This window comes from Podarcis vaucheri, assembly GCF_965113315.1.
Source record: "Podarcis vaucheri genome assembly, chromosome: 8".
Lineage (NCBI taxonomy): Eukaryota > Metazoa > Chordata > Lepidosauria > Squamata > Lacertidae > Podarcis > Podarcis vaucheri.
In genome coordinates, this window is record NC_138766.1 from 71,445,894 (window position 1) to 71,517,982 (window position 72,089).

The following is a 72,089-nucleotide window of genomic DNA, read 5'->3' on the forward strand; positions in this document are numbered from 1 at the left end:
TGACTCAGTGGCTCCCAGACAAGGAAGGGCACTGATTCTCGGAGCCTCCGAACTGTTCTGCCGAGTCATTCCATGACACATTCTCCTCGGTTTGGTGTCTGGGCTTTAGGTGTCAGAGCAAAACACCAAAACGCACGTTATCTGCAATCCTCCCAACACATGGACTTATAACCAGTGGCTGCTACACTTCACCCTCCTTTTGTCGCTAGGGTTTTTTTTGTCTTTGTGGGTAATGTCAAAGAGAGAAATGAGTGTTGCTGCTCCTTGGATAGAGCAGGGAGCTTAGGGAATGCAGACCCTCCAATTGTCCCTGTTTTCCAGCGACAGTCCCAGATTTACAGATGCCATCCCAGTTTCTGATTTGATGCCAGAATATCCTGCTTTCCCTCAGGACATCCCAATTTTCATTGGAGAAATGTTGGAGGGTATAGTAGAATGTGCCTACTTTACTCAGGAGGTATGGAGCTAGGTGACCCCCGAACCAAGTAACTATACTGTACAACCTTTAGAAGGCAGCCCTGTATAGGGAAGGGTTTTTTTTTTAATGTGTAATGTTTTGTTATATATGTTGGAAGCTGCCCAGAGTGTCTGGGGCAACCCAGTCAGGTGGGCAGCATATAAATAATAAAATTATTATTATTATGGAACAGGATGCCCTTATTTTCACTGGAGAAATGTTGATGTGCATAATTTTGCAGTGGGTGCAGGGAACGAGAGACAATGTTCCCTGGGGAAAGTAGAGGGCTTGTGTGTAATTTTGTCCCACATTTTAGTTGGGGAGAGAGAGCAGCAGAAGTCAGAGGGCTGCAGCTGGCACTACCTATAAATACATGCTTGTATATTTGGTAAGAGGGGCTGGTTGTTTCCGCTGTATCTGGGCCTGCTAGTTGTTATTATGGTCCCCATGTGGTAGCTGTTTCAGTTTACAGTGATGCTTAAGAAGGGCATCGGCTTTCATTGTTATCTGTCCTGCTGCTCTAACATGTGGGATTCTTTGTTGCTGAATTGTATTTTTTTGCATTTGATCTTTTTGCTGGTGATATTTTTAGGATGAAGTCAACCGCTTGGAGATTTTCTATGAAATGTAGATGCACACACAGACACTCTAAACTAAACTACCTACCTAACTAACTAACTAACTAACTAAATATCGTGCCACTCTGTGCTGCACAGTTCATGTCATGAGTACCTCCAAGGTGGCATAACAAAAGGGCATCCCTTTGGCAATTTTCGCACCCCATCCCTTCTGCCATCTTAGTTTCAAGGGTGTGGATATATCTCATCACCCCACCCTGCAGCAATAACTTCCTCCACCAAATAACAGCAGGACTTTTATTTTCATTTTCTTGTATTGGTGGGTGCCTCGAGACGGGCGTTTGTTTCCTGTGGGTGCCTTCTGTCACACGTCATTGCCACAATAATAGTGCATTGATGGTGAGTTTATACTGGACCGTCCATGCATCCTTGTGCTTTCTTAGTTGCTCTGTGATGTAACCCCAATGTTTTCTGCATTGTTGCCACCTGGAGGGGCACTCTTGCACTACAGCGCATCAAAATTAGCGCTTAAAGGTTTTTTTTAAAACCGTTTATAAATGCATATAAACACAGAAATAAATGTGGGGATGTCTCGGTGAGACGAGGGGCATTCTGGCAGCTGTGGAAGTGTGTGGCAGTGGGCTGGAGCATGGCAAGGGAGCAGGAGAAGACAAAGCCACACCTGGTTTTAACTCACAGCGAAAAACACCACCACCAACAACTAAACAAGCAGATTCAGGAGAGAGGTTGTAGCTTCAGCTCTTTGCTCGCTGTGCTGCTTTTAGATTTACAGACGGCATCCCCCCATGTCTGATGCAATAGACTCTATTCCACCCTCTCAGCATTCTGCCACCTCCGTCAGTTTTATATTTAGATCCTTTATCAGTCACACCCAAAAGCATTCCTCCTCCCAAAGGAACTCCTGTTTTGCGACTTCTTCACGGTGTGGCAGCCTGACGCATTTGCGCAGCAGAAACCCGGGGTCAACATTATATTCACCTTTCCCCCTGCTATGGTTCTTTCTCCTCCTTCCTCTTTGATGACGTGCAGAGCTGGAGATGAAGGCAGGAAAGAATCAGAGCCCTCTGTGGAATCTGCTGCCCATAGCAGCTGCTTCACATTCCGTTTCCGCAGTGTAGGAAGCGGCCTCATTCCACGGAGGTGAGGGCTACTGATGGCGACTAGACATCATGGCTATGCCCCGCCTCCGCAGTTGGAGGCAAGCAATGCTTCTAAATACCAGGAGAGGAAGATGCTCCTGAGCTCAAATCCAGCTCCCATCAGCCCTAGCCAGCATGACCAACAATCTGGGATGATGGGAGTTGGAGTCTGTTATGTACTGAAGTTCTCACCCTGGGCCAGCAGGGGGATACTGTAGATAGTTTTCACTCAGGTCCACATATGCAAATAAGGGATTGAAAGTGACGTTCAGTGATTGGATAGTTACAGAAAATGGTTACTGGTGCGTTCTAGTGGAGCTCTATATAAGCAGACTGGCTGAACCCTTCAGTTCAGTTCTGGCCTGTGAATAAACAAGAGCTGTTTGAAGGATCGCTGTGTCGTCTGATATGTTCACCCACAACCTAACAGAGTCCCACAATATCTGGAGGGCCAACCCAGTGCCAACAAATTCATGCAGGAGTAGGAGTCATTTTGCACATACAGTGGTACTTCGGGTTACAGATGCTTCAGGTTACAGACACTTCAGGTTACAGACTCCGCTAACCCAGAAATAGTACCTCGGGTTAAGAACTTTGCTTCAGGATGAGAACAGGATGAGTGGTGCCTCAGGTTAAGAACAGTTTCAGTTTAAGAACGGACCTCCAGAACGAATTAAGTTCTTAACCCAAGGTACCACTGTATTGGAATAACAAACAAGATTTAATTAGAGGAAACCCATTTCCTTTATGGCAGTATAAAGCACAATATAATACAGCAGAAGCAAGTTCCATTGAGTCCACCGGAGCTTACTCCCAAGTAAAATGGTTATAGGATTGCAACCTTAAACTGGTTTCCCAAACTTAACTTGCCTCAGTTGCTGAAATGTTTTAAAGATTTGCACGTCTAAGTTTTGTTCTGCATTGTATAAGGAAGAGTATGTTTTTAAAAAAGACTCATGTGTGGTATGTTTTCATTCTTATGTGAGGCAACCTTAATGTTTCATCCCCACCCCCAATGCCTTTAATCTAATTGCATAAATTATGGATATAGAATAATAAAAATAAAGCTTGAGTGGTGGTAGAAGGAAGGAAACATTTCCGTGTGAGCATCCAGGAAACACCTGGTAAGAAAAAGCATGATGGGCTGGATACTGTAGACTTCTGGTGTGGTCTGGCAAGGCTCTTTTTATGTTGCAAATACTAGTTAGATAGCTTTATGAGATCCAGTGGGGTTATAGTGGATACAGTGTTAGATTAAGATCAGGATTCAAATCTGTGGCCTGTAGTTGTTATGTAAATTTGCACATGTGCCATTTTAAAAAATAAATCTCTCTCTCTTTCTTTTTTTGCACAATTTTGTTTCTTCCAGTCACAAGACCCAGGCAAAAAGCTGCAAAAGAAGATTCCACCTAAACATTAGGAAGAACTTCCTGACAGTAAGAGCTGTTCGACAGTGGAATTTGCTGCCAAGGAGTGTGGTGGAGTCTCCTTCTTTGGAGGTCTTTAAGCAGAGGCTTGACAACCATATGTCAGGAGTGCTCTGATGGTGTTTCCTGCTTGGCAGGGGGTTGGACTCGATGGCCCTTGTGGTCTCTTCCAACTCTATGATTCTATGATTCTATGAAATGTTACCAACATTCCTTCTCCTTGCTCTGGAAAGCCTGCCCAGTTTCCTCCATTACTATGTTGGCCCTTGGAGAATACCCTCGTGCACTTTCAGGACTTATGCTCACAGCCCGGAGGACTAGAAGCTTATTTGTTTAAAGAAAGAAAGAAAGAAAACACAGATGAATTTGGGGCTGCAGCCTGTACACACTTATCTGCAAGTACATCCCACTGAACTAAAGTATACTTGTGGTAGTGTCAGGCTTTGGGGGATCAGATCCCTCCCACGGTGGCAGCCAAGAAGCAGGGAAACGATAAAACTTCTTACCAATCAATTTATTCAATAATTCACAGAGAGCAACGAAGGAATGCAGTCTTCCCTAAATAATGGCATTGCTCCATTACGTTACCCCTGCTTCAGCTAATCTGAGCTTTCTGCCTCTGAGCGCTCTGTTCTACTATCCTCAATGCACGCCTGGTCCTGAGAGGGGGTGGTCAGGAATGCTTTCCAAGGACACTGAGTCTGTCAGCTGCCTGTCCCCTGTGCTTCTTCCTGCTGTTCCTCTTCCAATATTTCCCAGCCTTCTGCAGCCTCTGAACTATGCCCTTCTGCAAACCACTGTTCTAAATCTATACCGTCCTCCTGTTCTTGGGAAGGTTCAGAAGAAGGGTCCCCACCATTTCTCCTCAGTCCAGCCCCTGACAGCCAGGGTCCTAGTTGTGTGCTTCTCCATAGGCATCTGGTCAGCTACTGTGAGAACAGCAGGCTCTTCTTATGTTCTTATGTATAGAACTGCACTATAAGAATATTAGGAGATTTTTCATGGAACTTTGAAGTGTCAGGCATAGCCCTAATGGCTTTAGCCCAAACGTAGCAGAGTTTTCCTGCACAGCGAAGAAGCTAGTTGAGGTGGAAATGACTAGTCAGCTAGACTCAGAATAACTATTTACAGGATTTATTAAAAGGGGAAAAAACCAGCAAAGTTTCTGCATACAAAACAAAGCAAATAAATCCTTTCTTTCTCTCTCTCTCTTAACCATACACAGCACTCCTACTCCTTCAACACACCTAACCCCAAACTGTGCTAGCATTCCTAGATAACAGAGTTGAGTGCTGGTTGTTAACCAATCAGTGTAAATAGTTTCTAGGTCAAGCAGACCTTGGCTTTCTGCCAAGAGTAAATTGACACTGCCTTGAGTTAATTGTGTGAAGCCAGAATCTGTAAGTTTTCATGAGAATCAATTAACAGAAACTGAACAATTTTTGCACCTGGTACCAAACTCCATTCTTGCTCTATACGGTTGAAGGTCTGCCAGCAACCTATGGCCCACCTCCCAGCTTTCTGGTTAAGAATCTGATCTTGGACCAAACTCTTTTAAAAAAACCTCTCCAGGCCTAAGATTAAATCCCTAAATCCACTTTAGGCTTTAGAGATTAAAAAGTAGTTTTGGATTCAGGGAGGCTGAGTGCATTCAGCAACCAATGGTTTTACGGGGGTCTCCCAGTGCTCAGTCTCTCTGGAATTTGGGCTCCTTTGATTTCAGTGCCATGAAGTGGGTTTTCATGAGGCTAACACTCTGCATGCCACTCTGACTGCCTTAATCTAATTGCTTCGGCAGGTCCGGTAATCTGGAAGGTGGCTGGCTGAGTGGGTGCTGCACCCATCTTTCCTTCTGTTCTTCTTCACCCTAAATGACACCTAAACCGTGCAAGCTCAAGCAAGCAAGGGAACTCGCGCAGGGGTTTATGAGTCAAAGCCTGACTTCCTGCAGAAGTGCTCCTCAATAGCTTCAAAGGAAAAGGCTTTCCTCTGGAATACCTGCCCGCAGCTTTTACTGGTGATCCAGCTAATGGCGGGTGTGCCACTGGCAATTCACAGAGGTGCTAATGTGCCTCAACACGCCTCTGCAATAGACACTTCATGGCTCTGCAATTTTTGCTTCAGTGCCTCTTGCTTACAACCCACCCCATTCCAATAAAAAATAGCAGCCTCAACTTTATATGGTTAGAACAGGGTGGTCTAACATGTAACCCTTTGGAAGGTAGCGTGAGGGCTTTGGGGAGGGTGTCAAATTTTGGCTTCACTCACCACCCTCACCCCAGTGTGACAAGGCAGTGTGCGGCCCACAGATTCCATGTCAAAGTACTCTTGCGGCCCACTTGGTATATGAAAGGTGTTATGTATTCAGTGGTCTGTGTTTGCCTAAGCTTGAGTCTGGGCTAAGGATTCTGAGCCCCTGTGTTCGATACATGACATCCAATCACAGAACATTTCAGGATTTGGGCCTCTGCCATTGGCCCTTAAACTCTGAGTCATAATTTGCAGCTTGGAAGTTTAGACAGCCAATCATGTTGGGAGTGGCCCAGGCCTTCAGAAATGTAAGCAATTGCTTTGTGCCTGTTGTCCAGTTCTGTTAGTTCAATAAAGGTTCTTGCTGTTATCACTGCGTCTTGCTTCAAAAAGTTTGACCGCCCTGTGTGAAATATATTCAGAGTCAAGAGTGGATTTCATGCTCTGCGGTTAGACGAAAGACCAGAAGGCCATCAAGCTGAACCTGCCCGCCCCAAGAGAAGACCTTCACTTCCTCTGTCTTCCTCTGGTCTTCAGTATGCCCATCTGAAATCCTGGAGAGCTGCCACCAGTCAGCAAACACAGTAGACTAGATTGCTGAGCACTAGCTGCCAGTTAGCTATCAGTCTACATTCAAGGTGCTGGTCTTGGTCTGTAAAGCCTTCTACAGCTTGGGGGTCTGTATACCTGAAAGCTTGCCTCACTCCTTATAGACCCAGTCAGCCACTCTGCTCTGCAGGGGAGGTTCTCCAGCAGATGCCATCTCATCAGGAGGTCTGTTCCGCACAATGAAGGAATCAGGCCTCTAGTGTTGCATACCCATCGCCTGTCCCAGAAAAAAAAGAACATCCTTTTTTTTTTTTTTGCAAGAAGACGGAGGCCAAAATGGCTGTTGCGATTTCGGGCTGCAGTCTCACCCCCCCAAAAAAAATTACCTTTTCGGAGCATTGATCTTGTGCAGCACCTCAAAACATGCATTTTTTTGCCCAAAAAAGTTAGGGGTGGCAGCGTGATCTTGTGTGGGTCATGTGAGTTACACATGCATACCCTCCAACATTCCTCTGATGAAAATAGGGACGTCCCATTCCATAATAATAATTTTACTATTTAAACCCTACACGTCTTACTGGGTTGCCCCAGCCATTCTGGACAGTTTCCAACATATAAAAAAAACATAATAAAACATTAAACACTAAAAAAAAATCTTTCCTATACACAGGATTGCCTTCAGACGGCTTGGGGATCGGATAACTCCATACCCTCCAACATTTCTCCAATGAAAATAGGGACAGTCTAAGGAAAAGTGGGACATTCCGGGATCAAATCAGAAACTGGGACGGTTTCTCTAAATCAGGGACGTCCCTGGAAAACAGGGACACTTGGAGGGTGTGGGAGTGCAGCCGTAGAAGATGGTGTCCTGGTTTGGGGCCACTTCGTATTGGAGGGCACTTGCCCTTTGAATTCTCACCCATCAGATATTAGACTCCATCTTGGTTGTCTTTTCAGCCCCTGCTGAAGACCTTTCTCTTTCAGCAAGTCTTGTAAGCTGGGCTCTTTCCCGGCCTGCATCTGTACGTATTAGATGATGATGATGATGATGATGATGATGATGATGATGATGATTTGCAATTTTTATTCCTTGTTTTTTGCTGCCCTGAGCTCCATTGGGAGGAAGGGGAGCGGAATATAATTTTTTATAAATGGACCAGTGATCTGATTCGGGATATGGCAGCTTCCTTTGGAGCAATGCCCCTTACTGAAGCAAATGAAGAGCGTGTTCAGGAACACAGCCTTAGAAGTACCTCTCTTCCCCCCTTCAAATCATACCACGCCATAATCAGAAAGCTGCTCTATTAATAGCCTTTCCAAATGATTATTGGTCTATGGTAACTTTTCACAGGCTCTCTTGCCGGTTAGTAAAAAGAACAGTCCCTGGCAACCAGAGACTGGAAGTTTGTTGCTCTTCATCTTTGCGCAGCCAAGTCAGAACCAAACTCAATGACCTTATGCCTCTTCGGAGCCGTAACAGTATGGGAAAGGTAAGCTCATTAGCACTATCAATTCAAAGATAAAATAATTCTCACAATGCAACACAACTATTTTGAGCTGTTTCTTTTGAAGCCTTAATTAAACAATCAAACAGGGCGTGTGTTCACAGGCTCGCTGTGCAACGCTGTTATGGCAACGTGTGTGTGTGTGTGTGTGTGTCATACCAGGTCCAGGAAGCCGCCAGCTGTTGCATCGCCTGGCAGCATCCTGTTGGCTGTTGTTGTTGTTTAAAAAAAGTCTCAGTGCAGGCTTATGCTGTTGCGCACCATCAATGGTGGCGAAGGGGAAGGAAACCTGCCAAGCGACTTTTGCAGCCTCATAAAAGGGTGTGGTTTAACGAAGCCTTCGCACAGGGGAAGCCAGCTGTAAGATGGAAAGTCCTGAATGAATCATTCGCTTGCACTAACTTCATTAGCTGGGGCAAGTTTCTGCAGGTGTAGCAGGGTGGACTTGCAACAATAACAATTAAAAATAATACAGGCCTTGAAGTTTTCCGAATGCTCGTTCTGTTGCAAAATCTGTCATTCATATTGTTCTGTCAAATGGCTGGGGTGGGTGGGTTAGGAACCGCCCCACTGTCTGGATCCTGTTTTCCAGCCCTGGTCTAGTACGTATGTATTATCCCCCATAGTTTTTAGTCAAAATAGATTTCACTGGTCAATTCTAGTCAATGGACTTGCTTATTCTGCTGTCGCTGGGCAATGGTTCTAGCCAACCTTATTCCTCTGGAAGTACAGAAGCTTGCTGTTGGTGTGGGAGATTCTCACAGATCAGGCCTCACCCTTGAAGAGTTTTCAGTTCAGGCAGGCCAAGAGGTCAGAACTTAGGTGCAAAATAAGAGGCGCAGAAATCACAGGTGATGAGTAAAAATTGTTTGAGAGGCACCGGGAAGGGGGAAATATATCTTAGGTGCACGGTGGTTGGATTTCTGGTGGACAACTTTTGAAAGTACCAAAGAACCTTCAGGGAAAAAGAGAGAGAGAAGTAATGAGATTTCGTGGGCAATTATTTATTAATTATACACACACACACACACACACACACACACACACACACTACCCTATACCTGGAGGTCTCAGGGCGGTTCACAGAATAAAATCAAAATACAGTGGTACCTCGGCTTAAGTATTTAATTCATTCCAGAGGTCCGTTCTTAACCTGAAACTGTTCTTAACCTGAAGCACCACTTTGGCTAATGGGGCCTCCTGCTGCCGCCGCGCTGCCAAAGCACGATTTCTGTTCTCATCCTGAAGTAAAGTTCTTAACCCGAGGTACGATTTCTGGGTAAGCGGAGTCTGTAACCTGAAGTGCATGTAACCTGAAGCGTATGTAACCTGAGGTACCACTGTATAAAACCACATAATCAAAATAAAAACAACAATTCCATATGTTCTAGATTCAGGTTGGTAGCCGTGTAGGTCTGACTCAGTCAAAATAAATAAATAAAATTTAAAAAATGTCCAGTAGCACCTTAGAGACCAACTAAGTTTGTTCTGGGTATAGCTTATCCCCAGAACAAACTTAGTTGGTCTCTAAGGTGCTACTGGACAATTTTTAAATTTTATTTATTTATTTCAATTCCATATGTGTTATCTGCTGTTTTCCATTGCAGCCTTTAAAGGCTAGGCTTGCTAATTAACCTGAACGCCCCATTCCAGCTGGGGGGATTCAGCTGGCTTGCGCTTTCACCAATCACATAATGTGTAGAAATCACAATGTGTACATTATGGGAATCAACATGACTCTGTGTTAATGTCACCTAATGAGCAATTTGTTATAGGCAGAGAAGCAGCAGCAAGCAGTACATGTTGTCAACCCCATTAAAGATGCACAAGAGCCTGGTTAGGAAAATAAGTTGCAACGCTTCTTTGGTTTAATAAAGTAGGCATATAATAGGCATAAGGTATGTTGCACATGAATTCTTGCCCTTCAAAATAGAGTGTGCTTTCTTAATAATGAGGATATTCCTTCCTTACTTTTTTCCCACTGCGTTTCCTATTTCCAACTTCAAGTTTGCCTGATTAGAGAGTTGGAGGTATCGCCGTGTCAAAACATAAACCTTTTGGTTTAACAGGCAAGTCTGGGATTTAGGTCTACCAGACAGCTCCAAGATAGTGGTGAAGTTGGAATGAACCACAGGGTAAGACACCATACTTGGTATCAACCGGTTGGGCAGGAAAGACTTCTGTCTGAAACTCTGAAGAGATGCATTTGGTCACTCTACACCAGGGTTCCCCAAACTTTGGTCTCCAGCTGTTTTTGGACTATAGTTCCTATCATCCCTGACCACTGGTCCTGCTAGCTAGGGATGACAGGAGTTGTAGTCCAAAAACAGCTGGAGACCCAAGTTTGGGAGACCCTGGTCTAGACAACAAGGTAGATGGACCAATGGCCTGAGTTGGTATAAAACAATTTCTCACGTTCCTGCTTATTCTCACAGATCAGAGCCATTCCACTAAACATCACCACAATTCAAGTCTAACACAATGGAATAAGTCCTTAAAGACCTAGATCACAGGTATGGGTTGCAGCGCATAGACGAGGTTTGGTGGATGCATAAATGAGAGCTGAAATATGATACCTTTTCCATTTGTTTTCAGATATCCCCCCTGTATTCCATTAGCACAATATTTTGCCTCCCTGAAGACTGTAATTTGAAGTTAAGGAATGAAAATAACATACCAACAGCAAGCAATTGAAAGGAACATAATACATCTGGAAGGAAATATTTTGAAAACTGCATCTCAGGATGCCACTGAGTAGCACTGAGGGTTCCAATCAGCTGTAAGCAACAGGATAGAAATAAGGATAGGTATAAGTACAGATGCTGGCAGCCAATGTTTTATTTTAGTTAGAGTAGAGGAATGAATTGTTACATGCAGCTTGAAAGAAGAGCCTTGCTGGATCTTGTTAGTTCAACATCCCTTTATTTTCAGTGGCCAGTAGCCAGACGTCTCAAGGAAGCCTGAAGGCAGGATAAGACTCTGTTCCCGAGACATGTCGCCCCAGCTTCTGAAGGTAGCATGTAGCCATCATGGTGGAGTTTGGGCCTTGGAACTGGGCTCAGGAAACCTTTGACCCAGGCTCCTGGCAGAGGTGCCAACTTGAATAAAATATTGGAGGGCGGGGGAGGTAAGCCCTGCCACTCATAATCAGTCACATTTACACCACTGAATGGCAATGCCCATCAAATATGGAGGGGCCTGGCCTCCTCAAATATTTTACTGAGAGGGCCAAAGGGATCTTGGTCCCTAGGAATTGGCTCCTATGGCTGCTGGACTTCTTCCTAAGCAAGACGACTTCTCTTTGGCACTGTTTTGAACCATTCTCCCTATCCACACTTCTGGTCGGGGCAGAACCTTGTGCCCAAACGTCAGTTCAGGACTCTTTCTGGGCAAAGAGATCAAACTGTGGTTGAACCGTACTACTTCAGACTTCAAGGGAATGGGGTGGGCGGGTTATGCACAACAACATTCATTGATCTGGAAAACCGGCATGTCAGGGAGGCCAAAAGACAACAACACTTTGCCCTAACCTTCTAAAGAGTTTTATTGCTGTTGCTTCAAGAGCTTCAGTCTGGTAATATTTCACCATGTGCTGTTTGTCTAGACCAGCTTATGGCCTGTGCTGGGCTGCAGCTAACAGGAGCTGACGTCCAAAATATCTTGAGGGCACCAAGTTGCGAAAGGTCGGTCTAGAACAGTGTTTTCCAAACTTGTGTCTCCACCTGTTTTTGGACTACAACTCCCATCATCCCTAGCTAGCAGAACCAATGGCCAGGGATGATGGGAATTGTAATCCCAAAACAGTTGGAGACCCAAGTTTGGAAGACCCTGGTCTAGGCCTAGCTTAAGCTGCATACATAAGCAAGCCCTGTGACGTTTCCTGTACCTTCTCGTCTTGTATATTTACACCCAGGTATGCCATGTGGCAGGGACGCAGGTGGCACTGTGGGTTAAACCACAGAGCCTAGGACTTGCCGATCAGAAGGTTGGCGGTTCAAATCCCCACGACGGTGTGAGCTCCTGTTGCTTGGTCCCAGCTCCTGCCAACCTAGCAGTTAAATAGGTAGATAAATAGGTACCGCTCCGGCAGGAAGGTAAACGGCGTTTCTGTGCGCTGCTCTGGTTTGCCAGAAGCGGCTTAGTCCTGCTGGCCACATGACCCGGAAGCTGTACGCCGGCTCCCTCGGCCAATAAAGAGATGAGCGCCGCAACCCCAGAGTCGGTCACGACTGGACCTAATGGTCAGGGGTCCCTTTACCTTTACCTTTTTATGCCATGTGGCAATTCATTTATTAGCAATTTGACAATAGCAGATGGCCCAGTGGGGCTGTGCCCTTCCTAACCTCCTGCTGGCCAAGTTGCTGCTGCATACAGTATGAGGCAGTGAGGTGAGGCTGGCGTGGTGCAAACATGCCAGTGGAGCCAATCCCCTTCCCTCCATGACTCAAGAGGCCGTCTGGGTGGAGCGAGGAGCCTTCTGTATTCATGGAAGCTTCCCATGCATTTGGGAATCCTGACGCTCCAGCTACTGCACAGGAACTCCCAGAAATACAGGACGCTTCTTGCTTCAGATAGTTGGCCTCTAACTCAGTCAGGACGTCTGAAGGGGGCTTAAAGGGAATTTCCACGTTCAGGGGTGCAATACCTCCTGGTTTTAGGAAAGGACTCTTGGCTTTTCAGACCTGCTAGTGAGCACTCAAAAGCATCCGGGAGGTAGTTCTGGAGGGGGCTGGTCTCTCTTTAATCACCCATCTGATGGCCGGAGCCCAAGGCTCACTTTGCCTTAGACTGCACAGCGGCAAGACTGCTGGTGAAAAGGTGGTGATGAGCAATGTGTTTATTGGGCGAGAGGCCCGAGATCTCAGAATGACTCAAAGTCAGATCTCCCATTAATGAAGGAATCTAGGGCCACCTGCTGCAATGCTGGCATAGGAAGGCAGAGCCTGAGAGGCAAAAGGATTAAGACACGGGTTTCTACCTGTCCAAGCCACACGCCCAAGCAGTCATCCTTCAGAAAACAGTAAACGACTATTACCACCCTTGACAAAGCATAGGGGAGAATTCCCATTCCCAGGCAAGTTGAAGTTTAATCCAGATTTGATATAAATCAAAGTTAAAACCAGAGTTTTGAATCCTCTGTCAACAGGTACAACTTTCATTGTCATTAAATATTCTGGAATATTTGGCACAGGAGGTTTTTTTGTTTTTGTTTTTGCATCCTTTTTATTCAACATTCAACATGATATTTAGAGCATGCAGTAAGATTTATTTTAAAACTAGAAGAAATATATATATATATTTTTTGGACAGATCATATGAATTCTTCCAAGCATGTGAGGTGTTAGCAGAACAATGGCATTAGACAGATTTATGATCCCACTTCCTGGCAAGGATAAAGTGGGAAAGTGATGTAAGAAGATGCTATTAGGAATCCGCATTGGCTCTTGAACTACGGATCGGAATGTACTTTCATGACTACAGTTTGTTTCATTAAACTTTGGTTCCCTACCTGTTCACTGCAGGGTGTTTCATTCCATCTCACTGAAAAGGGTACAGTCTGGCTGAGGCTATTCCCTTTCCTTTAATTCAAATATGTACCTCCATCGCAACCAGGATGGTTAAAGAAAAGCAATTCTAATTCCGAAATCTTAAGGTCACTTTCTGTGTTAAAAATACTTTGTATACTGATTTAGCACTTCAAGATTAACAAAAGAATCAACAGTAGGTAGGAAGGCGACCGGGAGCTTTATGGCAATAAGGAGGAAGATTTATAGCTCTACCTTGAGAGATATCGCAGAGCTGTACAAAAAGAAAAGAGAAAGGATGCAGGAACAGACAAGCAAAATGATCACAGGACTGGAGCATCTTAAGTAAGAGGAAAGGTTATATTTGGGGCTTTGTAGGCAAGGTGGGACAAGTTAGAGGGATACAGAATTATGCATGATGTGGAGAAAATAAGACTTTCCTCCTTTCATAATACCAGAATCTGGAGTCATCCCATGAAACTGTTTAGAACAGACAAAAGATAGCACTTCTTCACACAAGTGCATAAGGAAGCGATGGCATCCCCTTGCAAAAGCTTAAACACCTTGGAAAGGGGATTAGATAAATGAATGAAGGGCACGGCTGCTAGTCCTCATGATGGCTGAATAGGGTACCTCTAAGGTCAGAGGCAATGACAAACCTAGACAGCATCTTAAAAATCAGAGACATCACCTTGCCAATAAAGGTCCGTATAGTTAAAGCTATGGTTTTCCCAGTAGTGATGCATGGAAGTGAGAGCAGGACCATAAAGAAGGCTGATCGCTGAAGAATTGATGCTTTTGAATTGTGGTGCTGGAGGAGACTCTTGAGAGTCCCATGGACTGCAAGAAGATCAAACCTCTCCATTTTTAAGGAAATCAGCCCTGAGTGCTCACTGGAAGGAAAGATCGTGAAGCTGAGGCTCCAATATTTTGGCCACCTCATGAGAAGAGAAGATTCCCTGGAAAAGACCCTTATGTTGGGAAAGATGGAGGGCACAAGGAGAAGGGGAAGACAGAAGATGAGATGGTTGGACAGTGTTCTTGAAGCTACCAGCATGAGTTTGACCAAGCTGTGGGAGGCAGTGGAAGACAGGCGTGCCTGGCGTGCTCTGGTCCATGAGGTCACCAAGAGTCGTACACGACTAAACGACTAAACAACAAAAAGGTCAGAGGCACTATATGCCTCTGAATGCCAGTTTATTTGTATTTATTTCATAAAATTTACACACAGCAGCAGCAGTGGAGAACCTCCACTAGGGGTCCTAATTGGGACCGCTAGGGCTGTTTTCCCCAAGCCACCCGCACCTGACCTCATATGCCAATCTGGCATCAGGTGTGGCACAGGCAAAGATGCAGCTGCAGAGGAACAACCAGGAACCTTAAAAGACACTCTTGGTTGTTCCCTGGCAAGCGGGGCTTGCATTCAGCTCCATGGTGAGAGGACCTGATCTCTGCTGAATGCAGTGCTAGAATGATATTGGTGCTCGGTACCTGGCAACACACCTGCAGGAGAGGAAGCAGCTGACTGAATGAGGGAAGGGTCTCATGTAGCAGTGTTAACATTGCCAGACTCTACATGCATTTATATTAAACAATACAAAAGGAACTCTGGGTGAGGCATGGGGGAAATGTTTGCACCCAACAGGGGACAGTGACAGTATTATATGCTGACCCCTTCTAGAAATGACTATTTCAGGCTATCTAATGGGAAATTTCCTTACATTGTACCATTAACGTGCTCTGAAAGCAAGCAGATTAATTTTTATAACTTCAATACAGAACATTAAGAAAACAACCAAATACAATCCAATTTAGTTAGGATGCACAGAATACAGCAACACAGAAATCTTCAAACTGTAGCTATGCTTACATCAGCAAAATCTTAAGTCTTGGGTGTGCAATTATCATAATCACAAAAAACTGGTTACATATTGCAGAGTGGTCAGATGACACTTGGAACAGCAGTTCTGTTTATTCGTGGCATACATTACTGGACACACAATTCACTCCTCGAGAACAGAACACTAATCTGAGTGCTATCCCTTATTGCGCCATGATGGTCAGCTGCTTTATGAAATTACTGTGACCCCCAATTATGTTTGCCATAATTTCCTGTGTATTATGCATACATACTCCAATCATACAGTAAGTTACAAATACAAACCCTGTGAAGCAGTCTTAGAAAAACATGTTTATCGAGCTAAAGGAAGATCTTCAAGGTCAGAACCAGTCTATCTCTGAATACCACGTGCTCTTGGGCAGGGAGAGTTGCCTTCATAAGCTGTTTATGTGCTTGCTGAAGACATCATCTTTAAATATAATCCTGGACTAGATGGACTCTCAAACTGATGCTACAGGGTTTAAACCACAGTTTAAACAGTGATGGTTTTACATAGAATTCCAAGGAACCTCAAAGTCTGCCCAGTCCAGTGATTCCCACTTTCCCCTCCTGATTTTCCTGCCTGTTGTAGCAACTATAATGTGCAGTGCAATATGCTGTCTGAAAATATGCTTTTTTCCTTACTGTCTTTTATGTTTTATTTTATTTCATAGAATTCAAGTTGCATTGCAATACAAAAACAATATAAGAAATAAAAAACAGCAAAAACAGTTTTTAAAAAAATCTTTATGAATATTTAATAATGACATGCTGCAGACTATCTGAATAAAACTCATGGACCACAAGAAGTCCAGAGACCATTTGGGGAACACCTGATCCTTCCAACCACATACACTCCACTCCTATAGCAGTTCCAAGAGGTGGCATCCCCAATAAGGATGTCAACATTCTGCTCTTAGAGGCCAATCAGGTGCCTGTGGGAATCCTGCAAGCAGAATGTGAACACAAGAACCCCCTGCCCATCTTGTGGCTTCCAGCAACTGGCATTCTAGAGCATTACTCCCACCAGTAGCAGAGGTGCAGCAGAGCCATCATGGCTAGTAGCCCTTGATAATCCTCTATTAATTTATTGAATCCTCTTTTAAAGCCATCTAGGTTGGTGGCCATCACTGCTTCCTCTAGTTAAACCCAGCCTCTTCGCTTAAGGACTTGTAATGGAGGAGAGCCCACCATCTCCCAAAGCAGTCTGTTCCACCGTTTTAACCGTCTGTACCATCAGGAGGCTCTTCCTAATATTTATTGTGATAGTGTGCCTGTGCAACATACAGCCCTCAAGGCCGCCAGTCCTCATCCACTGATTTAATCCAGACTCGACTCCTCGTAATTTGAAGTCGTTGGTTCAAATTCTCCCCTCCAGAGCAACAGAAAACAATGAGCTCTATCAACTTTGCAACAGTCCTCCAAAATATATTCCAACACCTGGCAGCTTTCAGCCCTTTTGAAGAATATAGATGCTAGATTTTACCTTTGCAAATGTTATAAACTGTCGTGCATTAAGGAAATCATAACCTGGCTGATGTGCAAATCGCTACCGGAGTAACTTGAGCCACCCAATGAATGAGTGCATGAAGTCTGTATCTTCCAAGCATGCTGTGTAGTCATCCCCTGAAGATCTCTGCAGCGAGACATGCAATTTCATCCGAGTGCTGCAGCTGTACTGTTCTCCTAGCAAGGCAAAAAAGAACCTAGATAGCACGTAGCTGGAGTGAAGAAAGAACCCAGTACTTGATATGACCTATAAAGCTCAGCTGGCCTGTTAAGAGACAAAACCTGCCTGACAGTGTAATATTTGACACTATACATGTAAGTTTCACAAGGGCTCTTGCTAATGCCCAGAGTTCAAGGTTAGGCAGCATTCCAGAGACTAGGTATTCACACTCTTTCACAAGAGAATGCTGTTTCAGCAAATCTACATGCATATAGTGCTGGAAACTTTGGTATGACTATGAGCAATTTTGTATGATGCGACTGAGTGACGACAATAGCACATTTCCCCCAAGATTATGGGTTTGCCTCAAGTGCTACATGCATAGAGTGACCTTGTGCAATGGAATCTGCTCTTCTCCTCTCTACGTACCCCGCAAATCTGTACCATAGGGTCCCCAAAACTTCTAGAACAGATTTTGGGGGTGTGCAGGGGATTGTATGGCAGAGGAGAGGGAAGTTCCATAGTGCGTGCAGTAGTCTACTGCATAAGCATAATGGCAGTGCTGGATACAACCCTGTATCGTGTTTATTTCAAGTATGACTTAACCAATAGACAAACATCTGTTCATTACAGCCAAGCACTTTTGGCAATTCACCAGGACTTTTGCTGCGATGTTACTTTACCTTATCTTGGTGCTTCCAAACCCAAGTTATTCGTACTTAAGAGAGTTGAGTGAAATGCTTGCTGTCATTTCCATTCCCTGTACTAAACAAATTGCTAAAGCTGCCCAGCTAGCATCAAAGCTTTAATAAAATGACACTTGCTTTAAGTAGGCAGGAAATATCACATTTTACACTTTTGCTTTTTAAAAGATTTTAATCAGACACATTACACTGCACAATTGTGTCTTTATCCAGGATTAACAGGGTACCATCCACAAGATTTGGAAATAATATTTTTTTCCACATTTATCCCCATCTCTTTAACTCAGCACAGAGAATTCAAGGTTCCTACCACCTCAGTTTTCTCTCCCCCCACCCCGCATGTTAGCTCCCATGTGTGTTGACCTTCCAAGATTCTGTGGTGGCTTTTAACTTATTAGAAAACAAATTATCTGCTGGTAACAGCATTAGTATAGTGTACAAAATCAAGATCTAACTTGCTCAGTGCATAAACACAATGCTACTGATGACAACCATTTTTTTAAAAAAAAAATGCAAATTCTGCATATAAATGGGTCAGTTGTCCTACAGCTAGTAGGAAACTTATGCTTAATTGTTCCCAAATAATTTAGAAGAAAACCCTCTTTTATTTACTGCTCTGAGGTCTGAAATAATACATGACAAGTATCAGCTTTAGGAATGAACTTATTTAAAGGTGGTGTTTTTTTTAACCCCCCCCCCCAAAAAAAAACCAGTCTACTAAAAGTAAAAATTAGTGAACAAGTGTCTTTCAGTTTAAAAAGCACTCAGTTTCAACATTTAAGCATACCACAGCAGTTTGGAAGGCAGATTTCTTGCCTACTGGGACCTAGCTATCATATGATGAACAGGCTGTAATTATCAAGTGAGGAAACAAAACGAACCAAAAGGCTACATTCTAATGTCAGGGGTACAATGCAATGACAGCTACAAAACTGTGAAGATTCATTCCAGAATGACTATAGTAAAGGCAGATGAACTTAAATGGCATAGATCAGACGGGTTAACAAATGCACAAACTGCTATTTACCTTTCCGTATCAAATGTGCAACCTGCATGGGCATGCTTAAGTAAAGAATTAACTGTTTAAAAGATTAAATGACCCAGGCACAAAGCAAAGAGAAGTTGGTCAATATTTCCTTCCAAATATCCAATCAATGGGAAAGCAATAATGCCCATGTCAGTCATCTGCTACCAACATAAAATGGATTTGCAGTTCTTTCCAGTAAAAAGCAAGTAAGACAGAGCTCCAAAATATGGGCACTCTGCATCTGACATTAGAATCGAGTTCAAAATAAAATTTGGGTAGTCCAGACATAAACCAATGTTGCAAGATAGGAAAAAAGTAACACCTATCCTGCTTCCATTCATTGGTTCCAACTAATCAAAGCTCAGCTAGTTATTATTTCCATTTTGTTAGTTATTATCTCCATTTTGTGTGCCATCCTGTTCTTTGAAACAGATTTATTTAACATTTGCTTTCAAACAAGGAAACCGTTACAGTAGTCATTTTTTACACACTAATGTAGCCAGTGTGGCTGACTTCTCATAGGTGCATTTAAGAGTTTCCACAGTGGAACTTCACAACAGAGATAAATTATTTTAACTTGCTATAGCAAATATGATCATTCAGATCACACCAAAACAAAAGTTCAGTTCTACTATACTTCCACCAGCCTGCCACCTAGCATGAGGATTCACTGGTACTGCACTTGTCTCCAGTGCATAAATTTAAGGTAAAAGCTCATTTATATACAAGAATGAAATTTCATAAGGGTCAGTAGAGCAGGCACTCCAAACTAAACAGAGTTGAAAGAAAACACTACTTCGGTCAAAGACATTTAAGTGTTTTAGAAAATAACCAGGCTCAAAGCAAGTTGCATACCAAATGGAGAAAGATTTTTCTAGTTAATGTGGACTCAACAGTAATAAATGTTAAAGAGCAAATGACACCATTTAGTTTTTGGCTGTGGGAGAAGTCCACTTGTTAGGATTTCGTAAGGCAAATAAAATAGGTATTGAAAACAGAATTTCTACAAGTATTTTACCTGCGATATTGTAAAATCAAAGTACTATTTTATTAAATGAGTTATTTTACACAATATGAACATCAATATAATTACAACTGTAAAAAATTTAAGAATGAACCAATTTTCAGATTTCCAAGTAGGGCACAACTGTACAGTTACATAGATTCATCTTTACATGACGCCCAAGAGGAACAGCATAAAAATATGAATGTTTCTATAGCCCCTTCATTTTTGCTGATCAACAGTTTGTTAGAAAAGCAGCTGCAGGTTTGTTATGCAATGTCTGACAGTAGAAGAGTCAATAGGTTCCATGAATTCACCTGAAACACAAGAGTAATATTGTTAAATACAGTCTTACTGTCTCATCGAGTTACTAGCATCTAATGAGTCAATGTAATGTCATTTCATAATTAAATGAACTGAACCTCCCTGAACCCTTGCAGCAGATAAAGACAACAAAATTAGAAGATTACACACATTTATCTTCTCACAGACTTGTTGCCAATTTTGGCAACTCTCCAAGTTGCTATGTAATGCCCTGGCTATATCAAAATAAAGTTCTAAATATGACAAGCAACAAAACCAAAATAATCGTTTATGCTTCAAGCTAGCTCCCAATTTTCATAAAACCTATATTGTAAATGAAATCCATTTGATGCAGTTTTACTTATGATATATACTAAATTTATTTAATTCAAAACTTAAATGCTAAGCATTCACCTGTGAGCTTTTACGCCTGAACATCTGCCAGTTCTGGAGGGAGCGGAGTCTTCGGATGCTTGCTCTCAAAGTGCTGTTTGAAGGTCTTGGGATCTGGCATCTGTGTCTGATTAAGGAGAGAATGGCGCTTTATGCAAGGCAAAATCCCAAACAAATACAGCTTCTTCTCCCTGAATCCTAAAGGACTGCATTAGGGTTTTTGGCTCAAGAGCAGCCAGATTTTGGAGGGACTGTTCCTCGTTCTTTGCCACCTCCTAACTTCCCTGCTTTGTTCTACCTACTCATTCCTACTCAATTCTTATCCTTTTCACAAATTGCACATAAAATTGTGTCCCCTCCCTGCCTGCTATTTGGCTAGTATTTCATGGGTATTCCTTCCTGAAACCAGTGAATTCAGTTTTAGCTTTAGTTTTTTGCCTGTTGGGAAGTACAAAATTATTATTTATTACATTTATATGCTGCCCGTCATCTGAAGATCACAGGACAGTTTACAATAAAAAAACACAACATGCATAATATAATAATAAAAAATAATCCTCCCTCAACACATTTCAAAGGCCATAGACTGTTCAACAGCAAAGAGCCTGGTTGAAGAGAAATGTTTTCCCTTTGTGCCTAAAAATATGTAATAAATGTGCCAGGAGAGCCTCCCTGGGGAGAGCATTCTACAAATGGGGAGCCATCATTTTAAAAATAGCCGGTTGGGTATTAAAGGGAAGAGGTATCAAGAACCGACTTTTGGTGATGGGCATACGGGAGGGGGCTCACCTTTTCTAACAGCTCACCTGGGTTTTACAGTAGGTGCAGATGAGGGAGAATTCATACCACCCCTGCCAGCCGACTCCCAAATCAGCATGCAATTCCTGGTCACCAAAGGTTACTAGACTAGTGGTTAAATATAAGGCTAAACTTACAAGCAAGACACTCACCAAATGCTGGCAATGTATAGAAACATAGGCAGGTCCCTATGTAACAAGCAGTCTCCCCCCAGTATTTGACCAAAATCCCTGCTTCACCAAGTCCTGCACTGTTATTCAGTTGTGTATCCAAGCAGTACCTGTTCCATTTTTTACTCCTCGTTGCACACATCTGTCTGTCCATCCTGCCCATTTTTATCATACCCTGTTCTGCAGTATACTTTATTGCTATTGTTTATCAATTGTGTTATTATATCTGCTTTGAACTGTATGCTGCCTTGAGTCTCTTACACTGAAGGGAAGCCTGTTGTTAAACTGCCCAGAGGACACACTGTTAGTTGGGTAGCATATAAATAAATAAAAATGAGAAATCTCTTGCCCAGGAACCCACAAAGTGAGGATGTTCCCATTTCCTTCTCCTTCACCTTAACCTACTGATTTACTACACTGCATGTGCATGCTGTCACACCCTCCAACTCTTCAAAGCAAGGTGCATGCAATTCCCCAAGTGTTGCAGAAATGATAGGCACTAATGATAACATACACCTTCATATGATACATGATTTAAGTGTTTGGCATGTAACCTTTTTGGCTTGCTAGCACAGGATACCCAACAACTGAAATCAGTAGTAGGAGACTGAACTCATACAAAGAGGCACAAGTTGATATAATAGCCAGTGACAATGCAAAGGGGTGTTTTAAAACTGTATGTAGGTTCTTCTGTACTGCCTGTGGAGAAGAGAATTCTAGGGAATTAGTTGAAGGAAAAAGAGCATAGGGAATCCAGAGTCAAAGTATCAATTCCCCACCTAGAGTGCATATGTAGCACACAACACACATAGATGTTATTTGTCTCTTCCATAGCTTCATTGCATACGAGCCAAACTTGGGGCCTGGAAAGATTCCCACAATGCTTCATTTTCAAAGCCTCTTACCCTACAGACGGTGCAGGTGTATATTAGAGCAGCTTTAGCTGCAGCCTTCTGATCATGGCCTTGTTTCTTCTTTGCCCCAGCTTGCTTTTTGGCATTCTTCTGCTGTGACTGTATCTTCTGTTGTCCACGAGCCATATCTAAAAATAAGTGCAAAAGGCATTATAGCAGACTGAACCATATGAGCAATCTAAGGCATATTTGCTCAGAAATAAATGGCTTCAAGTTAAAAGAATTTGCTCACTACTGTGTTTAGGATTGCAGCCATAGAATTTAAGCACTTCTTAAGAGCCAGCCTCCATCTAGAAAAAGCACAAGCTGCTTTCAGATATGGACCAACTATCCTCCCCAAACAAATTATTTTTGTAATTACTTGCCCAGGTACTTTCCTCACAACTAGCATAGGTGCCCCATCATTTATTCCCATAAATGAGACAAGAGTGGTTCCACAGATTACAACTAAGAGAATATTTATTCTGTTACAAGGAGGAGGAATTTGGAGGAAAGAATTCAGGCTCAAACCCCTCCATTTAGTTAGAGCAATTGAAGGTGGTGCTATATTTGAGAAGAAACACATGGCTGCTACTGAAACTGGTAGTCCTGGGTCAAATTACAAAACTATCCTGTGTCCTGACATAATTACTGCTGTGCGCTTCCCAGCTCCTGACAGCCAATGATTTGGTGACAGCCCAATTACAGCCCTATACTGTTTCAAGGTACTCTTAGATTAAGTACACATTGTTCCATTCACACGGATATAAATCAGTCACAGAACACAAGGAATTCAACACCTTTATTACTCCAACTAGACTTGGGAGAACTCTAGCCTCTATGAAGTTATTTGTCAGCTATGCTAGGATAATAGTATTTCAGAACTCACTACTGTAGTTGAAAATAAAGGGACAAGAACTGACCAGCCACAAAAAGCCACATACACAAAAGGGGGGGTGCTTATTAAGAAAAATGTCTTACACCCCAGATGCTACTGGAAACAATGGGTTAAAATGGTCTGGAATGTTTACAAAAATACTCCAATTCTCGCTTCCAAATACATGTCTCTGCACCCACATTCATCTCACAAGGCAAACAGAGAAGGGAATACATTTACCAAGGACGCTTTGCTTACAAAGCAGGGAAACTTTCCTTTTTATATTTTACACCAAGAGATATTCTTGATTTGTACCCCACCCTTTCTTCAAGTACTTATAGATAGCAGGTATTATGTTATCCCTTCTTATTCATCAAACAACTCTATGGGGTAGGTTATGTTGAGCGTATCATTATGGTCCTATATTATCGAGGGAGCTTTATGATTGAGCAAGATTTACATTAATGTCTAAGTTTGCCATCAAAAGTGACCTAATAATTCTTTCCCACACTATAGCCAGTGCTCATTCCCCAGGTAACATATGAATTCAGAATAATTTCCACCCAGTTCTGGTTTACTTCTGATTGCTCCTTGTATCACTGTGCAAGTGTGTAACATGAAGCTAGAGTCTGTCACAATATGCTGTTTCAGAGCATTTACAGTATTTTGTTGCAAGAGACCAAGAAGACTGAAGAGTGACAGACAACCAGAGCCTGCCTACACTTCTCCAAGACATCTAGGTTATCCCAGTGTACTCTTGAAGGTGTATATATATATACTTGGGAGAACTCTAGCCTCTATGAAGTTATTTGTCAGCTTCCTCTCTGCCCAGAGAAGTTATTTGTCACTTCCTCTCTGCCCAGAACGTTGGAGGCTATACACCACACCCCTCAACAGTATTTATAGGAACTCAAACACCAGACTCTGCTCTGTTCCAGTAACAAGAAGCCGAAAGCACCAGCCTGAAGATGACGAGTGAGACCTCGTCGAAACGTCGCACAGACACCCCGACTCTTACACGGGAAGACACCCGAAGACACCAAAACCTGCATATATATATATATATATATATATGTATGTGCCATAGCAGCTTGATAATTTTAACTATTCCCCTGCAAGCATCATCAAGTTGTGATACTAATACAAAACAAACCCCCCAAAATGGAAAGCTGCATATAACTGCATAATTTTTAAAAGATATGCATCCTACTGAAGCTCACGTGACTGCTTAGTATACATAGCATCCAATTTTTTAAAAAAGTCAACTTCTCATATGAGTTTTAGCTGATTAGTTAATAGTTTGCAGTCAAGTACAAATAGTTCTGAAGCAAAATACACACTTTGTGATCGTATGGCACAGACATAAATGAGAGAAAATCCTCTGTGTATGTACACACACACATGAGGGATATTCTTAAGATTGTGTTTGTCATTGTACTTTTCAAAAACAGCTGTACTAAAAATGCTTTTAAAATCGGGTATCCTTTTAGTCATTGAAAATATTTTATTATTGATTAGCCACGTAAGAAATTTTCCTGTAAACCGCTTAGAGGTTTTCTTACAATCAAGTAGTATGTAATTCTGGCATTAAAAGAAGCTGGTATGGCCACTCCTAAAGAAGTCCACACTGGTCTCCATGGTTTGTGATAGTTACCAACCAGTTGTAAATGAAGATGACATGGGTAGTGGCAGAACAACAGGAGACATTCTTGGAAGAGATCAGTTATCTAGAACCACTGCAGTCTGAATTCAGGCATGGTTTTGGGACGAATTGGCCTGTTACCCTGATAATTACTTTAATTGAGAGAGACAAGGAGAGTGAGACCTTGCCTATTTTCAATCTTTCTGTAGGTTTCTGTACCACTGACCATGGCATCCTCCAGGATAGGCTATTTCTGGCTTTAGTGTGGTGGCACTTGCCCTTTGGCTTGTGCTTCCAGTAATTATCAGGCAGCTCCCTAGAGTACTGCCATTTTGGCGCCTGCTTACAGCTCACCTGTTCACTCTGGCTTCCCCCAAGTAGTGATTCAGTAAAGTTGATATATTAATTTTATTTGATTTGTGATGTTTTGTATTTGTTTTATGACTATAATTTTATTCTATGCTGTTCACAGCCATGATATTTTTCTTAAAGTCAGCGGCATAGAACCTGCATTCCTCCTGATATTGTTGCACTCCCAACAGCCCCATTCAATGCCAGTGTTCAAGGGCGATGAGAGTTGTAGTTCAACAAGATCTGGAGAGCTACAGATTCCCTATTCCTGATATAGAATTAGATATGCAATGGAATAACAGCCTATACTTTTTTGGGCTTGCTCCTAGGTTTATTATTTATTCCAAATACAGTGGTACCTCGGGATGCGAACGGGATCTGTTCTGGAGCCCCATTCGCATCCTGAACAGAACGTAAGACGCAACAGCGTGTCTGCGGGTCGCGTTTCGTTGCTTCCGTGCATGACATCATTTTGACCATCTGCGCATGCGGTGAAACCCGGAAGTAACGCACTCTGTTACTTCCGGGTCACTGCGGAGCACAACCCAAAATTACTTATCCTGAAGTGTATTTATCCCAAGGTATGACTGTCTAAACTGGCCATTATCAAAATATGTACCTCAAGATATGTACCTGTTTTGTATGCAGAAAAAATATGTACCTGTTTTGCATGCAGAAAATCCCAAACTCAACTTGTGATGTCTCCACAAACTCTGGAGAGCCGCTGCTGCCAAACAGTGCTGACAATACCAAGCTAAATGGACTGATTTTTTAGAAGGCTGCTCCGAATAAAGGGATGTTCATGTAAACAGGAAAATGGTACAATAAAGCCATTATTAACTTTTGATAACAGGAGAAGTAGCAAGTAACAATGGCCTGTTTCAAAATAACCCGAAAGCCCAGGTGAATAAGCATGTATTGAGTTACTGACAAAAACTCCACACCAGGCATGTCCAAAGTCCGTTTTGGGGGTATAATCCGGCCTGGCGGTCAACTTAACCCGGCCCCTGTGTCAGTTTATTTTTCTGGGGTAAAATCCTAAAAAAACCTCAACAGCTTCAATCCTAAAAAAAGGTAAAAAACTTTGGTTGGCCCTCACGGCCTTCACTTCATCAAATCTGGCCCTCTTTGAAAAAAGTATGAACACCACTGCTCCACACTGAAGATGGCTTGAATTCAGAACAGGACAGAACTCTCCTGCAAATTTCAGTGACTAGGTCAGCAGAAAAAGGGAGACATACTCCTTCCAAGTCTCCGAGTTCCTCAAACACAGTTTATCTTCCTGTATCATTTTCCTCAGAGCATTCCATCCACATGCGAGCAAAGTGATTCACGAGGAAAAGGCAGAGACACCTATATTCATGTGGGTCATACCTTCAACCGAAGTATTAGGCAGTGATCCTCCAAGCTGTTGTTGGACTCCAACTCCTATGAACCACCCCCAGCATGGCCAACCATCAGAGATGATAGGAGATGTCATCCAGCAATTGGAGGGCCACATGTTAGCTACCTCTGCTGTACAATGTGTGTGTTCTGACCACAGAACAGCTCTATAGAAAAGGTCACATATTCTCACACTACAGATGGGTAACTTTATTATTTATTCAATTTATATCCCTCCCTTCCTCCCAAAGCAGCCCAGTGAAACAGTGACAGGGAAGTGAGAATGACTTCATATATGCTGAACCCACATACACTGAATCCATAAAACCAGTGTGACCAGATAAAAGCTTAGTTTTACTATAATTGAACAGCAAAGTTGTCTCATTTTATTAGCATTGGGGATTATTTTTTAAGACTGCAAATATGGTTCTGAAACTTCTGCCTTGCATATTCACATATTTCCTATGTTTTAATACAGTCGTACCTCGGCTCCTGAACAATCAAAAACTGGAAGTGAGTGTTCCGGTTTCCAAACATTCTTTCAGAAGCCGAAATCATAAGCGAAGCTTTGGAGGTCAAATGTTTCGAAGTTGAACGGACTTCCGGAATGGATTCTGTTCGACTTCTGATGTACCACTGTAATGTAAATGGGTTCCTTCCCCATCTGCTATCTACATGATCAAAAGTATTTTTGGTGAGATCTCTAGATCTTCTAATTCCAAAAAACAAGAACAAACTCCTTCTGCATCAAGCCTTGTCCGCACTGTTGCTGTGGCTGGTTATTATTATTTTTAACACTGAACTGCTGCTAGTGAAGGATAGTTGTGTATGTGTGTGTATTATATTGCTACTTCACAGGGCAAACAACAAGATAAAATAGAGAGAACCATCTATACCACCTTGAGTTCCTTGAAGGATATAAATGCAATGTAATTAATAATATGAGAGAAGAACAGTTTCTATTCACTTTCTCCACACCATACGTAATTTTACTTACGGTGCATGCATAATAATAAGTTATTACCCTGGCAAGATTAATAAAGTAGGGATCAACTGGTTTGCATACTTGTTGCCGATTTCCCAAGATGGTTTCCTCCTCAAATAAAACTCATGCAACTGTTTTGTCATGCCTTGGTGGGTATACTTATGGGTATCTTGGTTGGGACAGCTGAGAATTTAAAAAGGAGGCTGGCCAGGATGTTCATTCTAAAGGCACACCCATGAGACTTCAACCATATCCAATCTGCTAAGTCCTAAAAGAATTTCACTGTCATAACAGCAGGCAGCAATTTCTCCTCTGGAACTGCACACAGCCAACATATGTTATCAGATCTTCCTTGTTTTCAACCAGATTCCGATTCCCAGAACAAAACATGTGCATCTAGTCTTGCTGTTGTAACCTTCTAACTGTATGTCAGGAATATCAGTATTAAATACCTTCTTCATCAATATTCCTATATTTGGGGTGCGGGGCATATAACATGCAGTTTTCCCAAACTCATGAGACTGCAGACTAGTTTTCACTTCTTAACTTTATCAGACAAACAAGGGTAGAAAATGAACAGGCCTTTGCAGCTGAATGTACAAAAAGGTAAAGAAACAAAAATAGAGTAATAAGATTCTGATTAAGCTGTCAAGCATATCACTTGCATAAGAACTTGTTTTCTAGAAGGAAATGTCCAAGTCGGAAAACAAGCAGTGCATGTGACCAAGTAACAAATGGTAATGAGGTTTCATATCTCAGGTCTGACACCAGCAGCTGCCTTTTACACACCTAGCACATCACAGATTAATTTACCATTCAGCTTCAATCAAACTCTTATGATATATAATTTTTAATCCTTACTGTACCGAGGAACACACACAGAGACAGCATTCCAACCTGATTTTAAGCTGTTTCAAATGTTGATGCGAACAGCAGACTCAGTCCCAACACGTGATGGCAAGGAAAGAAATGAAACAACAAAGAGTAAAGTGTGCCAAGAATGGTGTTTGGCATGAAAGCGTATGAGGCCAAGTGTGGGCAACGCAATACAAATCCTCTTGTTTTGCACAGTCAAGTGCAAGAAGAACCCTAACTGGAGGAAGGAAGAGGGAGCTCACCACCTTCATGCCTGGTTTCCCACTCTGTCCAGCTATCCTTGATACAGCTGGCTAAAAACTTATTTCCAAGAGAGATCATCATGACTTCAATGAAGACGAACATCATATCATTTACCAACTTCACCCTTTCAAGGTGAATTTGGTGCTGCCAGTAAACCTGTTACATGGATAACTAGGGGAAGCCAGGGATCATCTAAAGAGAGGAAACGCTGCAAAACTGGTCAGGGTTTTTTTTAAGGTGGAAAAGCCCATTTCAAAAACCTCACAGCACTATGTAAGAAAGTGCAACTTTCTAACAGGCAAACGCAGACAGTCAACCCCCATAGCCATTATTCTACATGATTTATATGTGTAGTGTTCCATTATGCTACTATTATTTATAAGCCGCTTTGGGATTCAATTGAACGAAAAGTGGCATAGAAATATAATAAAGCAACCCAATCCCATCATACCCAGCACCTTCCGGCGGGGGCCTAACAGTAACCCCCCCCCAAACCCTTCCCTCACCCTAAACGTGTTTGGGTTTTTTAAAGGCGGGGGAAACAAACAAACGGGAAATGCCACCACAGGGCAAAACCATAAGGAAGCCACCATGTTCCCGAATCCCCCCCCCCCCGAAAAAACTTCCCGTCCGTGAAAGAAGCGGCCATGTGTCCAGCCCCGCAAGAAACACGAGGGGCCTCTTCTACCTTTCTCGGCCCCCACCCGGGACGGGGAAACTTCCCCACGAAAGGGGGTGGGGGGGGGACGGGACTGAAAAATAAACCCCTCCGGCCGCCGCCCGGCTCGTGTGGAAGAGACTTAACCCGCCCCGAACAGGCTGCCGGCCTCTCTCCTCTCTCTCCCTCGCCCCCGAGGCCTGGCGGCGGCGCCCAAGCCCCTGCCCTCGCCCCCCGCGTTTACCCGGGCTGTGGGGGTCCCGCCTGCCAGGCGTCCGTCGACAGCTACGGAAGGCTCCGCGCGGCCCAGCAGCAGCAGCTGCCGCCGCCTGCCCGTGAGGATGGAGGAGCCCGTGTGTGTGTGAGGGACGGAGTCTCTCTCGCCGTCCGGCGGCGGCGGCGGCGAAGTGCGCACGCGCCGCCCCTCCCCGCCGAGAGCCGAGAGTCAGGCCAAGCCAGGCCAGGCCGCTCCCGCCAACGCCTCATCCGGCGGCAGCGGCGGCTGCTGCTGCTGCTGCGCCCGGACCGGGCCAATGGCGGCGCCTCCCTATTACATAACGCGGAGGAAAGGCCTCTCGCTTGGCCTGAGCAGGAAGCCGAGGTGGCGGCGGCGGGGCCTGTCGGAGTTCCCTCCAAAGCACCCATTTCCCTCCGCTTTCCTGTCTGTCAGGGTCACAGTCGGCAAGCGACGCTTTTCCCGCCCGTTGGGGCATCATGGCGGGTTGAAGGGAAGCCGCCCCGCAGGGGAGGGGAAGTCGGTTCCTCACAACAAGCCGTGGCATCAGAAGAAGAAGGCGGCCGGCTGAAGGGACCCGAAATGCCGGTCTTTTATAATGCATTCTTCGTGAAGCTTTAGTCAGCCGCAATAATAAACGACGTTCTGCTCTCTCTTTCGCCTCCCCCACCGCGCAAGTGTAAAGATCCTTCTCTTGGTTTTTATGGTGCTGGCTTTTGTGTTCCGCTTTCCTTGATGTTTATCGTCAGGTCAGCTTGACTCTTCCCCTGACAATAGCTGCTGCGGCACATAGCGTGGGGGAATCAAAGAAAGCAAAACTCTCCGGTTCATAGAATTGCAGAGTTGGAAGGGACCCCAAGGCTTCATCTAGTCTAACCTGCAATACAGGGATCTCCACTAGATCATGGCAGGTGGCTCTCCCGCCTCTGGTTAGAAACCTCCAAGGAAGGAGAGTCCACCTCCTCCCGAGGGGATCTGTTCCTCTGTCAAGCAGATCTTACTGTCCAAGCTCTTAGAGGTCAAGTAAGGAAATGTCTGACAAATTTATGTCACACAATGAAAAGCCCTGGTGAATCAGACCAGTGATCTGCCCAGCATCCTTTTCCTCATGGGGGTCAACTAGATGCCTCTGGGAAGCCCACAAGCGCAATAATGCCTCATCCCTGGAGCCCCACAACATTATAGAGGCATTGGGCCTGGAGGAAATAAATTAAGTCGTCGTGAATTTGCCTAATCCCCTTCCCAAACTTAAAAGTTTGTAGCCATCAAGAGGAAGTAAATGCTACAGTGTAACTGTGCTGTGTGAAGAAGTAGTAAAATAAGGACAGTACTAAAAACTGTTAAACATTTAAAAAACAAAGCAGTCAACTAAAAAGAAATCAAAATGTGTCAACATATACATTTAAGGATAGACATGCCTAAACAAAATTGTTTGCAATCCATTTTTGTTTTTACCACGCGGAATAATTGGGTGTTTTCCACTTGGCCATGCCTCACCTTTGTCTCCAGACCATTAATAAACAAGTTAAAAAGCACTGATCCGAGTGCGGCTCTTCAGGTAGACCCCGCTTCTTTCTTCCATTATGAACACTGCCTCTTTATTCCTCTTTTCTGCTCCCTGTTATTCAGCCACTTACCAATCCATAAGATTAACAAATCCTCAGTTGCTCTTTTCCTATTGCTTTCCTTGTTTACAGAGGTAAAAAAGAAAGAAAGGACAATTTCTTCCTCATGTAACCATTGCCTATAATATATAGGGATAAGAGCTGAATTTAGGATGGGCATAAGGACACAACCACATTAGCATGGCCTATTTGGACAGTTCCAGGTCACTCAGTGAAGATACCAAATGGGTAGTTCTCTTCAAAGGCAGGGCCTCACAGGGCTGAATATGATAAACTCTCTCAGTGCGAAGAGTTTTAGGATTTTATTCAAAGTTCCGCTCAGAGAAGATCCACTGAAATTAACTGACATAGTTAACCATGGATAACAGTTGGATTTCTCCAAACTCTTGACGTCAGAAAATTGCCACTTTGGGGTAATGCCATCATTTATCTCAGTCCTTCATGCATTTTAGCATGACATAGTTCCGTCTAATGTCCCATTTGAAATAACAATTAATTATGATGCCAGAGGAAGAATATTATTAATAAGTGGATATCCTTAAAAATCTTAAGATTTCTCCCCCTGGCCTCCATTCATGACAACTGAAGCAAAATAACAGATTGCAAGCAGCTAATTGTGGCATAGGCCATATCATAAATTCCACAGAAATATGACCAAATAAAAATGCATTTGGCAAGCTATATAACAGAGAAGGAACAGTTCCTATACCCTTTTCATGTGATTTTTGAGGAGAGATTAAAATGACAGATAATATGCTTAGATATTGGAAACAAATTTTCTAGTCAGAAATAATTGGAAGAAGCAAATGATACAGCTGCAAGTATTAAAATCTAACCCCACTCACTTGCAAGAAAGCCCCACTGAATTTAATAGGACTTCTGAGTAAACGTGGTTAGGATTGTGCTGCTGCACAAGAGCACTATGGAGGCAAGCCTATGACAAAATCTCCTGGGATAGGCAGCTTAGGGTACAGCAGATCTCCAGTTCAGCTGGCTGATTCCCAGTTCAGCTGGCATTAAGTCCCCCACCCCAGCTCAGCCAAATATACATTGGCGTAACTTGCTCATCCCAGTTCAGCTGAATGAGCTGAGACTGGTGAAAGGCATTCCTGGGCTATGGTGGGACTAGGACTAGAAAGGGAGGACTTAGGCTGGATCCTAAGCCTATTCAGCTTGGTCACATAATCTGGCACCCAACACTGTTTTTTTAAAGGCTTGCTTTCCTTCTGCCAGGTAGCTGCAGCCCCACTGATGAACCGAGTCTGCTGTAACATTAAGCTGGCTTAACTTATGATTCACACTAGCTTCCATAGGAATGCTCCCTAAACTAGCTACTATAGCCCAGTTACAGATAGGTAGCCGTGTTGGTCTGCCATAGTCAAAATAAAAAAAATCCTTCCAGTAGCACCTTAAAGACCAACTAAGTTAGTTCTTGGTATGAGCTTTCGTGTGCATGCACACTTCTTCAGATACACTATAGCCCAGTTTAACATAGGCAGTAGAATTATGAATGCTTACTATGGGACAGATGGCAGTGCATTCCAGCATGTTCTTGGGTACCATGGTTAGCTTTTGTAAACGTGCTGTCTGTGGCCATTCCTGAAATAGCTTTTGCTTCCTTGCGTCCGATAGCTGTGACGCAATCGTGCCATTGTATCTAATTACGCAAGAGCTTTGTTTATCATAGTGTAAAATTTAACATTCCATTTGACTCTTCTGAAAGGAGAGGGAACTTAACAGACTTCTAGCAGCAGTGAAGAGAGTAGCTGCCCAAAATGGACAACAATGGGAATAACAGAGTGCGGTTAGCTAGGATAAGTGCTCAAAGTAATAGACTGAGGAACCGACAAAGGCCATAATTTATGGAATTCAAGTACAGTGGTACCTCGAGTTATAAACACCTTGGGTTGCAAACACTTCGGCTTACAGACTCCGCTAACGCGGAAGTAGTACCTCAGGTTAAGAACTTTATCTCAGGATGAGAACAGAAATCGTGCGGTGACAGCAGCGGGAGGCCCCATTAGCTAAAGTGGTACCTCAGGCTTTGAGGTCCTCTCCCCTAGCATGGAAGACGAAGAGCAGACTCCATTTGAGGATCTTTCCCTCATTACAGTCGATCAGGTATATGAAGACGAGCAGCAAAGTCAGTCCTCAGGGAATGTGCAGGCGACCTTGGAACGGACAGCTCACGGAAGAACCCCGACCAAACCTAAGAGGAGGCGTGTAGTGGTGATAGGGGATTCCCTACTGAGGGGAACAGAAGCAGTGATCTGTGGGCCTGACAAGATGTCTCGGGAAGTGTGCTGTCTCCCTGGGGCTAAGATCCAAGATGTAACTGAACGACTGCAAGGAATCATAAAACCCACTGACAAATACCCCTTCCTCGTGGTTCATGTGGGAACCAATGACACTGCAAGCAATAGCCTCCAGAAGATCAAAAGAGACTACGAGGCTCTGGGCAGGAAATTGAAGCAATTAAATGCACAAATTGTCATCTCATCTGTCTTCCTAGTTGAACGACGTGGCCCAGGGAGAGAGGGAAAAATAGTGGAAGTGAACAGCTGGCTTCGCAAATGGTGTAAACAGGAACGGTTTGGATTCTTAGATCACGGACTGCAGTTTCTTGAAGATGGACTTCTGGCAAGCGATGGGCTGCACCTCACAACGGTTGGGAGGAATGTTTTTGCCAAAAATCTCAGAAACCTCATCAGGAGGGCTTTAAACTGACTAATGTGGGGGAGGGAAACAATGCTTCTGAAGGTAGGAGTCTATCAATTGATGAAGATGATCATCCAAATGTCATAGACCAAATGGAGCAAACAGCACGCAGACCTAGTGGTGGGAGGAAAAAATCCTTAAATAAGAGACACGGGGGAATGATTAATGGACTTCAATGTCTGTACACTAATGCGCAAAGCATGGGAAATAAACAAGATGAGCTTGAGCTCTTGGTACAGCAAACTAAATATGACATAATAGGCATCACTGAAACCTGGTGGGATAAGTCCCACGATTGGAATGTAATAATGGAGGGAGACAATCTATTTCAGAGAAACAGACCAGACAAGAAAGGAGGAGGAGTGGTGTTATATGTCAGGGATGTGTATACCTGTGAAGAGATCCAAGATTTAGAACCACAAAGCCAAAGTGAGAGCATTTGGGTCAAAATTAAGGGAGAGAAGAATAACAGTGACCTCATTGTTGGAGTTTACTATAGATCCCCAAGCCAAATGGAGGACATAGATGATGCCTTCCTGGAACAGATGGCCAAGCATGCAAAAGGAAGGGAGATAGTAGTAATGGGGGACTTCTATTACCCGGATATTTGTTGAATGTCAAACTCAGCCAAGAGCATAAGGTCAAACAGATTCCTCACTGGCCTTGCAGACAACTTCATTGTCCAGAAAGTGGGAGAAGCAACAAGAGGAACAGCCATTTTAGATCTGGTCCTAACCAATGTTGATGACCTGGTTAGTGGGGTAGAAGTGGAAGGATCATTAGGCGCAAGTGATCATGCTCTTCTGAAGTTTACTATACAGCGGAAAGGAGCAGCCAAGCATACTAGGACTCAATTTCTTGACTTTAAGAAAGCCGACTTCATAAAACTTAGGGAAGTGCTGGGTGAGATCCCATGGACAGTAATACTAAAAGGAAAGGGAGTTCATGATGGCTGGGAGTTTGTTAAGAGGGAGATAGTAAAAGCACAACTTCAGGCAATACCAATGAGACGGAAACATGGAAGGTGCCTAAAGAAGCCAGGGTGGCTATCTAAAGAACTTTTAACTGAGTTAAGATTAAAAAAGGATGTGTACAAAAAATGGAAAAGGGGGGAAACCACCAAAGAGGAATTCAAACAAATAGCCAGCACGTGTAGACACAAAGTCAGAAAAGCTAAAGCACAGAATGAACTCAGGCTTGCTAGAGAGGTTAAAAGCAACAAAAAAGGCTTTTATGGGTATGTCCGTAGCAAAAGGAAGAACAAAGAAACAGTGGGGTCACTCAGAGGAGAAGATGGTGAAATGCAAACAGGGGACACAGAAAGGGTGAACTCCTCAATGCCTTCTTTGCCTCAGTCTTCTCCGATAAAGAAAACAATGCCCAACCTGAAGAATTTGGAGCAAATGATTCAGCAGAGGAAACACAGCCCAGAATAACTAAGGATATAGTACAAGAATACTTGGCTAGTCTAGATGTATTCAAGTCTCCAGGGCCAGATGAACTGCATCCAAGTGTATTAAAAGAACTGGCAGATGTGATCTCAGAACCACTGGCAGTCATCTTTGAGAATTCCTGGAGAACAGGCGAAGTCCCGGCAGACTGGAGGAGGGCAAATGTTGTCCCTATTTTCAAAAAGGGGGAAAGAGAGGACCCAAATAATTATCACCCAGTCCATCTGACATCAATACCAGGGAAGATTCTGGAGCAGATCATTAAGCAAACAGTCTGTGAACACCTAGAAAGGAATGCTGTGATCACCAATGGTCAGCATGGATTTCTGAAAAATAAGTCATGTCAGACTAACCTGATCTCGTTTTTTGACAGAATTACAAGCCTGGTAGATGAAGGGAACGCAGTGGATGTAGCCTACCTTGATTTCAGCAAGGCATTTGACAAGGTGCCCCATGATATTCTTGTAAAGAAGCTGGTAAAATGCGGTCTTGACTATGCTACCACTCAGTGGATTTGTAACTGGCTGACTGACCGAACCCAAAGGGTGCTCATCAATGGTTCCTCTTCATCCTGGAGAAGAGTGACAAGTGGGGTGCCACAGGGTTCTGTCCTGGGCCCGGTCTTATTCAACATCTTTATCAACGACTTGGATGATGGACTCAAGGGCATCCTGATCAAATTTGCAGATGACACCAAACTTGGAGGGGTGGCTAACACCCCAGAGGACAGGATCACACTTCAAAACGACCTTGACAGATTAGAGAACTGGGCAAAAACAAACAAGATGAATGTTAACAGGGAGAAATGTAAAGTATTGCACTTGGGCAAAAAAAATGAGAGGCACAAATACAAGATGGGTGACACCTGGCTTGAGAGCTGTACATGTGAAAAGGATCTAGGAGTCTTGGTTGACTACAAATTTGACATGAGCCAACAGTGTGACGCGGCAGCTAAAAAAGCCAATGCAATTCTGGGCTTCATCAATGGGAGTATAGCATCTAGATCAAGGGAAGTAATAGTGCCACTGTATTCTGCTCTGGTCAGACCTCACCTGGAGTACTGTGTCCAGTTCTGGGCACCACAGTTCAAGAAGGACACTGACAAACTGGAACGTGTCCAGAGGAGGGCAACCAAAATGGTCAAAGGCCTGGAAACGATGCCTTATGAGGAACGGCTAAGGGAGCTGGGCATGTTTAGCCTGGAGAAGAGGAGGTTAAGGGGTGATATGATAGCCATGTTCAAATATATAAAAGGATGTCACATAGAGGAGGGAGAAAGGTTGTTTTCTGCTGCTCCAGAGAAGCGGATCCAAACTACAAGAAAGAAGATTCCACCTAAACATTAGGAAGAACTTCCTGACAGTAAGAGCTGTTTGAGAGAGCCAGTGTGGTGTAGTGGTTAAGAGCGGTAGTCATGTAATCTGGGAAACCGGGTTCGTGTCTCCGCTCCTCCACATGCAGCTGCTGGGTGACCTTGGGCCAGTCACACTTCTGTGAAGTCTCTCAGCCCCACTCACCTCACAGAGTGTTTGTTGTGGGGGGAGGAAGGGAAAGGAGAATGTTAGCCGCTTTGAGACTCCTGAAGGGGAGTGAAAGGCGGGATATCAAATCCAAACTCTTCTTCCTCTTCTTCTTCTTGACAGTGGAATTTGCTGCCAAGGAGTGTGGTGGAGTCTCCTTCTTTGGAGGTCTTTAAGCAGAGGCTTGACAACCATATGTCAGGAGAGCTCTGATGGTGTTTCCTGCTTGGCAGGGGGTTGGACTCGATGGCCCTTGTGGTCTCTTCCAACTCTATGATTCTATGATTCTAGGTTAAGAACAGTTTCAGGTTAAGAATGGACCTCCAGAACGAATTAAATTTGTAACCAGAGGTACCACTGTATAGCAGAGAAGCGAAACAACTGAGGGCAGACACCAATTTTATGGCCTAGAGAAGGAGAAGGAAAGACGAGTTTTAAAGCTGGCTCCAAGGTTGCACAGCTAGAAGACAGGTGAGCCAACTCTTTCCCTAACTTTAAGAAAGTAATGTGGGAAGCTTTGGATGGAAAGACTGTCGATTGTGTGGGTCAAATGTTGGCATGCAGATAAACCACATCCTTTGTTTGGTCTGCTTCAAGGACGCACACATACTTCTTCCCTGCCTAACCATTGCGTTTGCAACTTGTCCCACTTGGCAACTGTCTCACACATTCCTTCATTGACGTTTTCAGCTTTACATGGTCAGGGATGGTTCACTCCATCCAATCTCATTCTCTGCACACATGTCACACAAACACATATAGGAGACATGCACACTTTTTCATGCCTGTGCATGGCACAAAAAGCTTGCAGAGACAAACTCACATTCACACAAAGGACAAGTTCTCCCTGCCCCCTGGCAGACACACATGAGAATGGGACTTAATATCTGGCAGTAGGCCACATAAACTAATAGATGAAAATGCTGATTTCAGAGGATGAGCAGGCAGGTGCAGAAATTGAAGAGGTCAGGGAAGCCTGACGGAGTCTGCTCTGCCTGCCATGACCCACATTACCAGAGAGCGTGGTGGCTGTGGTTGGGAGGGCGGGCTCAGAGCTTAGACCTTCACAGCAGCACCTAGGCCAAGTTAAGCCTCAATGCTGTGGACTGGCTTGGCTCCATGGCTGGCTTACTTAATGGGATGTAAGGGAGAAAGCAAACTAAGTGTGACCAGCAAGCAAATTGGCCAAGTGGCTGGCTGTTCAAATAACAGGACTGAGGCCTGAGCTGTAGCAGTGAACATGTCTTGTTTGCATATGTGTGTGCACTCCTAAAATACTTAATTATAAATTGGGGTGCTGCAATTGTTGAGTAAGGCCACTTGCCAGGTGAAGACCTCCGATGACAGGCCTACATCCTGCTCCTACTGAACCACTGCTTCTTCGACATGCCTATTCTTATCTGTGTTTATAGCTAAAACTGTTGTCTCTACTGCAGCCATTTCTCCTTTAAGCTGCTGCAGTGCCTTCTTTGTAAGTCTTCTCCTGCTGGCTCTCTCCTCCATTTGGAGTTGTCTCATTATTGAGATCCTCGTGGCAGCGGCTTTCTGACATATTGGAGGAAGTGTAAAATAACAATTTTAGTTTTGATTACCTGTTATAATAACACATGAGAATAATAATGGACTCAAAAACGTGAGCAAGTTTGCTCTTCTTGCAGACCTACAAATTAAAATTGGCTCACACAGATTAATCAATTACATATTTGGTTGATTGATCTTCCAAGTAAAGCTTCCAGCTCTGTTTTATTAGATCTCCATCTGGCTTCTCCCTGGCTTGCAATCAAGCATATAGTGTATAAAGCGTATCAGGTAGGGGTTGCCAACTTTTTCAGGGCTTTAGATGCATGCGGATTTTTGAGTGAGTGTTCTGGTCACTTCTCTCCCCTCTCCCGCTGATCAACCTCCCCACCACCACAGTGGCGTAGCGTGGGGGGTGCAGGGGGGGGCCGGCCGCACCGGGTGCAACATCTGGGGGGGGCGCTCGCTTGCACTCGCAGCTCTCTGCCCCTACCTGGCTCACTCACAAATTACTTGCCTTGCCCCGGGTGCTGAGAACCCACGCTACGCCACTGCACCACCAAGAGACAGAAAGAGAGAAAGCACAGAGCCAGTAGAATTAATCTGAGTCTTGAAAAGAAAGAAGAGGTGAAAGAGGAAGTGGGAAAGAGTTTCACTCTTCCAACTTCCTGCTTCAGGTCTATCTAGTTTTCAAGGAAGAAAAAGGTAATCACTGACCCTACTTCATCAGTGAGTTGGGGATCTGAGTGTCTTCATGAGTTATAGAACAGAATGCAAGTACCAAATGCAGTGAGATGCTTCAACTTTGTTTGTATTGTTGCTGTATTGTTTTTAACACTTGACTGGAAGCCGCCCAGAGTGGCTGGGGAAACTCAGCCAGATGGGCGGGGTATAAATAATAAATTGTTGTTGTTGTTTTGTTCTTTACTTTGGTGTACTTAGCCATCATTGACTGAAGGAAATTATTTACAGGAGAAAACTGCAGCTTAGTTCTTAAACTGGTTAGTACAGTTTTAAGAGGAGGGCCATCATTCTCAGTAATCTACCCACATACCTTTCTGTGTAATCACGTAATTATTAATTTGCTTTAATTGAGGAAGGCATGTATTTCCTGTTCACACTTCTCATTGTTTGTGAAATATTGCAGCTGCCTTTCTGGTGACTGTTGTGTTCAACCCAAATCAAGGATGAAATGAATATACTCGTACTAACAAGAGGCTTATTTTTTTTTACTTAGGCTTGGGATTGCTTGATTTAAAATTTCAAAAGGGGTCAATTTTAAGTGGTGGTGTCTGAAAAAACAGAACATCTGACTTCCGGGTTAGCGCCTCCGGCAATGGCGGATTTCCTCTGACCGGGAGGAATCCGCTTCGTGGAAATTAGGGTCTGGACCGCCACGGCGAGGCGGAGACCCACTAAAAACCACAGGCGGGAGAAGCCTGTGGACGTGGGATTCGGCTGGCACCTTTTGCGCCTCCCCTACTCGCGGGGAAACCCGGTTTCGGGGATCCGGAGCGACATGGGGTGAGCGGCGCGGTGCTTCGAATCGACTGCTCTTTTCACGGAGTGAAGCCGCATTGCTGTTGCCGGAGAGCGCTGACTTTTTCCTGTGGACAATTGGACTTTAAACAACTACCCGTGAGTAGAACGGAAAATTGGACTATGAAACATCTTAATTTGGCACCGAAGCAGGAAGGTTCTAAACAGGAAGTCCGCCTTCCGCTTTTGTAAATAGATTGAAGCAAAGACATTGCAAGCTAAAGTCTGGAAAGTCGTTTGTAAAGGACTAAATCTCCATCAGCTAAAACTACCAAACCCCCCTTAGAAGCAGGAGAAGAGGGGGGAAATCTTAGATTGTTTAAGCCTGCAGGAGAGAGAGTAAAGCAAGATAAATTTCCACCGTCTTGAACCTGGGAGCAGGGTGCCAGAGACAGACGCTTTGAGGAAGTTCATTGACTGTGAATAAAACGTTTCTTGACAAATAGTTAAAAAAGAGAAATCTCTACAGCTGTAGAGATTAAAGATCGTGAGAACCAGACATTGACCTTGAACAAGAATGTGCCCAGAAGAAGCCTTAGTGCTTGCTTTTTGCAAGACAAGCGCTTTACTGGAACAGCTACATGAGAAGATGGATTTGATGACTGTTGCAGTTAGCAATTTTGGACAAACAGTGAATACCTATATAGAAACCACTCAGGAACCAACCCAGGAATCTGCTTTGACAGGGCAAGTTGTGCAGAAGACAAAGGAGGAGGTTGTTGCTGAACCTCAAGTAATAGAAATGGAGAGAGCTGTGGCCTTGCAGGAACAAAAGCTGTTGTTTTTGACGACTGAACCTGGAGAAAGTCAGATTTGGAGAGATGGAGTACTGTTTGGTTTGGAGATGGAGTACTGTTTGGTTTGGAGATGGGAAGTTGGATAAATCCCCCTATGCAGAGATGTTTTGATTTCCGGGATCTGGTTTTGGGCCAGGGGGAGTTTGGAGTTGTGGGGGCCCTTAACTTTGGAGGGACTTTGAAACATGCCTTTAAATATCTTTTGGATTTCAGTGCTGACTATGGAGTATGGGCTGACCTGTTGAGAAGGGATAAAGATATTGTCAGGTTGGAGTCTCCCCGAGATCTATCCCTCAGTGAGAAAGGAAGGAAATTAAGAATAAGATCAGCAGAAGACAAAGTAAAGTGCAAGTATAAACATGAAGAAGACCTGCAGAAGGGACATGGAAAAGACTTAAGAGCCTCGGATAGAAGATCACCAGGTTGATGGACTAGATGGAATGGATAGTAAGGACTGACAAAACCCGAGACCAGGAAGAAGAGACGATGGATGAAGATTGGAAGAAAGTTTAAAAATTTATTTAGAGAATTATTGTAAAATTAATGAGTGTTAGAAAAAATGTTGGAATGAAACTATTTGGCTTTAGTAGAAATGTTATAAGGAATTATGTATAAATAAGTTTTAAGTTTTAAGCTTTAGGGCTTTTTATGGTAAGATAAGGTTAAAATAAATTAAGGCAATTTAATGACAGAATATAGTGAAAGATGGAAAGGATTTGCTGAGATAATTAATAACTAGAATACAAAAAAGGGAGGTGTGAGGAGGTCGATGAAACAAGTTAATGAAAGATAAAGATTTGGGAATATTGGACTTGTTTTTAAATTTTTCGTTTGCTTTTGTTTTTTGGTGTTGGTGTATTGTGTGTTTTGTTTTTTCTTTTTTTCTTTTTTTCTTTTTATTGACTTGTACTGCTTAATTCCTTTTCTTTTCTTTTCGTCTCTCTTTTTTCCTTTTCCTTTTTTTCTCTGTAATTTTAAATTCTCAATAAATATCATTTTTTTTTAAAAAAAGAAAGAAACAGAACATCTAACCTATATATTAATAGGAAACTCATTTTTGGTGTGAAGATCCTTGAATCAGAAATGGCACCCTCCTTGTACAAGGGGGAGTTATCAGCAGGCTTGGGAAAACACCAAAATTTGTAAAAGTGGTGGTAAGGGGAGCCTGAAAAGCACTTTCCCAGTACTACTGTCTGCAACCCCATCCCTCTGAACCAGTCCAGAAGGACATCATGGTCAATGGTATCAAGAGCCACAAAGAGATCAAGGAGAAGGAGCAAGGTAGCCCTCCCCTCCCCTCCCCTGTACTTGACTATGGTAATTCATCAGAGTCATCAATTCCAATTCATGTCTATGGCCAAGCCTGAACCCTGATAGGAATGGATTCAGATATACAGTGGTGCCCCGCAAGACGAATGCCTCGCAAGACGGAAAACTCGCTAGACGAAAGAGTTTTCCGTTTTGGAGGTGCTTCGCAAAACAAATTTCCTATGGGCTTGCTTCGCAAGACGACAATGTCTTGCGAGTTCCTGCTGGTTTTTTTCCTTCCCCCCCTTTTTCTAAGCCGCTAAGCTGCTTATCAGCTGATCCGATCATCAGATAAGCCGCTAAAAGCTGCTAAAAGCCGCTAAAAGCGCTAATCCGCTAATCCGTCAATGGGCTTGCTTCGCAAGACGAAAAAACCGCTAGACGAAGAGAATCACAGAACGGATTCTTTTCGTCTTGCGAGGCACCACTGTAATCTGTATCATCCAAGAATGCCTGTGGTTAGTATTTAGTTCAAACCAATGAGTCCAGGCTGGCTTGTTTACTGTAGGTGTGGCCATATCCCTGCTTCTTTCAAGGCAACTGGTCCCATTCACTTGGATACTGAAGCATTAACCACACTCCAGACCCATCCAGTCAAACCTCCTCTGCTGGATTTAATAAACTTGTATTACATCACAGACCAATGGACACTTGCTTTGGAACATTTCCCATTAAAACCCAAATGGTTTATACCTACTTATGACTGGGCTGTTTCTTATTCCTTTCCTTTTCAATGTTTATTTCCTTCTCCTTCTTTTGAAAAAAAATGAAGGAAAACAATGTCAGGCGTGAAACAACAATTGCATCATGTGCAAGAATGCCTGAGGGCACGTGCACTGTTTAGGGTGTGCACCCCATTTGCCTGTGGAACATAATGCGCACAGGTGGTGTGAAAGTCACTCTTAACAGCGGTTGCATTTTGCTGATAACTGTCAGGCATGGAGATTGGCTCCAGTCCCATTCCTTGGCATTCCTCCCCTCCTAACAAGTTTTTTGAACTAATGAGAATGTCATCAGCAAGGAAGCTAATTATGAAACATATTTGAAACCAAGTGCTGTCCTGATGCCAGTTGCCTGAATCTTTAGCACAATTGCTTCTGTTTAACAGTTACAATATTTTATTTAAAAAATATAAAAATAAAGATTTACTGCCCTGTCCTAAACTTTGTGGAGTTTAAAGTAAACAGGAACAGAAGACGGGCGGAGTGCCAGAAAACCCATCTAGGGCTGGGTGTGAAAGAGGAAGCAGGTAATACCTGCAAGGCTGGGCTGCCCATGAGGTGGACTGAAGCAGCTTTCCTGCCTGCCTCTGCCACTGCAATGGCTTCTGGCAAGATCATGGCAGCAAAATGAGACCAGCCTCAGGCAGCAAAATGAGACCAGCCACCTCTGAATACTTGGGTCACATTCACACTGTACATTCAGGGCACTGTTATGAACAGTCATTGCTTCCCCCCAAGAATCCTGGCAATTGTCATTTGTTGGGGACACTGAGGGTTGTTAGGAGACCCCTATTCCCCTCACAGAGGTACGATTCCCAGAGTGTTTTTAAAAAATCAAGCCTTCTTTCCAGGCAACTCTGGGAACTGCAGTTCTGTGAGGCGGACAGGGGTCTCCTGACAACAACACTTCCCAGAATTTTTGGGGGGAAGCCATGACTGACCAAGTGGTATAATGATAATTTAAATGTATGTTGTGGGTGTAACATTTCTGAAATTCCTTCTTCTGTGCAACTGTGAAAGGTTCAGGAGCCTTGTCCTCTTTTTCCTCTGGCTGCCCTCGGTATGATCCTCATTCCCACCCCACCCCAAGCTAATCTAGGGTTACCATATTTGACATTAGCCGGACGTCAATTCCACCTTTGAAATCCCGGTAATGCCCAGGAGAATCCGGATGTCTGGCAGCCTCAGCTTTTCCTCACAACTCTGTGTTTGGTAGGTAGCCAAGTTCACCTAGTGTAGCTCAGGAGTGAGGAGTAGACTTTACCACACCCCTACTTCTGGCAGAGGGAGGTGGACCTGGTTCTCTCAATAAGAGCCAATATCATACCTCTTCCTGCCACTTTTCCTTGCTTTCCACCCTGAGAAGGGATGCAAGATCCCTTCCATCAGCAACATCCCTGCTCTGCTGCCTGAGGTGCAGAAATGTACTCTGCAACTGCGCCGTTGAAACAGTGGCAGCGAGGGCTCTGCACTCTTGCAAATCAGTAGGCTGCCAGTTGCTGGAGCTCTGAGCTTTGTCAGACATTTATCAGCCACGTGCTATGAATCCATTCGTCACCCCAAAGCTTTGACACTGGGCAAGACATCTTCATGGAGTGGGATCACCTTGAAACTCAGCAGCTGCGAGCATGAATATAATAACAAACCACCTACACTATGCTGTGTTTAGTGTTTCGCTGTGGGTTTTGTAGGCAGCACTCAGCAGCTTTTGCTCCCTGATTAATTTGTCTGTTGGGATCAAAGATGCCATTATTCACTGGGTTTGCAACTCTACAGTTTGAGAGCTCCTCAGCCTCTCTGAACCTGCCCCATCCTATTTGGGATTTGAACAATTAAATAGCAGTCAGCAGAAAGGGAGACATTTTCTTCAAGCTCACGTCCTTATGCCATCTGGTGGGCTCAACAATAAATGCAGCAACAGCGGTCCATGATCTCTGCAGTTGCATGATGTCTGGTGGTTTTTTGTCTTTTTCCTGTATCACATGCTTTGCTGAGAGATTTCGCGACCATGAGCAAAATAACAGGGTAGCATGGAGGCAAAGGGTGGGCTGGAGGTGGAAGATAGAGAAATTTATCTTTCCTTAACAGAGCACATATTTTTAACGGTATCCCATTCTTCCTGGTGTGAGTCAGGACCTCCTCTGCAAAAAGAAAAGGGGGGGGGGAGGGGGAGGCATAATATTTTTTAAAAGCCCATTGCAGTCAATCATGCACAGTTTAACATCATTACCCTAAAAATCCGATGTGATTTTGGCCTGTGTCGTCCGATGCACTGATTAAAAACAAAAACCTTCCCACCCCCGGACGAACTACATTCAGGTTTGAAGCTTTATTGGTGCTGTAAGGGCAAAAAGAGCGGGGAGCTGCAGCTGAAAACAGCCTACCTTTATCGTCCAAATTAATGATAAAATGCAGTGTACATCAAGCTGTCAGAGCCAATATGCACATTATACGCAACAAGAAGGTAGAATATTGCAATGTTCCACCTCAGTGTGTGTGTGTGTGTGTGTGTGTGTGTGTGTGTGTGTGAAAGATCATATTTTTAAATGCCACCCACACACTCACACACCCTTGAATGTAGTAAATTAACACAACAGAGAGAAGGATGGGATTGTTTTCTACATACAGAAAGCTGTTTGCATGGGGAGCATTCAAAAATACAAACCACATACTAGAGTGACCCTAGCTGTTCAGTTTTCTCTCAGTTTCTCAATGTCCAATTTTAAGTTCAGTTCTCTACATTTCTGCATTAATTTGTTATTTATTTATTTTTTTAAAAAGCTTCTCATTAAAAATTTTCACTGCCTGAGTGCAAATTACTCCTAACGGAAACATTTTGGTGCACAATTTTGCCTGATGTAATGCATTTTAATGCTGTTTTCACTGATATATTCATTTTTGTGCACACTTCCCCCTAATGAACAAATCTGTTGTTTTTTTTAAAGATATTTATTAAAAGTTTTTAAGATATAACAAGAAAAAGAAAAAATAAACATACAAAATAAAAAACTGTTAAAAACACACATTAATTTTCAATAACATATCTTCCATACACTTATTTCCTCGGACCTCCTCATACCTCCCTTCTTTGTATTCCAGTTCGATTTGTTAGTTCAGCAAATCCTTACCATTAAACTTTTACCCATTTGTAAAAAAAAAATCATGTCTCTTAAAGCATTACAGCTGGAAACCGCTTAGTTTCTATCCAACATCCTTCTAACATTCATTAATTTTACAATGTTTCTGTAAGTAGTCTTTGAATTTCTTCCAGTCTTCTTTCACCGACTCTTCTCCCTGGTCTCGGATTCTGCCAGATTTCTGCCAATTCCATGTAGTCAATCACCTTCATCTGCCATTCTTCCAGGGTGGGTAAATCTTGTGTCTTCCAATACTTTGCAATAAGTATTCTTGCTGCTGTTGTTGCATACATAAAAAAAGTTCTGTCCTTCTTTGGCACCAATTGGCCGACAATGCCCAGGAGAAAGGCCTCTGGTTTCTTCAGGAAGGTATATTTAAATACCTTTTTCAGTTCATTATATATCATTTCCCAGAAAGCCTTAATCTTTGGGCACATCCACCAAAGGTGAAAGAATGAACAAATCATTGCACATGTTAGATAGCTGCAATGCAAAATTTGAAAAAATGCAAATTTCAAAAGCAAGCTGCAAATATTTCATTCCACATATTTTTTCGGGAAGTGCCAAATAGATATAGGTAAAGGGACCCCTGACCATTAGGTCCAGTCGTGGCTGACTCTGGGGTTGCGGCGCTCATCTCGCTTTATTGGCTGAAGGAGCTGGCATTCAGCTTCCGGGTCATGTGGCCAGAATGACTAAGCCACTTCTGGCGAACCAGAGCAGCGTACGGAAACACCGTTTACCTTCCCGCCAGAGCGGTACCTATTTCTCTACTTGCACTTTGACGTGCTTTCAAACTGCTAGGTTGGCAGGAGCTGGGACCGAAAGACAGGAGCTCACCCCGTTGCGGGGATTTGAACCACCAACCTTCTGATCGGCAAGTCCTAGGCTCTGTGGTTTAACCCACAGCGCCAAATAGGTAGGTTCACATTAAAATGCAAACTGATTGGAATTCCTTCCCCACTACCTCCGTCAACACTTGCTCCCTGAAGCGGTGCCATCAGGAATTCCATCACTTCAGTCTACCGCTGCTCCTGAGCAATGTGTCCATTGGCTTTGTGTCCCCTTTGCCATGTCACCCTCCCATGGCAATCTCTTCACCCCAGTTCTTAGCCACACACATGCCATGGAATTTCCCCATGAGAGTTTTGCCCTTCATGGAAACCATGCATGGGCACGGGAGGAACTGCTACTCTCTTGCCATATGGATTCTCTCCAACGTTGTGAGGTGACAGGAGCGGGTGACAGGTCAATAACTCACACAGATCCAGTGAAGTTAACTCTTTATTCAAAGAAACAAGACAGCTCAGGAGGCCAGGCCTACTGAACACAGCAACTCTTCCTGGTAGAACTTGACTGTGGGCCTTCCCACAGCTCCTTAAGTTTCCCCCCTGTCCCGGTTCCTTCCCAAGCTATCAGAGGCTCCTTTGTCTTCCTTGTCTTTAATCCCCCTCTTCATACCTTTTTGGTTTCTGGGAGACCAGTTGGCAGTGTTCTATTTCCAAGCTGTTCATAAACTAAGATGTTCTAAAACCAAGCTACCACTGTATCTCCATGCCAGGTAAAAAATCCACAGCCGAATTTCTTTTTGCTGTACGGTCATTAAGACACAGGAGCCGTGCTAGGGGGGGAAATTCAGTCCTAAGTGTAAAATCTGTTCATGGAACTTTCAGAATTTTGGGATTTGAGCTTGTAGAAACTAAGCAAAACTACTTAGAAGTAACTTCCACTGAAGTGAATGGTGCTTACTTCCAAATGTGTGCACAGAATTACAGCCTTGAGGCTGGATATTCAGCTCTGCTTGCTTGCTCCATTGGCCACAGTCTGAAAAATCCATAGCATCCATTTGTGCTTTGAGAGGGTCGGAGTCTTAGGCTGCAGTTGTTTGCACATCTACTCAGATGTAAGTCCCCCATCACTTACTTCTGAGTAAGGATGCATAGGACCGAGCTGTTCATTTGCTAGTGCTCTAGCATAAAATGTGGTTCAATGGCACCTCAAGCATGGGAACAGGTTAAGACTTGTTCAGCGGGGGTGTGAGAAGAATGGGCACGGATGCATTGTTGGCTGAATGCATCCCTCAGCAATTGCCTTAATTAATTGGCTTTGCTTCAGGATTACCACACTACAACGGCTGGAAAGGATGGCCCCAAATATCTACTGGGGAGATCTTGTGCATAAGTGGATATACAGAACCAAGGAAGAAGCCAGAATCTTCTTCCCAACACCACTGCCTTGCCTCCAGCAGCTGATGCCAGCTTCTTTCTGTATCCTTCTCTAGAGAGGCGCCTTTCAGAAGACACTTTACCTTTCAATCATTGAGGGCAGAAGAATAGGAAGCAAGCCATACATATTCATGAGGCATAATCATCAACATTCCAAAAGCGTCTCGAGACACTGGCTTAAAGGAACAAGACCCACTCCAGAAGGGTGAGCGTGCTCAGAGAGGATCCTTTTAACACCGGGATTAAAATAACCACACAGAAACATCTTTTGCTACATGCCTTGTAAGGTGGTAGGGTTTCCCCATGCCCTTTTATTAAGATGAACCCCACCCCGCAAAAAAATAAAAAGCTGGGCATCCTATTCTTGCAGGCCACATATGCTGAAGCAAACCAAAAAACAGCCAACCCTAAAAATTCACACTTACCCCAATGCTGTGATGCAGTTCTCCAGCAAAACAATGCACATATTAGTGAAAATAATGCATATTATATATATGGGCTGGAAGAAGCTCTGGCGCAGCCCTGCAGATGAGCACCAGAAGAATGGACCAAAACAAACGGGGTATTCTGGGATCCAAACAGAAGCCTGGATTGGCTTCTGTGATCCGGGATGTCCCTCTTAAAACGGGACACTTGTGGGGGGGGTATATATAAATCACAAATAGATGCAAAATGCAGAGAACCAAATTTAAGACCTGGGAAATGAGATACTGAGGGAACTGAAGCTGACAAATCTTTCCATCCCTAATACTGAGTCAGACCAGTTGGTCCCTGTAGCTCAGCGTTGTCTACACTGACAGAGTTTCGGAACAGAGACTCTCCCAGCCCTGCCAGGAAAGCCATTGCTCCTGAAACTTGAGAGAAAAGAAAGGAAGGGACATTGGACCTGGTTCAGCAGGCTCCTTTTGTTGTTGTTGTTTAGCTGTTTAGTCGTGTCCGACTCTTTGTGACCCCATGGACCAGAGCACGCCAGGCACTCCTGTCTTCCACTGCCTCCCACAGTTTGGTCAAACTTCATGCTTCAAGAACACCATCCAACCATCTCATCCTCTGCCGTCCCCTTCTCCTTGTGCCCTCCATCATTCCCAACATCAGGGTCTTTTCCAGGGAGTCTTCTTCTCTTCTCATGAAGTGGCCAAAGTATTGGAGCCTCAGCTTCAGGATCTGTCCTTCCAGTGAGCACACAGGGCTGATTTCCTTAAGAATGGGTAGGTTTGATCTTCTTGCAGTCCATGGGATTCTCAAAAGTCTCCTCCAACACCATAATTCAAAAGCATCAATTCTTCGGCGATCAGCCTTCTTTATGGTCCAGCTCCTCTTATGTAATAAATAATAATAATAATAATAATAATAATAATAATAATTTATATATATCCCGCCCTCCGCAGCCAAAGCCGGGCTCAAAGAGGCTAACAACAGTAAAAATAACACAGTTTACATAAAATCACAATCAATTGTAATATATTCTAAAATAAATTCATTCTAAAATCAATTCAGAGTCAAATTAATGGCAACCATTGGGCTAGAGTTTTATGAGGATTACAGAAGGAGGGGGTCAGACTGTGCCTTGGCCAAAGGCCTGGTGGAACAACTCTGTCTTGCAGGCCCTGCGGAAAGATGTCAAGTCCTGCTTATGTGGGAAGAGGTGACCTTTATAGTCCTCTTCTCAGCCTACCAAGTGTTTCGCTACCACTGATTTTGCTGCTGCTGCTCCTCTGAGCAGATGGTGTCTACAACTCTCTGGGACAGTGGTTTTTGGTGGCACTGAGGAGAGAGTGCTGTTGCTGGCCCTCTCCCTATCACTCTTGTTGCCGGTGCAAGAAATGGCATAAGGGAGGTCCTGGGGAGCATCTGTTCCTTAGGATCATTATCAAATCACTTACCCATTACACTCTTGGCATTTCCTGCATATAAAGTAAAGGTAAAGGGACCCCTGACCACTAGGTCCAGTCGTGGCCGACTCTGGGGTTGCGGCGTTCATCTTGCTTTATTGACCGAGGGAGCCGGCGTACAGCCTCCAGGTCATGTGGCCAGCATGACTAAGCCGCTTCTGGCGAACCAGAGCAGCACACGGAAACACCGTTTACCTTCCCGCCGGAGTGGTACCTACTTATCTACTTGCACTTTGACATGCTTCTGAACTGCTAGGTTGGCAAGAGCAGGGACCAAGCAACGGGAGCTCACCCCGTCATGGGGATTCGAACCGCCGACCTTCTGATCGGCAAGTCCTAGGCTCTGTAGTTTAACCCACAGTGCAGATAGCTGTATGTTATATATCACTAATGATAAGCAGGCAAGAGAAACCCATCCCATGTAACCTCGCTGGTAATCTGACGTTAGTGCAGGGCTATGGAATTTTGTGGTTCAGACTGCTGCTAAAATATGCTTTCTATTACTACTCTTCTATTAAGTTTTAAGAAGCATAGCTGCACTATCTGTTATTTGTTACGAAACGTTGCATCTGCTAGCTGAAGTCCTGCGATCCGGGAAAGGACACTGAGAGCTCCAAGTATCTTTGAAATTTAGCATCTGTACTCAGATTTCGACAAGGAGATCAAAGACCAGGATCTTGTCAGAATTGCTCATGTTGACAAAAAGCATGCGGAGAACTTGAAACAGCTTTTGCAGGGCTGTTTTGGGCTTAGGGACCCACCAAATCCCTAAGCATGTATGCCTAGTCAGAAAGGTCTTACTGCTCAAGCTTTTTCCTCTTAACTCAGTCTAGCTTTTTCCCAGGGTGGTTTCGAAATAAAAACTTTGTTCTGACTTTGTACGTGCAGACAGAGTAGTCCTAAACCTGTTTACTTGGAAGTAAGGCTGTCTGATTTCAATGGGACCGACCCACTTGTAGTTATACAGGGAACTGAAGCCTGAGCTATGCAAAGAGCCCAGTGAATCAGGCTCTAGGAACTGCCTTCTATGCTTTTGAGTCTTATTCTTACTAGTTAAGATGCAAGAAGTTGCTGTCCTGGAGAGTGGAAATTGCAATAATAGGTTAATAGCTACTTTCAAAAGGATTACAGTATCTAATTTGTTTGGCTTCTGATTGCCTAAATGAAGATTAACCACCAGAAAAGATACTGAGGTAGATTTTTTAAAAACATGATTATGCAAGTCCCATGAATTCATCTTGATTTGGTTGCACAAAGCTTACACCAAGATTAGACTATGCCTGATCTTTATTCAATATCCATTCTCTTTTGGTTGGGGTAAGGTCATACATTACAGCAATCAGCATTTAACTTGCATTTATCCTGATTTGTTTTCAAGGTATTTCTATGCCTCCCCTGTGAATTGTTCATTTGTTCTACTCTTTTCAATACATTTCCCCCTCACTTTCCTAAACGCAAAAAGTCAATTTCTTGTTTGAAGATCAGCAAAGCAATCCCAGAAGGTGTCCTGGCTCGTGCCAGGGTGCCAGTCTTTAAAGAGGACGTTCTGGGATCCAAACAGAAGCTGGGATTGGCTTCTATGATCTGGGGTGTCCCGCTTAAAATGGGACAGTCGGGTGTGTGTGGAATCGCCTCTTCGGCACAATTATTAAAGAAGCCCCATCTTCATTTTTCTCCTGATCACCTACACTTCCTATTACATAATTTGTTGTTGCTGTAGCAGAAGTGTTCTTTGCAAGATCTTCTTTCACCGGCTCTGTGACTTCTTGGAAATGAGTCCAGATTGTCCACTGCCTCTAAATGTCGCAGATGGCAAATCTAACACTTCTGAGAAAACGACAGCATGATCTCATGTTGAGATGAGGTACTTGGATATAGTTATTCTTCTTCCAAGGGTCAAATGCAAAATTCAAATCTTACATTTTGTGCTTGGGGAGCCATATTGGTGAGAATTAGATATTAATAGGGCAAGAAATGCATCTTCTTAAAACAGCTTTTGAAAGAAAAACCACCGAACTAACAGCTTCTTAAACTTCTACGAAAGCTTACTTGGCAGTGAGTTCATTGGATGCAGTGGGGCTTACTCTCCAGTAAAGCACAGGATTGGATTTCTGTTTTCTTCACTGGGTGCCAAAGGTGATCTCTCCCAAGCACTGCTACTGTTTCTAGTCAGGAGTGTGAAATTGAAGAATTAATTGAATACCGTTCCTGCATGCATAAAACAGAAGTTTAAATATCAGCATACTTGCTGGAATTTCACGCATAACTGATTCAGATTATACACTCCAACATTTATGAGACTGAAACGGGTGCACTCGTACTAAATTAGTAACTCCCAACATCTGGGATTTGATATATATCCCCTACCCACCCCATGACTGTTAATTTCAAAACATGCAGCTTACAGGAATCAACATCGTTGCCATATTTAGACTGCAATTCTAAACAGAGTTATTAGGTTGTAAGTCCCACCTGACATAGCAGAGCTCACCTCTAAGTCAGGGGTGGGGGACCTTGGCTTTAGCCCTTCTGCACCTCTCTATCAATTCCCCCCCCCCCCCCGGATGCTCTCATGGACTGAAATTCCACTTTCTTACCATCTGCAACACACCTAGCCACCTGAGATCCAGCGCCGAGGGCCTTCTGGCGTTTCCCTCATTGCAAGAAGTGAGGCTACAGGGAACCAGGCAGAGGGCCTTCTCGGTAGTGGCACTCGCCCTGTGGAACGCCCTCCCATCAGATGTCGAAGAAATAAACAACTACCTGACATTCAGAAGACATCTTAAGGCAGCCCTGTTCAGGGAAGCTTTTAATATTTAACGCTGTACTGTTTTTAACACTTGATTGGGAGCCGCCCAGAGTGGCTGAGGAAACTCAGCCAGATGGGCGGGGTATAAATAATAAATGATGATGATGATGATGATGATGAGATGCTTTTCCCCGTCCCTCTGTCTCCTCCTCCCCTGTCCTTGATTAAGATCAGCAAACATACAGGCGCTTTTTCACTTCACTCAGCAGTCCATAGTGTCCTTTCTCAGACTGAGGCATTGGGGCAAACCAACCTCAGAGAGCCACCACATAGAGCCACTGGCTGCTTCATTTAAGCAGTCTTCGCGGCAGTAGCAGTGCAGACCCTCTCCCACAATCCTTCATCCCAAAGAAAGGCCTTTCCCCAGAGCAAGGCATGGGGGGGGGGGCAAGAACAGACAGGCTGGGGGAAGCAAAGCTGCGCATGGCCATGTAGTAGGTCAGGAGGTTGGCTCTGAGGTAGGCTGAGAGCCAGTCCACTACTCCTCCTGAGACAAATGTCTCCATTTGCCTAATGGGAGCGCTGGTCCTGCTCATCTGCCATGGTGGCATCAAAGCAGAGTAGGCAAAGCAGCCCCCTTCTCTGTTGACATGGAGAGCGAGGGTCCTGGATCGTGGCGCTTGATGCCCTCTTTTGAGACCTGCCCTTGACAGGTGCCAAATGTTCCTGGTGAGAACAGCAGCCCTGCTGCTTCAAATCTGTATATATTTCATGCCTCTCCTAGCCTTAGTCATAGAACACTATAACCAAGCAGCCCTCTTTTCTTGTAGCCCCGACACTAAAGCTCTTTGCCAGCAGCTTCCCTGGAGCTCAGTGCATTGTGTGGGCACAATAGATGAGAGATGAAAGTCCGCAGGAATCCTCTTGAGAGGGAAACATTAAGGATATGACTTTTACAAACATCAAGGTGGTTTAGACTGTTTGACAAGGATGATATTTCTATATTGCTTTTCAGCACTGGCCTGGCACCTAGAAGACACCGAGCTTAAATTTTTATCATTTTGGTGTCCTTTCCCACATAAAAAACGTTGTGTCTGATAAATCTGAATCTGCAGAACTAGTTCTCCTGCACAATAAGGGTATCCAATTATTATTATTTCCCCCTATAGCCAACTTCCATTTCTTGAAAGATTATGCTATTCTCCAGACAGAGGTTTCGGGGACAAGATTGAATTTCCCCTTCAACACCTTTACACGTATCCCTTACAACAGGCACAGGGGATATTTGGCCCTCCAGATGTTGTTGAACTACAACTCCCATAAGCCCCAGCAAGCATGGCCAATGACAAAAGGTTGAAGGACTTGGTTAGAGAATTAAGAGGCAATAAGAGAGCTGTCTTCAAATATTTTAAGGGCTTTCACATAGGTCAAGGACAGTCATCATGGTGCCCTCTAGATGTTGTTAGACTATAATTCCCAGGAGCTTCAGCCAATGGTCAGAGAAGGTTGTGTAAGCAGGGCATGACGGACAGACAGCATTTTTCATTCCTGCTTTGCCACCTGAGTATATATGGGAAGCCAGTCAAATGGTTGGCAACAAAACACACATCCTGGTGTTGTGCTAATATGGCTGTCTGGATCAGATGTTTTCAATGTTTTCAGACCCAGGACCCACTTTTAATCCAAACATGCATTTGCATTTCTTAAAGGTAGTGGTAGGGCTGTTGTTGTGACCCACTTTGGATCAGGTGATGGCTATGAATATGTGGGACAGGTGGAAGGTGAAGAGAGGACACCAATCACCTCTTTTATGAACAGTTATCTTGCTGTGAGCATCTGTAAATATACAACCCTTTGATCTGTCTACAATTTGTCTGCAGATTACGTTGGCGAAAGGAGCTACTCTAAGGATTACCGTTTGATAACTTAATTAGCCGTTCTTCCAAGTCAAGTACAGGGGCTTGAAAACCCCCTTTTCTCATCAGGCAACATGGATATATCCTTAGAAGCGTTGGCACGGGGCTGGAATAAAGTTAATGCGTACAAGTTGCTTTTATTCCATTCTCATGCGTATGCAGTGCCTTTTTCCCTAGGAAAAATAGGTGCCCGTACTCACCGTGAAGTTGTTACAGTAAGTAAAAAGACGTAGGGCTACTGGTACTGCGGATCCTTGAGTACCCCCTGGAAAAAAGCGCTGTGCCTATGCAAATGCAGAGATGCCCAAGGGACTTAATTAGGGCAGGGGAAAGGATTTGCTTTCTCACCTTACACAGCAGGTGGGTGATCAGTATATCTGTAAGAGATGCCAGCTGCAGAGGGTTTTATTTTTCTGGGTGGCTTTTAATCTTAGCTGGCCTTGAAAGACTGGCCTGCCTGCACTGCATAGCAAACAGACAGGTTTTTTTTATTTTCTAAACCAAGAGACTTCTTCTCAGTGCTTAAAAAGGGAAGTCATGTTCAGGGATGATCTTGCCACTAGGTATGAATGAGCTGTTACACAACTCCCTGGCAGCATGAATAGAGGAATTGTGTGGTTTTCCTGTACTGTGAAGCCAAGCTTGTTAAAACTGTTTGGAGAATGGACCCTTCTTAATACTGTTTCCATGCTTCTGTTTAACACTTACGTTAAGTTATTTCTGTTTTTCTGACTCGGATTAATTTTGATACTGGCAAACTCTTATTAATAATATCAGCTTAATATTGTTTTGCATCGTCATAGCTGTTTTCCTCTTATTACCTCCCACCTTGGTTCAACCACATCAACAGTTTTGGGGGGGTGTTTTATACCACAATGATATCCCCATTGTATGGTGTGGCAGAATGTAGACTTCAGATAATATTTGTGGCTCTGGCAGCAGGTGAAGTGTGCTTGACAACATCCAAACATCCAGCGTCAGAAAACGCTAATTCAAAGAAGGTAAAAAATTTCTCTGCAGGAAATAGATGCCTTTGCATGTTGAGTAAACAACACAAGTTATGTTCCTTGAATAAATTATGATTTTTATTTTCAATTGCAAACCACGAAAAACTTATAGTTTAAAGTAAAAATGTTCAGAAAATACTGCAAACTCTCTAGAATAAAACTGAGAACCAACACGGACAATTTTGCAAGGTGTTTTTCAATTAAGAAACCCATCTTTGGTTAATGCCCCCAAACAATGCTATATGGTTTGTGCCAACCTACACACTTCTGATACCCCACAAACTTCTTGACAGGTTTCACTTATTATTTTTTCATTATTTTTACGACCCCAATCTGCTTACATTGGCTGGGGTAAATAAATATACCCCAATGGCAAAACTCAGTGCATTTCTGGGACATTTTATGATATAGGTGGTTTTTTTGTTTGCAGAAGAAAAACAGTAAATGGTAACTGGCTGAAACCTGGGGATGTTGTATAGGTGACAAATTTGTAACAGTGCCCTAGAAAGACTACCCTGTAGCTCTACTTATGCATACACTCCACAATTAAAAGTGCATCTGGGGTACGTTTCTTGCCCACAAAACTGGACGAAGGTTAAACTTCTACCCCTTCACCCTGGCAGCCTCAATCCATCCTGAGTGTCTCTACAGGTTTCTCTTTCTTTCTTAAATGGCAGGAGCCATTCTGATCACGAGCCTCTCGCGGTGTCATGTCCAGTTGCACCCTTAGCCGGTGCCTAGAAGAACCCATCTTTGGGGGAGTTAATGGGAGCTAGTTTGTCTTGGCAAAAGGAGTGAAAAGTCCCCGCGAGCCTCTTTGGTTTGGTCCGTTGGCTCCAGCGTTGGGCAGATCAGTAAGCAGCAACGTCTTGGTACTGCGATTTGCCTCGAGACAAGGAAAGGACAGATTTCCAGATAATTAAGCCAAGAGTCCGCGCCAGACTGTTCTTTCCGAGCCACTTGCTTCCTCTTCGCCACCAGACTGCCTTTCAAGGCGCTTTCTTTCTTCTGTAAACATCCACTGCTGGGACAAACCCAGCACCCTTCAGAGATAGCCCTGAAGGAGGGCTGTGTGTGGTCTAGCGGTGCTCCCTGCAAGTTTAACAGGAGCTGCTGCTGCTGTTTCGGATACGGAGTTCCCCTACTGTTAATATCCCTCTGCAGAAGACAGATCCTGTGAAGGACCAGCAATAGGAGCTGTAGGGGGACCTGAAGCACCAAGGCCAAATGCGGCCTCCAGACCTCTCTGCCTGGCCCTTGGGACCCTCTCCAGACCACCCACTCCATCTCCCCTGGTCACACTAGCCTGGCATTGCAATCTCCTTGCATGCTGTTTGCCAAGCTGGAATGTGTGCTTGAACTCTGATCGCGCTTCTTGCTTGCCCGGACAGAGGCTAGAGAGGGAAGAGTGAGCATGTAGGAGCTAGTCTACAAAGATAAAATTCACATTTGTTGTCCTGCCCAAGCTTGCCACTTGCCACTGGCATGCGGTCCCTGGAAGGTTACCCAGAGGAGAATGTGGCCCTCAAGCTGAAAAGGGCTCCCTGCCAGGAGGGAGCCAGCACTAAATCACACCAAGAGAGGCGGAGTTAACTCTTTATAAGTAAAACAGGAGTCTCAGGCCTAATGTGCACAGCAACTCCCAGCAGGTCTTGCTCCCCCATGAAGCAGTTGCTGAGACTGAAGGACACCGCCTTCCCACAGCTATCTAATCCCCTCCTCTCCAGGGTTGCCCCCAAGCAATCTGAGACTGCACCTCTGCCCTTTTCATGCCTCTTCTGGTTCTGGGAGAGCAGGGGAAAGATAAGCTGGTCACAGCAGGAGGGGGAGACACCATGACTTCTTCATCAGACTAATCCATCTGTGCCTCTTGGCTTCCTTCCTCTCCTGCGTCCGATTCTGGACTTCCGTCTGCCACAGACTCCCCCAGATCACTAAGCCCTGTTACCTCCTCAGCTGCGGACACCTCCTCCCAGTCTTCTCCATCTGACCACTCACGATCATCCCACCACCACTTCCCTGACTCTGAGCCTTTTTCCCTTGGTGCCTTCCACCACTCCTCTGCATCTAGCCAGTCCATGACAGTCCCCTTCCCTGCTGTAGGGCAAACTGTTCAAGCAGAATAGCAGAAGGTGAGGGATTCTTCCTGGTGCCCCTGCATTCGAACACCCAGTTCATTGTTTGCTCTGGGTGTAGGCCTCTCAACTCCCATTGCCCCTTGATAGAGAATGACTCAGCGCAGAATACTTCTGCCTTTGATTTCCAGGACAATGGATCTTGTTGCCTTTTATGCGTTTCAGGGATGATGTTCCAGGCAGAGGTTTCCCCTCCTCTTGGCTTTGCTTATTCAGTCTGTCAGACTGCAAAAGAGGGGATGGATTGATTTCTGCGTTTCTTTTTTTATAATATAATTATTAACTTTTCAAAGGGTATACAAAAAAGAAACAAAAAACAAAAATACAAAAATATAAACACATATAATGTCATTCACTTATTTTCTTTTAACTTATTTCTCGGACCTCCTCATACCTCCCCTTTTTGTATTCCAATTCAAATTATTCATTCAGCAAATCCTCACCCTTAATTTTCACTTAATTTTACACTTTCTTTCTCTCTCCCCCCCCCAATTATCTTAATCATTACAGCTGGTAACCACTTAACTTCTTTATATCCAACATCATTCTAACATTCACTGATTTTATAATATTTCCCAAAATAGTCCTTAAATTTCTTCCAATCTTCTTCCGCTGTCTCTCTTCCCTGGTTGGATTGATTTTTGCGTTTCTCCCTGCTTGGCCAAAGAGGGGGAAAACAAAGCGTTGCAGTTGATTCCATTCAGACAGACAACCATTGCACGAAGTCAACTCCTGGACCAGGCAACTTCGTACCCCCCTTTTCTGGGATGTTATCCTACTTTAATGTTGCATGAGGAAGTCTGCTGCTACCTGGAGCAGACAGGAGAGGACAGGTTGGCGACATGCAGCCCCGCCCAATTTCGAAAGCCCTCTGTGGGTGATCGGTTCAAATTTCTATCAAGAGATATTTTGGCACCTGAGGCGAACCACACGGACCCTGCAGGGGAAGGAGGAGGAAATACTTTGGGAACAAGGCAGGGAATCAATTCATCTTACCTGATGGTTGAAATGGGAATCAAAGGCTGTCATGCCGCCCCCGCCCCCCCCTGCTCTGAATCACGCTGGGTGTGGGCAGAACCCAGGAGACCCCAGAGGGCACTTTCTCCATGGGGAGAGAGGAAACCGACGGCTGAGAGGCTGCTGTAGAGGCAGCATGGAAGGAGGCTGCTGAGGAGGCGGCAGATCTGGAATGTGTGGCAGTGGCAGCAGGCGATGCATTCTTTGGCGGCCTCTTTTGATCCTGCCGCCCGAGGCAGTCGACTCACCTTGCCTCATTGTTGGTCCAGTTCTGAAAAGCAGTATGTTCTTCTTTCAGCATTCTGCTGGGCAGGCAGGAAGAAGAAGAGGCAGAGGGGAGACACTTACAAGTGTTCTATGTGCTTTACCTCACTTGTTGTTGTTTAGTCGTCTAGTCGTGTCCGGCTCTTCGTGACCCCATGGACCAGAGCATGCCAGTCACTCCTGTCTTCCACTGCCTCCCGCAGTTTGGTCAGACTCATGCTGGTAGCTCCGAGAACACTGTCCAACCATCTCGTCCTCTGTCGTCCCCTTCTCCTTGTGCCCTCCATCTTTCCCAACATCAGGGTCTTTTCCAGGGAGTCTTCTCTTCTCATGAGGTGGCCAAAGTATTGGAGCCTCAGCTTCACGATCTGTCCTTCCAGTGAGCACTCAGGGCTGATTTCCTTCAGAATGGGTGGATCTGAACTTCTTGCAGTCCATGGGACTCTCAGGAGTTTCCTCCAGCACCATAATTCAAAAGCATCAATTCTTCGGCAATCAGAGCATTCCAAATCCATTAAAATCTTTGCTCTCCAGTGAATCCTGAGTTTACTTGTCATTCTGGCACGATATTAACCCAAACAATACTCCGGCTGAGGCCTTATCTGATCTGGGTAGAGCCCAATACATAGTGCAGTATTATCTTAGTGCAACCTAAAAGTTGTTGGGGGAAAAGTGAAGAATTTCTGCTCCAGGAATGTAGGAGTCAATCACTGCTGGATGGAAAATGGTGGATTAGCCTTTTGCTCAACCGTCCCAATGCAGCAGCGAAAGTGTGTTTTATCCCTCTATCCAGAAGATGGCGCCATTGTGCCACCAGGAACCATTGGCTCCATTGTTTTCACTGTCTGCCGGAGGTAAAAGGATTTGTTTCCATAACAATGCCTCTGTTTGTGAACATATTGCTGCTGGAAAAGACATCGTCTTGGACTGCCATAGTCTACAAAGTATTGAACTGCAAAGGCCAACAGCCCTGAGGTGATAAATCAGAATCATTGTTGAGGAAACAGTCGTCGTGCTTTTCCCCACCCTTATAATTAATCGATCTAGCGCTAATTTGCATGGTTCTGGACGATGCTGGTGCATCATAAAACAAGATGCAGAGTCGCAAGTGGGGGCAGTCTCTTTAATGGGGGCCAGTTCGAGTTTACGATGCAAATAGCAAGCTGCCGAATCACACAGAACTCTTCTTCAAGGGCACAACTCCCATCAGCCCTGACCGTTGCCATGCTGGCACCTCTGGTTAATAGAGAGGGGAGGGTAGTCACCTCCTTTGTGTTTATTCATTAGCCGTCCCTCTGTCCAGCTAATTAGTTTTACACTCCGGCTATTACAATATAAACATCAGTATGGGGTTATGTGTAATACGTATGTATGCCAATGGAAGCAAAGCCTTTACATGCAAAGTGTATGTGTGTTTAAGAGAGAGAGAGAGACAGAGAGCACTCTAAGGTAATGCACATTATTCTGTCCTCATTTTTCACATCAGCCCTGTGAGGTAAGTTAGGCTGAGAGAGTAGTGACTAGACTAAGGTTTCCCACTGAACTTCCTGGCTGAGTGGGAATTTGAACTTGGGTCTCCCCCTGGTTTTAGTCCAACAGCCTAAAACAGGAGTGGGAAGACTCCAACTTCTGTCTGCAATAGCCAGTCCAGACAATGGTCAGGTCTTTGTTTATTTATTTATTTGATTTATTTGTTAGAGCCCTTCATCACAAGAGCACAAGTTAAAAATACAGAGTAAAAGCACAAATAAATAGTTAAAACAAAAGCAACAAAACAGTACCCCGCTTTGCAAAGACACATTTAAAAGGCTGTAGAATATTAATTAGCCCAAGGGCTGGTTGAAGAGGAACATTTTTGCCTGGTGCCTAAAAATCTATACTGAAGGCTCCAGGGAACCTCCCTGGGGAGAGCATTCTGCAAATGGGGAGCCACTGCAGAGAAGGCCCCGTTCTTGTGTTGCCACTCTCCAGACTTCTCGTGGAGAAGGCACAAGAAGAAGGGCCTCAGAGGATGATCTCAGGTCTAGGTTAGTTTATATGGGGAGAGGTGAGCCTAAGCCATTTAAGGTTTTCTAGGGCAAAACTAGCACTTTGAATTGAGCCCAGAATAGCTAATTGGCAGCCAGGGCAGTCAGACCAGGATCAGTGTAATAGGCTCAAACTGTCTTGCCCTGGCCGCCAAATTCTGCACCGGCTGAAACTCCCAAACCATCTTCAGAGGCAGCCCTACGCATAACCTATGTAGAGAGTTTTAGTCCAGCAACATCTGGTGCTTTTGCTCAATTTCCCTGTGGGGTGGTGAGCTAGAAAAGGCCATTGGCTGGCCTGCTCCTGAGCGCCCTCTCTGGCCATGGGAAGTCCTTGGTCCAAGCAATGAAGCAGGTCGGACGTCTGCCAGTGTGCGGTTGGAGAAAGTCCCAGTGCAAAACTGCCAAAGCAGAGGCACAAGTGTGTAGTTGCTCCTACCATATGGCAGGTGGTAGCAAAGAGAGCATATCTCTCTGCCTCTGCTGCCTTGTCTGCTCAGAAGGAAGTTAGGCTGAGTTCAGAGAAGCCTTGCTCCCAGACAAGGCAGAATAAGATTGCAGACTTAGGCTGTTCTCGCAGGACTGAGCCGTGTGTTTCTGAGCAGGAAGGGAAACGAAGGAAGAAGAAAGGAAGGTGGAGCGTGGCCATCCTCTTCTGCAAATCTAAAGGGCAATCACCGTATAATCCAGGAGGGAGCTGGAGCCAGCTACTCTTGAGATCTCCACAGTTCCCTGCTAATAGGGTGTGTTGTGTGTTTTTGCTCATGAAAAGGGAAGAATCAGAGTTGTGGTTTCCAGCTTCATTGTAACAGGACAAAGAGATTTGTTTTGAGCCCACCTGTGGCATGAAATACTGCAAGTGTGATCAGGTTGTTGTTGGTGTTTTTCTTTTGTGTGTGTGTGTGTGTGTGTGTGTGTGTGTGTGTGTGTTTGGTTGATTCTCCCCCACATTGTTGAAAAATCTTCACATTTGCTTTCATGAGCTTATAGCTAATAGATTCCTTTCTTGGGCTTGGACAGCTTGTTCCCAACCCAGTGCCCCCTGGATGTTCTTGGACTCAAACTCCTATCAGCCCCAGCCAGCATGGTTAATGTTTAGGGGTGTCTAGCAATTTCTGGGGGGAACCACATTAGCTACTTCAGTTCTATCTAATGGTCCCTTTCCACAGAAAAGCAGTTACCCATTTTAGAAACAACCAAATACGCTCACAACAAATGGCCGTGATCCCTCCCACTGCTGCCTCCATTAGCTGGTGCAATTAAACACCTCTCCAGATGACCTGCTCCTTAATAATAATGCCCAGGCAGCAGAGGGAATGAGAAAGAAGCCTGACTCATTCATCAAGCAGCGAGCGAGGAGCAAAAGGGAGAGTTGGGAAGCGGGAGCCCCAGAGAGGCATGAAGGAAGAATGAAAAGGAGTGGGAAGAGAAACATGTACTGAAGACGCCGGGACGCTTTTCCCAATATACTAATTATTTTCTCAGACAAAACTCGCTTGGAACAGAGCCATCTTTAGCCTGTAGGGGAAAGAGGTGCAAATTTAAACACAGACCCATAGCAGAGAAGGAAAGCAGCGACGGCAGAGGCACCTTGAAGGATGAATTTCTCCCACAGTTTTCATCCTGGGAGCACCCTGCTTTTGCTCCCTGCCTATTACTACCCTAACAGAGCACTGAACGTTTCACTTTCTCAGCAGGCAGCATCCTGCGGGCCAAGGAACCATATCCAGCCCTATAGCCCTCTCTGTCTGGCCCCTGAGACTCTCCCCAGGCAGGCCACACCACCTCCCTGCAGGCCACATCCCTCAACAACCTTCCCTCACCCCCTGAGGGGTTTTGGGGGGAGGGCCTGACTGTAATATGTCCCTGTACTCTGATGGTGTCGATACTTTCCTGGATGGTGATTTATTAAGTTTCACAATAAAAAAGACAGAAAAAATACAAAATCACAGAGAACAATACAATACAAAAATACAAACATTAAACACATCAAAAGAAAAAGAAAAAAGAAACAATAGCACATATATTAACAAAAAACAAAAATTTCCCTCTTTCTTAATTTCTCATCTTCAATTAACTTATTTTCCCAACTTCCTCACATCTCCCATTCTTGTATCCCTTTTTTAAAAATTAATTCAGCAGATTCATATCTATGCAGAACTAGATAAACTAACAGGAAGGATTCGAAACTGGCGGGACCATAAATTCATGGAAGACTGGAGTAAATTTACAGACTACTTGAAAAGTATTTGTGAAGATCAGACAACGTTTGTAGGTTTGCAAGAAGTTTTGTGAAGGTTTGGAAGTATTGCAAAATTGGAGAAGGGGAAGGAGATGTTTAAGAGATGTAAAGGCAATATAAAGTTAAGAAATGCATAAGAAGTGGTTAAAACGGTGGGTCATCAGAGGTGCTGATGGAAGTCTAAAAAGATTGTATAAGTGATAAGTTTTGTGGTACATTTTATAATTTATATGTTAAAAGCAATAAAAAAAATTTAAAAAAGGAACTAACACACATAGGACCAAATTGCACAGCCACTTCCTATATAGAACTGGCTTTAGCTTCTACACACTGAGAAAGAGGTAAGGCTTGTTGATCTGTGACAGAGGGAGTGTAAACCATTTTTTTGTCCAGATCTCAGGTCCAGTCTCTAGCATCTACAGGTAGAGCTGGAAAAGACTCTCCTAAGAACGCAGTAAGAACCTGCCAAGAATCACGCTGCAGAATTCTGCACTAATAGAAGCTGGCAACCGTACCTCCAATTACTCTGTACTACAAGGCAGCCTTCTTATGAAGCATCTGGTTCTTGGCCAATACATGGCGAAATACCTGTCGGTTGCAGCCAGGGCCTGCTGGGGCTAGACCTGGAAGCTGCTAAATTTGGGTCATTGTGCGGTTGCAGGTTGGAGCACCTCCTTGGACAGCAAATGGATCCCAGGTACAGGAATGCTCTGCCCACTCAGGCTGGCTACCCCCCAGGAAGGGTTAAAAGGGTTTCCCTGTTCAGGCTGAAACTTGGCCTGGGAATGGATAAATTCCATTGGCCTTGTTTTGCCTTCCCAGTTCTTACTCCTCGCTTGGTCCCAGGAGGCAAATAGCAGCTGGGCAGGGGGTGGGGATTTTTATTTTAGCATGAATATTCTCTTGTAATCCTGAGTGGGCCAGAGGGAGAGACCCCATACGGTTGGCCTGTATTTTATTCCTATGTTACAGACAGTTGGAGTGAGGCTGAGGCAGTATAAAAGCAGCTTCCTGAACTCCTGGCTATAAGAAGATGCAAATGGGGGACTTTCTGGTTCATAGGTGCTGCTTTATACCACCTCTCACAGCCCTTTGGTTGATCAGTGGGGATCAGGTTTCATAAATGGGGATGGAAGTGATACACATCCTTGTTTATATTTGCACTATCAATATTCTGATATGTTAATGGAATTGGAAAATAATGAAGATGGCCACAATTAAATATGGCCTTCACTAGTAGCTTTTGTTTATTATACTTCCTGTAATATCTCAACCAGTTAGTCATTAGACTCTTTGGACCTATCAGGGGATGATTAGCTGCTTGTGCTTAAAATGGTGCCCCTTCAGAGTTTGTGCGGCCCCACAAACCTCTGTGTGTGACAGAGCTCCTCAGACATGTCTGCTCTAGTCACTATTAGAGTCCGACAGTGGCTGTTTGCGGAAACGCCTCCAACAAAGAAGTTCCTTAACGGAAACACGTCTCCTGGACTCACGACGTGACAGCTTCCGACGAAGCATGGGTCTCCCTGCAGTTGCTTCTGACACCTCCCCACTATTTTCGCTGGACGTGTCTCTCACCCCTTTCTCTCCCCTGCTTCCTGCCTGCGTTGCTGCGTCTCTCTCAGTATTACTGAGATCCTCCTCCAGAGACCCCGCGCTCCCCCTGCTGGTCCCTGCTTTGGCTGTTGAGTCTCTCCCCGTCTCTGGGAGCCCTATCACCTCCTTTCCCTCTGATGTCAGTTCCCTGACATCCACCTCCCCTCCAGGGCCCCCTTCCCCCCCGCCCCCTCCCTCTCCTCTGGGCGGTGAGGAGCTGAAACCCCGAAACGAATCCTCTTCATCTTCAGACGTCTCGAACATTTCCCTCCATCGGTCTTCGTTCCGACTCGCTGAATCCTCCTCCACCTCGGAATCAGAGAACCCCTCCAACTCCTCTTCTTCGTCGGTGGTGGCGAAGTATTCCCTCCGGAACCTCGCCACTGGCTGGGGTTTACGAGGGAATCTCTGATGAAAAGTTTCAATTAGAACCTCGTCATCTACATCCTCTGCCCTGACCCAGGTGTTTTCCGACTCCGGTTCCCCTTCCCACATTACCAAATACTCTACTTGCTCTCCCTTCCACCTGGAATCTAGAATCTCCGCTACATGGTAGCTGTGTTCTTTTTCCTCCATCGCTGGTCCCCTATTGACCCTCCCCTCTCTGTCCCCTATATACGGTGACAGCAACGATCTGTGGAACACTGGGTGCAACTTCATGTGGTTCGGTAACCGGAGTCTGAAAGCCACTGGGTTGACCTGTTGCGTGACTTCAAATGGGCCCAGTCTTTTGGGTCTTAACTTCTTACAACCTCCTTTAAATGGTAACCCTTGGGTGGACAGCCACACCTGGTCTCCCACCCTAATGCTTTCCCCTTCCCTTCTGGTTTTGTCTGCCTGCCTCTTATATTCCTCCTTCGCCCGGTTTAAATTAAGTTGGAGTTGGCGATGGATCGCTTCCATTTCTTCAACGAACTGTTCTGCTGCTGGAACGCTCCAGTTCTCCCCCTCCCCCCCTGGGAAGGCTCGGGGATGACACCCGTGATTGGCCAAAAAAGGGCTCATCCCCGTGGACACGTTCTCTGCATTGTTGTAAGCAAATTCTGCCAACGCCAGCTTCTCCACCCAATCATTCTCTCTGTCATTAACATAACACCTCAAATATTGCTGGAGGACACCATTAGCTCTTTCCGCCTGCCCGTTGGTTTCTGGATGACGGGCAGTAGAGAAATTAACCTCTACATGCAGTAAGCTCATGAGCTTCCTCCAGAACCTGGAAGTAAATTGTTTCCCTCGGTCCGAAACCACCCTCAAGGGGGCGCCATGCAACCTAAACACATTTTCCACAAACAATTTGGCGGTTTCTTCTGCTGTGACCGCATGTGAGCAGGCTATAAAGTGGGCCATCTTGGTTAACAGATCTACCACCACCATAATGGCTGTTTTCCCTTTGGACCTGGGCAGATCAGTCATGAAATCTATTGCCACTGCCTCCCACGGTCTTTCCGGCGTGGGTAGTGGTTCTAATAAACCTGCCGGCGCCCGCCTCTCCCCCTTGGCTCGTTGGCATCGGTCACACCCTCTCACATACTCCCGTACATCTTCCCTAACCTTGGGCCACCAGAATTCCCTGGTAACCAGCCACATGGTTTTGTGTTGCCCAAAATGCCCTGCTGTGGGGTTATCGTGCAGTTGCTTGAGTACCTTTTCCCTCAATTCCCCTTCAGGTATGTATAACGCTCCCTTGTAGTACAACGCCCCATTTCTCTCCTCAAAACCCCCGGGTTTGTCTCCCTCCCTCCTAAGACTCCTGAGTTTGTCCTGGGCGTATTCATCCTGCCCCGTTCCCTCTACCAGTTCCCTTTGCCCCACCAATGCCGCCCCACACACCCAGCGGTCCTCGGGAATGACATGGGTCTCTTCGGGTGCACCCTCTCCCTCCAAATATTCAGGTTTGCGTGAGAGAGCGTCCGCCCTAACGTTCTCCGGGCCTGGTACGTAACAAATCTCAAAGTTAAATTTGGAGAACTCCTGGGCCCATCTCAACTGCCGTTGGTTGAGCACTCGCGCAGTTCTCCAATACTCTAGATTCTTATGGTCCGTGCACACTTGCACCTTCTGTTGTGCACCAATTAGTAGGTGCCTCCATCTCCGGAAGGCCTCATAAATTGCAAGAAGTTCCCGGTCGTACACCGTGTAGTTCCTCTCAGACTTGTTCAGCTTTCGCGAAAAGAAGGCACACGGTCGCCACTCTGACCCCTCCTTCCCCGGCTGCAGAAGAAGCACCGCCCCTATGGCTCTGTCCGACGCGTCTGTTTCGACCCTCAGCTTTTTTTGTAAATCCACATGTAGAAGTTGTTCGTCAGAGGCGAAGGCCCTTTTCAGTTCCTCAAACGCTCGCTCCGCCTCCCCCGTCCAAACAAACTTCTTTTTGCTGCTGAGACAGTCCGTGATGGGCGCCGTCAGGTGGGCGAAGTTTCGGATGAACTTACGATAAAAGTTTCCAAACCCTAGGAACCTCTGCACATCCTTCTTGGTCTTGGGTGTTTTCCATTCCAGCACCGCTTGAACCTTGCCGGGGTCCATGGCCAACCCCTTATCTGACAAGCGGTACCCCAGGAATTCCACCTCCTTGGTATGAAACTGACACTTCTCCAGTTTCACCCACAGTCTGTTGGCTTGCAGCCTGCTCAACACTTCTCTGACGTCTCTCACATGTTGCTCCTCATTCTCCGAATACACCAACACGTCATCTAAGAAGGCCACGCAATTCTTGTAGAGCAAAGGCCCCAGTACGTGGTTCATGAAAGCTTGAAAACACGCGGAGCCTGTTTGTAATCCAAAAGGCATAACTAAGTATTCAAATGCCCCCAAAGGGGTGAACATGGTGGTCTTCCATTCATCCCCTTTCCTTATACGTATCAGGTTGTACGCCCCCCTTAGGTCCAGCTTTGTAAAAATCTTTCCCTTCCGCACCCTGGTCAAAATATCATCAATCCTGGGCATAGGAAAAGCCGCCGGCTCGGTCACTGCATTTAAGGCCCGAAAGTCACATACCAGCCTCGGCTTGTCCGTGTGTTTTTTGTCCACAAAAAACACTGGGCTACCCCCCGCTGCCTTGGACTCTCTGATGAAGCCTCTCTTCAGGTTCTTGTCAATGAACGCTCGCAACTCCTGCATTTCCCTGTCTGACATGGCATACAACTTGCCTACAGGAAGCTGTGCTCCGGGGAGTAAATTGATCTGGCAATCAAAGGGTCTATGCGGAGGTAGTTGGTCAGCTTCCTTCTCGCTGAACACGTCGCTGAGATCAGCATACTGTGGTGGCACCTTCCCCTTCTCCATTACTTCAGTCCCTGCCAGGGTGGCTTGGGCCCCTGCTGACCCCTTTTCCCCCCTGCAGTGTTCTAAGCAATGTGCGGAACCGAAGGAAACCACTCTTTGATGCCAGCCCACCAGCGGATCATGTAGGGCTAGCCAGCTCATTCCCAAAATAATGGGAGCACCTCCCAAGGTGGCCACATTAAACGCTATCAGTTCTGTGTGCCTTGCCACCCTCATTATCATTGGGATGGTCTGCAAGCTGACTCCTCCTCCCAACAGTTCCCTGCCATCGATCGTGGTCACCTGCAGGGGGTTGCTTAAAGGGATAGTCTGTATCTGGTGTTCAGCAGCAAACTCCTTGCTCATAAAATTGCAGGAGCTGCCTGAGTCCAACAGTGCCTTTATTTTTAGGGGGTGTCCATTTTGCAGCTCTAGCGACACTTCAATCACTAGAGCAGGTCGAGGAGCTTCTGGCACTGGCACTTGGGGAAGGGGCACTTTCACTGCTCTTTGGCCTGGCTGCAGTGCCCTGATGGCAACCAGGCGTTGGCTTTTACCTGCTCCGTTTCTCCCTGCTCTTCCCCCTCAACAGCTCCCACCATTCCTTGCCATTCCTTCCTCTGGGGGCAGACTCTGGCAAAGTGGCCTGGCTGTTGGCAGAGATAGCATTTCCGGGCTCCCTTTCCCTCCTTCTTCGCCCCCTCACTGGGCTTTGAAACTGCGCGCGCGCGGGCTGTTCCGATTTCCATCGGCTCTGCCGGCGGGAAAGCTGGCTCAGGAATGTCTGGAATGCGTAACTCCTTCCAACGTTCCCCTCTCCCTTCCCGCCTCTCCAAGGCTCTTGCCTCCTGGCGCGCTCCAATGGTCAGCGCAGATTTGGTCAGCTGATCCATAGACACCGCCCTGGGGCTCCTGGCCAGCTCGTCTTTCACAGCTGAAGAAAGACCTTCTTCAAATAGCATCTGAATGGGTGCTGCCGATAAATCCCACCCCAATCTGTGAATCAGCATGGTAAATTCAGTCCAGTACTCACGGACAGATCTGCTTCCCTGCTTGCAAGCCATTAACTGTCTGCGCACCACCCCTTCCTCAATGTCGCTGGAAAACATGATATCCATTGCACGAAAGAATTTCATAGTGTCCTTTAGGATATCGTTGTGCGTTGCCATCAGGGGTCGAACCCAGTCTCGCGCGCCCTTCTCAAGATGCCCAATTACAAAAGCAACTCGAGATTCCTCATCAGGGAACTCATCAAACTGGACATTCAGGGCATATTGCATTTCAGTCCTAAAGGCATGGTAATCCTTGGGGTCCCCCCCAAACTTCTGCACCAATCCTGGTACCTTTCTGGGGAACTGAGTGGTTCTCCCCTTCTTGTCTGCATCTTGAGCCCTCCTCTCCTCGAGCCTCGCCGTCTGCAGCGCCAGTTGGACCTCCAATGCTCGGTATCTTTCTTCCAAGCTTGGATCAGCTCCTCCCCCTGCTACTCCGGCTCCGGCTGGGTCGCTCATGATGCTTTCTCCTGCACAGGCAGCGTACAGAGACTGTCGGACTGCTATCAGGGGATGATTAGCTGCTTGTGCTTAAAATGGTGCCCCTTCAGAGTTTGTGCGGCCCCACAAACCTCTGTGTGTGACAGAGCTCCTCAGACATGTCTGCTCTAGTCACTATTAGAGTCCGACAGTGGCTGTTTGCGGAAACGCCTCCAACAAAGAAGTTCCTTAACGGAAACACGTCTCCTGGACTCACGACGTGACAGCTTCCGACGAAGCATGGGTCTCCCTGCAGTTGCTTCTGACACCTCCCCACTATTTTCGCTGGACGTGTCTCTCACCCCTTTCTCTCCCCTGCTTCCTGCCTGCGTTGCTGCGTCTCTCTCAGTATTACTGAGATCCTCCTCCAGAGACCCCGCGCTCCCCCTGCTGGTCCCTGCTTTGGCTGTTGAGTCTCTCCCCGTCTCTGGGAGCCCTATCACCTCCTTTCCCTCTGATGTCAGTTCCCTGACAGGACCTTAGGCAGCCTTTTATTATGGCTGAAAATACACATCCCCCACTTTTGCATGCATTGATCTCAGCACCTTGCAAGTGCACATCCATCCTTCAATGTGTCACAAACGAAGGGATGGCACCCTGCCCTTTGAAGAGGGAGCTGGACTGTAACAGCTTCCGAGGACCCTTGATGAGCATTAAGTGGGCCTTAATTTGCCCCTGGGCTCTCTGGGACTCTGTTCTGAAGGTCTGAAATATGGGAAGTCATAAATAAACCAGAAGGCTTTGGAAAATGGTGCGGAGCAGACAGAGGAGAGGCTTGGGGGTGCATCTCCCCTGTTCAACAACCAACAGGCAAGGCTATTTGCGCTATATATTCCAACTGTCCTAAAAAAATCCCTAGTATCTGTTTCTGTCCTGAGTAAATCATTGTCCCTGGTTTCGCCTTTTGGGGAGAAGTAAATAAAATGCGTTCAGTGGGATTGAATTCTGCAGCAAGCTCAGTTGTGTGTGGCCTGAATAAATTGTGCAAATTTAAATACGATTTCTTATTTTGCATAATTTATCCTGTTTTGCGACTGATGGGGAAGGGCTCAGACACTGAAACTCCACACCCAGCCACCAGACTATCTTGATTAGCCATCATCTGGCCTCTGAGATTTCAGCAAACGTTGCCCAGCGTCTTTCTAGTATATCCAGAGCCTACAGTGGAATACTCTACCAACTGCCACACATGAAGCAGCCATCATCAGTTGCTTCAGACATACCTTGTGTGCGTAAGACTTATTTTTCATCCAGATTCTTGGCTGAAGGTTTAAGTGCTGGAAGAATATGAGCTATTCCTAGGGCAATGCCATTCTGGCTCGTTCAGTTGCACTTGCAACATCCTCTCCAGAAATTCGGAGTCTCTAAGAAGGGCAATGTGTGTTATACTTCCTTTGTTCCAGCATTTCAGAGGCATTTGGGTCTGTGCTCTCCCATTGTTGCTGAACTGACTCCGTTGCTGCCCCATGGCAGATTGCGGTCTGTTAGCTACACCTTGCTTGGTGCATCTTTGGGGGCAGTTGTTATGAAATGAAGGACAGGGAGGGGAAACTGAATGCAAACAAGACATTTGCTTCGGGATATTGGCTCAGATTGAATAGAGGGTGTTTGCAATCTCTCAGTCCTGCTCAGCTTATGATACTTAACCACTGTACATATTAAACTAGAGGCCTAAACACAACTGTTTGCTTAGTGCCACTATTTATATTGCATTTAAGGATCATGGCCTTTATTGGTCCCCAAAGCAACCATCTTTTCTCAGTGGTAAGTAAGCTTATATCTCCATCACTGAGTCTGTGTAGAGCTGGTTCTGTAGACAACTTGCTCAATATCTGTGTTTGCTTCCGACATGTAAGACTATGAATGAACCCTCCAATCGGAAGGTTGGGAGTTCAAATCCCCGCAATGGAGTGAGCTCCCGTTGCTCGGTCCCAGCTTCTGCCAACCTAGCAGTTTGAAAGCACGTCAAAGTGCAAGTAGATATATAGGTACCACTGCAGCAGGAAGGCAAATGGCGTTTCCATGCACTCTGATTTCCGTCATGGTGTTCCGTTGCGCCAGAAGCAGTTTAGTCATGCTGGTCACATGACCTGGAAAGCTGTCTGTGGACAAACGCCAGCTCCCTCGGCCTGAAAGTGAGATGAGCGCTGCAACCCCATAGTTGCCTTTGACTGGACTTAACCATCCAGGGGTCCTTTACCTTTACCTTTTTTTTTTACGATACTAGGATTTGGGAACACACAATGAAGGTGAACATTGGAAGATTCAGGAAAGACTAAAAGAAGTCCTTTTTGCCCAGTGCATAGGTAAACAATGGAATTTGCTCCCGGAAGATGTAGTGATGGCCG

General features: G+C 44.9%; 1 protein-coding gene and 1 long non-coding RNA gene across 2 annotated transcripts; one reads left to right on the plus strand and one right to left on the minus strand.

The window, feature by feature from the left end:
• Nucleotides 1–6,981: 6,981 nt before the first annotated feature.
• On the plus strand, nucleotides 6,982–29,385 carry LOC309539697. Its single transcript, XR_014222962.1, has 2 exons — nucleotides 6,982–7,911; nucleotides 27,022–29,385. It is a non-coding gene; the product is annotated as an uncharacterized lncRNA (long non-coding RNA).
• ZNF706 (zinc finger protein 706) lies at nucleotides 17,856–29,708 on the minus strand. The gene is made up of 4 exons (XM_082236023.1): nucleotides 29,550–29,708; nucleotides 22,303–22,439; nucleotides 20,451–20,556; nucleotides 17,856–20,050 (listed from the first exon to the last, which is right to left on the minus strand). The coding sequence occupies exons 2-3, from the start codon at nucleotides 22,435–22,437 to the stop codon at nucleotides 20,461–20,463; spliced, it is 231 nt and encodes a 76-aa protein (XP_082092149.1). The 5' UTR covers nucleotides 22,438–22,439; nucleotides 29,550–29,708; the 3' UTR covers nucleotides 17,856–20,050; nucleotides 20,451–20,460.
• Nucleotides 29,709–72,089: the final 42,381 nt, after the last annotated feature.

Coding starts and splice junctions, on each gene's coding strand:
- ZNF706 (XM_082236023.1), bottom strand. CDS start 22,437: ATGGCTCGTGGACAACAGAAGATACAGTCACAGCAGAAGAATGCCAAA. Junction 20,557..22,302: donor ACACCTGCACCGTCTGTAGG/GTAAGAGGCTTT, acceptor CTCCTTAATCAG/ACACAGATGCCAGATCCCAA.